Source organism: Ochotona curzoniae, unplaced genomic scaffold (assembly GCF_017591425.1).
Source record: "Ochotona curzoniae isolate NIBS_2020 unplaced genomic scaffold, NIBS_Ocur_1.0 scaffold_2683, whole genome shotgun sequence".
NCBI lineage: Eukaryota > Metazoa > Chordata > Mammalia > Lagomorpha > Ochotonidae > Ochotona > Ochotona curzoniae.
This window is the reverse complement of record NW_024467100.1, coordinates 7,231,062-7,299,859: the sequence shown is the minus strand read 5'-3', so window position 1 is coordinate 7,299,859 and position 68,798 is coordinate 7,231,062. Positions and strand designations below refer to the sequence as shown.

Sequence of the window (68,798 nt, the reverse complement as noted above, 5' to 3'; positions counted from 1 at the left end):
CAGTGGCAAGGGATGCTGGCTGCGGCCCATACTGCAGGACCTCTAAGAAGAGCTAGGGCTGAGAAAGGGAAGGAAAGGGAAGGGTTTGCTTGTGTCTGTCTGTCCCTACTGTAAAGTCCCAGGACTGCCAGGAAAGATTGGTTGTTTAGGTTCTCCTCTGTCCATAAAATACTGAATACTCCCTTTTGGCCTACACTGTTTGAAGCAATGTAATTTGCTGTGGGATCAATATAATCTATAATATTGATTTTTTAAAATTCTCTTTAATGATAAGCTTATTTTGAATCTCAAAAATATATAAGCGCTGGTTCAAAAGTCGCAGCTGCTCCACTTCCCATCCAGGTTCTTGCTAACGCTCCTGGGAGAACAATGGAAGACTGTCATAGGCTTGGGTCCCTGCCAGCCCATTATGGAAATTCAGATGGGGCTCTTGGTTCCTGACTTTGATCTAGCTGTCACAGTCACTTTGGGAGTGAACCTGATGAAAGATCCCTTTCTTTCTCTCTCTGCCTTCCAAATAAATAAAAACCTTTAAATACATATGTGTGTATGTGTATATATGTATATATGTACATATAATGTGATGAGATCCATGGATTTGAATTCAACAAGAATAGAGAGTACATATGCGGTCTTCTTTACAATTTTCTGACCGTGAAGGAGTTAAGATAACAAGAAAAATTAGTTACTCATTTCAGCAAGCTTCTAAGCACAGGAGAAAATGTGTCTGCCCTTCATGCAGCACCAGGGATCTGCTTGGAGACAGGACGAGGCTTTATCTACACTGAGAATCTTGCTTTTTGCACAGTCCCCAGAGTGCTGCTGCCACCTGGTGCCCATCCCAGCTTCCAAGTGGGTACAGCTCATTCATGTCACAGGCCACTTCTGCCCCCTACTGCCAACCAAGAGACATCCCAGGCTCCCTCACCCGCTGGTGAGGCACCAGCCAGCAGGACTACTCCGAGACTCCCAGACATTTCCAGCTCTCTCTTGCCTTGGACTAGAAAACTCCACATTGCTCCAAGACAAACGTCTCTTGCTCTTTGCCTCGCTGAAAAGTTGGGAGAGGGGGAGTCTTCCCAATGGGAAAGCTGCTGATCTCTGACCCCAGGAAACTCCTCTTGCATTCACAATGAGGATGGGGAGCACCAACGGGCATCAACTCATCTCTCCCATCTGCCCGGCAGCCAGAGGTATTTGGGCAACCTTTCACCTCTCTGTTCCTTTCTCTTAATCTTTAGTCCCACTTCCCCACCGTGTCTCAGTCTCAGTCTCTTTTTCTCCTTTCTTCTCACTTACTTATATTCATGTGTATCAAAACTACTCAAAGCCATTCTCTAGTTTGTCTTTTCTAACAGAAGTTGTTATCAGCCTCTTGGTATGAACGACACCTGCAAACAAGGATACATACGCTATGCACATGTAATTTACTTTGAGCCACTGGGGCAAGGGGTATGGCTTGAAGCTGCACTCAGGTGCTCCATGTCTACAGGCTCAGCCCATTGGCACCCAAATGCTTTTATCACAAGGCCCTCACTGAGTGGCTACTGAGTTCTTCTCTGCAGCAGAGCTTTCCTTTTGACCTTGCAAAAGATGGCAAATGTTGTGAAGAGGTGAGGATTTCAGGGCCGGTGGAAGTTCACCTGTGCCACCCCACGGAAGTCACAGCTCTACTGAGAACTGTTTGAGAGCACAGTGACGTGCCCTGAGTCCCGAGCAACACTAGCGTGGACCACTAACCTAAGATGGCAGCTACAGGGGCAGGTCAGGGGGACGCTGGGAGCTGGGCAGGGATACCTTGATACATCCGAAGAGGCTCTCATCCACCTCCGAGTTCACAGCTTTGGTCCGATAGCGAGTCCTATTCCTGGACCTCTCCGAAGTGTCAGAGGCAGCGCTCAGGAGGCCAGCTGTGCTTAATGGCTGCAGGAAGAAGCAGAACATTTGAGTCATTGGCTTTGAATGTCACCCAGATCTGGGACAGGAAAAACATCTTCAGCCCACCCTGGAGGCAGGGGACAAGCACCCACAAAAACTCTAAAGTGTAGGAGGCAAAGAGCAGCAGGTGGGCGACATCCCCCACAGACACAGCAGAATCCACAGTGGGTGTGAAGCACACCAGCTTTACAAGAAGTAGCATTTCTGGGGTCCCTGGCACACACATGGGTCACATGGTACAGCAGGAAAGAATCCTGACAGAAAGAAAGGACAGATAGCTTCCTGTTTCCCATACGGTCAACCTCTTGGGAGGCAATTTGACCTTGCCCCATCCCCACCCTCCGGAATGTCAGCCCTACAATCCCGTTCAGTAATGACACTGCTATTTGACCTCCTTTTGGTCTCCACCATCTTACAAGGTTATGTCAGGGACTCCGGGGTTAGGTGATTCGGGAGTGAGCAAACTTTCTTTTTCTGCCAAGGACCATTTGGATATTTATAACATCATTTGCGGGTCATACAAATCCATCAACTTAAACATTAGCCTGCTCTAGATTTATTGAATTTTGAATCCTGCGTGTGGGTGCCTTGGCAAGGCACACTGTATAAGGCCTGTGGACAGGACATTTTCCACCCCTACATGGAAAGTCACTTCACCCGCAACTCAGCGTGAGGCTGATACCCAACACACCTTAGGCAATGGATGAGTGATGAATGATAACAAATGCAACCCAACAAATACCATAAAATCCACCCAGTGACTCCTTCTCTGCCAGGACCTTTCTTCGGTGTGCAGGAGCCAGGGTTTAATCCCTCTCTCTCCAGCATGGTCCTGGGTTCAGCTACTTCTTATCTAGTTGGAGATGGTGTTCAGCCCCAACTACAGAAGCTGATAACACCAAATATTTGCTTTCCCAGCCTGGGCAAGGGCTCCAGGCCTCGCCAATGAGATTACCCCAGACTGGCAACGACTAGGGATGCAAGAAGCAGAACAAGGAAAGCCTTTCTGACAGAGGCAGCAGTAGCAGCCACCCCCAGGGTGGGAGGAAATACTGACAAGGACATCAGCAGTGGCATCCCATGTCCAAAAGTGGTTATGTTGAAGGTACCACGGGGAACCAAGGGTCCTTGCTAGATAAGCGATAATTTTGACTGAAGTCTCAATTTTGGCTACAGGGCTTCCTTTGGTTTTGTTTTCCAAGGCAGTTTGCCAGCCTGGGTATAAAATCTGTGAACTCTCAAAAAATACGCTCAAAATGCTTCAAGCACTGACTCTGTAAGTTATAACCAAAAAGCATGATTGACACCATCTCCATTCCTAAACCTTATCCAGCTTCAGCTCGGCTCCAAGAGTTTATGCAAAGACAGCTGGGATGATACCAGGTTTACTTTAAAGCTGTTTCAAACTTCACTTTGGAGGGGCACACACCTCACCCTCCATGTTGCTTTAAGCTGGGCTACCTTAGGAAAGTGGGCTGGCCACATTGGGTCTCCCCACACCCAGTAACCAGCAGCTATCAAGGAAACAGAACAAAGAAATGGACCATGTCTACCTGGTCCCTCAACACTGGAGAGTGTTTTGAAAGCTCCTTCTGACCTGCCATCACCAAGCAGACACCTCCAGCACCTGTTCCACCTGAATCACGCTTTCACACTACACTGAGCAGTTTTCTTCAGCTGGCTCTGTTCTGTACAGTGAGCTCTGCTGCGGATGCCTTTCCCTTGTTCCTGGCGCGGCCAGCTAAGGGCTCACAGAGAGAGCCTCCCATTACGGCCTCAGTCAGCCCCAGTACAGAAGAACAGAAAAGCTTGGATTTATTACAAAGTAAACATAGCAGCCCTAAGGATGCCTAATCACAGTCTCCAAAGGGTTATTACATGGTGGGTGGTGAGCAATGGCTCCCCTTTGCTCCGAAAATAGAACAGGAGCAAATGAATGGAAACTGCAATAGGTGGGATTAAGGCTAAACGTTGGGAATAACTGGAAAAGGTGGAAAGCTTTGGCTCATAAGGGATGGTGTGTGTTCTCTATGTAACTAAGGGACAGGGGGCATAGTAGAAACTCGAGGCACCTTTGATGAAGAACAAATGAATGACACGGAGCAAGAGGACCTCTCGAGAACTACAAACCAGATGGAGATGAATGCATTTCAGGAATCTGCCTGTCTGACTCAGTCACTCCACCATTCCACATTTTCCAGATCACATATGCAGCCTGCACTGTGCATGATAATGCATGCTAAAGGACTGTGTGGTACAGATGGAAAGTATTATTATTGTTTTGCATTTGTTTTCCTATTTCTTTTCAAGGCCCCCTGTTGGTTTCCCTTGTGCTCTGGAGTCCTCCAAACTGCAGAGCCCTCCAGGGCTGAGATGGAGTTTCCTCTTTCCTGTGCCCTTGGTACCCTGGTCCAGAGGAAGTCACCACGAGAGATACTCAACTGCCTAAACCTAGAAGTCAGAAGAGAGCAAGCAAAACAGATGACCACAGAAAAGTGACCACTGGGCAGGACAGGGGGAAGCTCTGCATTCTGAGGTTGGCTAGCTGAGAAGATCTCTTTGGAAATGCTGACTTTGAAGCCACAAGCCTTACCCCAGGGTTAAGAAAAAAAATTAGTTTTGCCAAGAGTAACAAGAAGGACTATGGAGGTCACTGTGTAAACACACCAGAAAAATGAAGAAGCAAGCAGAAATGGAAAGTTGCATCCCTCTGGGCCAGAGGCAGAGGCCAAGAGGTTCTCTTAGGAGACGAAAGGGCTGGCTTCACTTTTTGCGTAACCAAATAAATACCCTCAAGACATCAGGCAGTGTCCAGAGAGAAGTTTGGTTAGTTGTGCTTAAAGGGAGCCAGCCTCCAAGGGAAAGCAGCTCTCAGCTCCTGCTAGTAAGAGGGCTGGAGAAGATGAGGACTTGGTACAACCATCAGGCCAGGTCTGCTTTGAGGTTTTCATCTTGGTGAACTAGTTGATGCTCCTCTGTTTGTAACACCTATCCTACCCCAGGAGCATAAGCATCCACTCACAACCAGGGGCCTTGTGACAGAGTCTGCTGCGGAAAGATTAGCTGGCCAATCGAGTGATGTTGATAGTACCAAGAGGCTATTTCCCCTAATAGTAAGTTTTAAAGAAACCGGATCATAAGGAATACACAGGAGACAGCCCTGTGCCCCTAGAGGTACCGGTTTGAGACCCAACTGTTTCACCTCCATTCCAGTGTCCTGCTAATGTGTTCAGGAAAGCAGTGCAGAATGGCCGTAACACATGTGGGAGACCCAAATGGAGTTCCTGTCTCCTGGCTTTTGACTGGCTTAGCCCTAGCCGTTGCAGCCATTTGTGGAGTGAACCTCCAGATGGAAGCTCTCTATCCCTCCCTCTCTCTGTGTAACTCTGGTCTTTCAAATGAATAAATAAATCTTTTAAAAAAAAAAAGGAATGCAAAAGTATCTCTGTAAAAATGCTTGTGCAGCAAGGGTATATACCCAGAATGCATTACTGAACATTAATAAAATACTTAATAGTAATTTCAGGTGGGCTTTGGATGTTTCCTAGACTGAATAATTTTTTTTTTTACAATCTTTACTATGGTTAATTAGGGCACAAAGGTTCAAGGGCTATAGGAAAGTGGGCAAGACTATCATTTCCACATTTTTTTTCCTGTATCTGGGGTAAAGGGGGAGATAAAGGGAGAAATCCCACCCAGTCTCCCACCCATCCCAGGTACCCAATGTGGGGCATGCTTCGAGGGTCTTGCTCAAGTGGTTTTGATAGTTCAACAGTTATGAATTGCTGCCAGTCTCGCCATTCCAAGCACGATGAGGTCACTAAAGAATCCTCTGACTGACAAAGTCCACCTTAGAGTCTCCATTTGCCCAGTTTTTCACTGCCGACATATGATTGGGGTAGTTGATTGATTTGTTCTGTCCTCTGTCTTTTCATGGTTAGGGTTCTGAGACCCGCAGTTTGATTGGGGAGATCCCCCAAAGAAACCCTGTCTGAGGTGATCCCAGACCAGGTTCTTGTGTGTATTTGCAAGTACAGGGCCCGGTACAGTCCTTCGCCCCAATCAGCTGGTGGTTGCAGTTGCTGGGTCAGTTCTGTTTCCAGCCCTGTCTTCCACTGGAACCAATGGGTGTTGTAGTCCAGCCTGATTCTGCCCAGCACACACTCAGCCCTCGCATAAACCAGTGGGAGCTGCAGCCTAGTCAGAGTGACCCACAATATCCCCCACCAGGCCCTCTCACTACCATGGTTCCCGTGCTTGCTAGTATGTGCAGCAGACTAGTCCAGTCTGTCCCACATCCCATTCAGCTCTCATACATGTCAATGGGCATTGAAGCCTAGTTCAACATAACCAGCTCCACTATCCAGCCCACACACATGCTGTTGGGTACCTTTCTGTCTAGCCTTCCCTGCCCCTGTCCTGATTTTCATGCCCTCCAGTGGGAGTGGCAAAAACCCAAGAGGGAGGAGACTGAATAATTTTCTGCAATGAGTAGGCAGCTATTTTTATGACCAGGGGAAATAATAAAACTCTTCTTATTGAAAACCAACCTTAACAAGGGACATAAATCCCATCCCTCAGTGTCGCATATGTCCAGGACCTGCAAGTTTAAATCCACTCTAGCAAAGACAAAGCACAGGCAGGGCTGGAATAGGCCGGTGTGGAGTTTCCCTGACGTCACTGTAACACCTGTCAACTGAACAAAGACTTATCCTTTCCAGATGTCCTCTCCACCCAAGGATCCACTTCCTCTTTTGCATAGAGTCACCACAGGCTGACAGATCCTAGCTTCAAACATTGGCCTCATTCTACTTCCCTTTCTGGAGAGTCTGATTACTAAGGATGTGGGGATTCCCAGGCACCGGACACCTTGCCTTTTACTCAGAGGAATTTTCTCCACGACCATCTTTCTTTGAATGAGACTGAGCTGCCCATTTGTGAGATGTCACCTAAACATGACATCCTTGTCAGGACCAATGTCCCTGTCCCTCCTGCTAGCGGATGGGATTAGTGGTAATTTTTTGGTAGGAGTCCTGAAAAGTTGGTCTCACGTGAGCCCCTGTACCCTACCACCACTTCTCCTCAATGCTCTAAATGCTCTTAAAAGCCAGGGAATAGCATCGCTATGTACACACACAACACACTCCGGTCGGCCAGAGCTCACTTCCTCAGCCCCACTGTTTCTCCAAGGGGTCCTGTCAGAAGGCTCAGTAGGCTAGCCAAACACCTACGGTGAGTGCCCTTCAGGTGGGAGATGGTTGATCTGGGTGCCCTGCAGCTCACAAAGTCCAATCCAGCTGCAACTTAATGATGAATGCAGGCTTGGAATCTGGCAATTTTTGAAACGAGAGAAACAAAGAATTAACATTTACCATATGCTCTTGGATGCCAGGTGTGATGCTAGACTGTCAAACTAGATATAAAGCGCTGGGGAAGCTGACAAACAGATCAAACAAAACACACGAGCCAAAGGGGCTCTCCATTGCAACACCACATGAGTCCTCAAGGTTGACAACTACCCTTTTGTGCAGACACGCTTATTCCATAATTAACCAAGTTCTCCTGGAATCTGTCAGGCACTAGAAGAGCAGTGCAGCTTGTGCGCCCGAAGGGCAGCCCCCATGACATCCTCCTTCTCCGTCTTCAGCACACTAAGACCCTCCCAGCCTAGGGAGCACAGGCTTAGCTGTCCCACTCCTTCTCCTGGGTCTTGAGATCCTGGCATCCTCAGCAGACAGTTGGTCAGTCTCTACGGAGGGACCCCAAGCCCGGCTAACATTAGGCACAACTGGAGTTCAAGGACACTGGCTGACTTTTCTTTGGTCATCCTGCCAATTAGCAGCAGAACCAGCCCAACAATCCACTCTCCGTCCTCCTTCAGTGTCTTTGTCCACATTACACCCCATTCCCCGGTCTTGGGGAACCCCTGTCTGATACAATAGGGGAGGGGGCTGGGACATGCGTCTCCCCAACTTCCTAGCTGAGCACCACTCTGTGTTTCCAATCGCTGTTGTCCCCCACTCTTTCAAACAAGGGCTCACAAGTTCGCACTCCTCTGGGACTGCTCTCTCTACTTCCAGCCTTCCTGACTCCCAGACTCAGAACCACAACCCAGGGCAGGACGCCTGAGTTCCCTTGCAAAGTTTCCTTCAACACCCAGGGTCTCACCATCTCAGCCGCCGCCTCCGCCGCCGGCACCGAGGCCCTCGGTGTTGACGCGTTACCATGGCCACCAGGAGCCCGCGAGCTCGGCCCCGCCCTACGGCTCCGAACCGGAACCCCTCCGGTTAACCCGTCCCGCCTAGGTCTCGCTCGAGCGGGAAATGCGGTTCCGAAATTGAAAGATGGACCCGCCCTGGTCCATCCTGCCCTCCACTGTGGCTTTGGTGAAGGACCTGAGCCCCAAAGAGCCTGTTACGGGCACAGGGAAGATCTAAGAACAGGGCCCAGGGCTCCCCTCTCCAGACCCTGCCTCAATGCCCATGGGGTACCAAGCCAAACCGCGATACCACTTTCGTCTTCAGAAAAGCAAGCAGCATCAGATCAAACTAGTTTCACAACAGGAGGAAGTCTGATTAGAACAAAGAAAAGAATTTACAGCTGCTGGCCTGTGGATTAGAGACCTCAGCTCAGTGCCACTTGGGAGAGCTTACTCAGCAAGAAGCCTAGACACTGCATCGGACTAGCTAAACCCAAACCTACGGAACTGGCTGTGGGGACCTGTGGTTGACACCTTCTAGTTTGTATGCACCGTTTCGGAGCGTTTTCCAGCACTGAGGATTTTCCAAAGTCCCGCAGGTCTCCCCAGGGCCAGGGACATGTTACTGCTTCCGTGCGGACTGGCTGAGCTCTTAGGGGTGACTTCCAGGAATCTGCGGTACTTCCCCTCACAGCTGGCTCCAGGGGGATACTGAGGCTGTCCGTAACCCATGCACCAGGGGCTGGGGAGCAGAGAAATGGAGGACAGGGGGAGGGTCGCCTGCTGCTGACTTTAGAAGGCTTCCTCCAGCAGATCTCTACCTGCCTTCCATCCCTGATGTTTGCCAGCCCTTGTCTCTTTGGGATCCTGAAGAAAATAAAATTATACCTTCTTCCCCCAGTCTCAGTGTTGGAGGTGAGATCCCAAAAGGGGGAAGGGAAGGCTCGCAGTGGGGGGTCTAATCCTTGAATGACTTGGGAACTAGGGAAGGGGTTTTTCTGTTTCTGGTCCCTTCCTTACCTAGCACCCCTTGCAGCCCAGAAAGAAGGGATGACAAAGTCACCAGCCTGGGGTGGGTCAGCTGCCTCCCCCCGGGTTTTCATGCAGTCCTCACAGCCACATCTCTGAGAATCAGCCCCATAACCAGAGGAGCCTGAGACCAAGAGAAGTGGCTGTCCACATACCAAAACTGCGTGTGCCCTTTTCTCAACCTAGGCTGGTTGTGGGGTAGAGGAGACAGAAGTTGAGGCCAAAGGACCAGATGGCAGCATGCAGAGAAAGGGCACCACCTCCCGGGGGTGTTGGAATTCACCTGGAGCTCACAGTGCCCTTGTGCAAATCCTCCCACTGGCTTGAGCCCCTCTCCAGGCACACAGCGAGCCCTAGCAGTACATCTATTCGGTAAATGTGCAAAAGTGAATTAAGGAAACTTTATCATCTGTTGAAAGGCAGAGTGCCAAAGGAGAAGGAGGAGGAGCAAAAGAAGGAGACGGAAGAAGAAATCTTCCATTCTCTGGTTCACTCTACAAACCCCAGGAGCAGCCATGGCTGGGCGGTGAAAACTGCACCCTGGCCACCCACATGAGTGACAGCAGCCCAGGCACTGTCACCTGTGGCTTCCCAGGAGACAGTAGTGAGGAGCTGGATGTTAAGCAAAGGGACCAGGATCCCACTTGACACTGTGAAATGGGATGCAGGCTTCCCATGCTTAACATGCTATGCCACAATATCCACACCCAATGTTTTTCTTTTTTAGTGAAGTACATCTATGTGGATTCATGGCTCTTATGTATAGTCAAGTCTCTGCCTGCTGTCCTTGGGTCGTGCTTCCTGTACACTCTTGCCACAAGTCTCCCAAGTCAGTTCACGTGTTATCTAGGTAACTACGTCCTGATCACATTCTTTATGTGGAACATGTGCTAGGCAGCCAGCACCGAAAGTAGAAGAAAAACAAGGTTTGAAATGTACAAAGAAATGCTATCCTTCAGTTGTATGAAACTACACGCAGCATTTCTGTTCTCCCAGTCAAAACAGAAGTTCTCCCCGGCCAAGAAGAGACAGCGTGATGTGGCCTGTACGACTGTCAGCACATCACACAGCACAGAGGAGGAAAAGCTGCCTCAGAGCACATGAGCACTTGACTACCTCCATGTTTTCAGTATTACGTGGTTTGTTTGTTTTTTGTTTGTTTCAATTTTTTTTTTTGCATTGCTCTCCTAGAGTATTGTCAACACACACGTCTCCCCAAATGTTTCTAAATATAAAATGGCCTTTCTGAATTAAACAATTCTAACTTTACGTATTAGTTTTCTGCTGCAGCTGTGACAGATCACAACCAGTTCGCTGCGGATCTTGAGTTTGGCAGGCACAGATCTCATCGGCCTGAACTTGAGGTGTCAGGAGGGCTGGATGCCTTGTGGAAACTCTAAGCACATATGTTTGTCAGAGCTGCCCGATTTCGTTTGCTCAGAGCCCCTTCCTCCACGCTCAGAGCCACCAACAGTGCCTGTCTTGGATCATTCTGCAGTAGTCTTGCCTTCTTCCACTGAGAAATGTTCTCATTCCACAAGCTGACGTGGGGACTGGTGTTAGGTGCGTGTCCCCAATCAGAGGAACTGGGTTCAAGTCCAACTTCCGGGTAACGCAGTTCCTGGGAGGGAGCAGGTAAAAGGCTCAGGGACTGGGATCCCTCCCATCTCTATGGGATATCAAGATTGAATGCAGGCTGCTGGCTTCTGCCTGGCTCAATCCTCACTGTTGCGGACACTCGGGGAATGAAGCAGTGCAGAAGAAATCTCATTTTCTCTGGATTCCAGCATTGTGTGGAGCAAGTGTTTGTAGGCACATCTGCCTTTCCAATAACATGAAAATAGATGCAAATTTTACAAAATAATAATCTAAAAACAAATGTTTCCAAAGAACCCATGTGATGAAGTTGGAGCCATGCAAAGAACTCAGAATAACTGCCCCCATCTCTGAATCATCAATGTAATTCTGTCTGCAAAATTCCATTTGCCCTGTAAGCCAAGCATTCGCAGGTTCTGAGGAGTAATAGGCAGGCAGTCAAACGTGAGCAATGGGGTGCTTTATTATTATTACCACATGTTGCAACATAATAATGATATTTTACGGACTCAAACTACAACAGCACCCAGAAATGAGGGACAGTCATTTGATAGCATCTTAGAGATCCTGATGTGGGGAAGAATATTCCAAGAATGTTCCTTGAGTGGTTTTGATAACTCTGACATTGTTGGCTTTATTGCACCAGCGTTGAGAAAATCTTTCCAAGGTCTATTGACTGATCAAATCCACCTCAGTGTTCTTCCAGAGACCCAGACATTTGGTGCAGAGCTTGGCCAGGAGAGTTGTCCAACCTGTTCTGCTTTCTATCCTCCGATGAAGTAGCTGATATCCAGTGCCAGCCTAGATGAGCTCCTGTCATGTTCCCCGTGTGCATCTGGGTATGCTGTGCACTGCACAGGCATCAGCAACTGAGGAGGCCCAGTCCCAATACGTACTCTCCAAGGTCAGACCACCTATCTTGTGATTTTCTTTGTGGCCAATATTTGAGTCCAGCAATCTAGTTGGGGAGGCCCCCAAGAAACCTTGCCTGGGGTGACCTCAGACTTGACCCTTGTGTGTAACAGCTAATGCAAGATCAGATTCAACCTGTTACTTGTACTAGCCAACAAATATACAGGTGGATGCAACTGCCTGGTCAGGTCTGCACCAGCCCTGTCTCTCACAGGAACTGACAGGTTTTGCAGCCTACCCCAGCCCAGTCCACCTACAAGGTCAGTATTCATGCACACCAGTAACCTCCAATAACCCTCAACAAGCCTGCTCCAAGTACAAGCTTTTTTGTATGCCAGCCTCTGCTGCAGTCTAGCCTGGTCCATCTCACAGCCCATCTGGCTGTCATGCATCCATGGGTGCCTCAGTTTAGCTCAACCTGACCCACTCCCAGACCCAGTCCACATGTATGCTGAAGGGTCCTGCAGCCCAGCCTAACCTGACCTGACCCCAGGCCCAGCCACATGTATGATGATGGGTGCTGAAGCTTTGCCCAGCCCAGTCCGCCCACAGCCCCAGCTCTCACACTCACCAGTGGGAGCTGCAGTCTAGCAGGGGAGTCCCCAAAGTTTCCCTATCATGCCCATTCCTACCTCCAGATCCTGTGTGTGCTGGTGAGTGCTTCACATAGCCCATCCACAGTCTCAGCTCTCACTGGCAGGTGTTACAGCCTAGCCAAGCTGGGGGAGGCCCATAACCTGTTCTGACTCTAGTATGTGCTGGCAGGTGCTGAAGCCTTGCCCAGCCTGGCCTGCTCCCAGACACAGCCCCAACCCAGGATTTTGTACTACCCAGAAGGAGCTGTGGCCTATTTGGGGAGCTTCCCAAGTTCTCCTACCAGGCCTACTTTCAGCCACAGGATTTCACTGGTTCCAGGGAGTGCCGCAGCCTTACCTGGCATCGTCTGCCCTCAGTCCTAACCTTTACATCTGCCAGCAGGTGCTGCAACCTGGCCTACTCCCAATTCTGGCTCCTGTAAGTGTCAGATGAGTGTCAGGTGAGCACTTGTGGTCCAGTCTGGATCTGCCTGTCACCACCCCCAGCTTTCCACATAGACTGGCAGGTGCTACAGTCCCACAGAGGCAAGCCCACAATTCCCTTACAGAATCTGTCCTCCAGTGGGTGTTGTGACCCAGTCTGGCATGGCCCATTCCCTGCCCCTATACTTGCAGAAGGGTACTAAAACCTAGCTCAACCAGGCATGCCCTCAGCCCCAGCTTTCACATGCACTGGTGGGTGACAGATGATGCTATTTAGCCCACCCCAGGCCTCCCAAGATACCTTGACCTGACCCAGACATGCTCTCTGGTTTTCCTCTCTAAACCACTGGGTCTCAGCTCCCTCACCTATCTGTGAGTGCAGTGGCCCAGTCCATCAGAGCACGCAGAAGTCATTCCTACCCTGTCAGACACGCCCTCAGCTGCTCCTACTCCAACATTTCCCCAGACTCCCTTCCCTGGGCAATCTGCAGTCCTGCCATCCTGAGGACCCAGGGTGGCACATCCCAGCCCAGTGTTCCCTGCCTTTACCACATATTTTTTAAAAAAATAGACTAGCCAACTGTGCTGGCACACTGGAATAATTAATGCAAATTTGGCATTAACCAGGCTAAAAATTCTGCTTTTCTCCCAGTAGTGTAACAGTTGCCTAGGTACAAGGTCTTAATATATTTTCAGAGGTTTGGGAGAGAGGCATAAATTACAAACCATTTACTCAAAAAGTTGATATAACTAGAATGTGCTACTCTGAAGTATATTCTGGGAATTTATCTTTTCCAATAATACAAGTAAAAGTTAACAGATTGCTGATTAACATGTTTAAGAATATGTTTCTTCTTTCATCAACTTTAGATTTATGTGTTAAAGAACAGAAAATTGGCGTAAATTAATGGCTTAGGAAACAAAAAAAAATTTTTTTAAGCCGTGAGATCATATTATTCTTAAATTGAGGAGTAAATTGTAACAAAATTTTCAGACTCTACCCAAAACAGTAATTAAATAAGAGGAAGAGATACATTTAATGGAATAAACAGGCACTTTGTTTGATAGTCTAATTCATAAGGAGAAAATTCCGGTGCACATATCAGAAAAACATTAGATATCTTTGTGATTTGACATCAAATATTGACATTGATGGAGACTTCATGAAACTCCTGTTACTGCAGTACAGTGAGGATCTGTGACAAACGGGTTGGGAGTGTCACTGACTCAGAGCACAGCTAAAAGGAACTACTGAACAAAGCTCTAAAATACTACACCTCATCTAAGAGGAAATTTGGCATAGATCTTTCCCAAATTTGACAAACTGATCAAAATTGACATGATTCCACCCATAAAATCTGCAAGACGAAGGAAACATTCTATCAATAATGGTAAAGTCTTGATCAATCTGTGACAGAACAAAGATGGAATTATCTTCCACTCCCTTCACAGAAAATGATATTATCCAGTCACTGTCACATGAAGCAACAAAGAATATGAAACCCAAAGAGTAAGGGAAAGACTGCTGGATGTTCTGTGCCCAGCTTGCTACAATTTAGAATTCGCCATGACTTAATATGATGCTAAGTCAATATGGACTCCTATCATTAATTTTGTGTTGATAATCTTGTAAGGTTTTTTTTTTTTTTTTTTCTCAATCAGGCTTCCAGAATTGTGTCTACTTCAGGCCTCCCAAAGCCAGGTTCCACCCTGATAAGGAGGGAGGCAACCTTTCCCCTGTCAGCAAAACTTGGCCCCAAAGCTTGGCCACATCCGGCTGAGCAGAGCCCAGAGCCCTGGCTCTCACCTCCTCTCTCAGCCAAGCCCTGCCCCTCCTCCTTCCTTGCCTTCTAGCCCTTCCTCTCCTGGCTGCTGGTGTAGCTATGGAGTCCTTTGCCTCGCTCTTGATCTCAGGTTCTCATGTCACCCTCTCCCTTGGGGTTCTGTTTCACAGCTATTCGTTCCCTCTGCCATGCAAGCCAAGGGTGAGAACAATGGAGCGTGATTTAAGAGGCTAAAGATGCCTGGAGCAGCCGCCAGTCCACAGTTTCTGCCCAACCCCAACTGCATACCCGTCTCCTGGCGACAAAGGGCCTGGCCCTTCCTTCCAAGGCCCCCTGGCCACTCCCAAGCCAATCTCAGAAGCAAGTGTGGACTGCCAGCCAGGAGCCCGGGGCTGGGGACAGGAGAGGAGCTGGGAGCAGAGCCCAGCCATCCCAGGCTGGACTCTGTCAAGGTCCTGGCTCCTCATTCCCCTCCCTGGGCCTTGGAGCCTGCCTTGGTGCCTGAGCAGTCAGGCCTGGCCGAGTCGATAAGGCTGCAAATTTTGACTCTGTGATGAATGAGCACATTGAGATGGGAGGACCCTGGGAGACAAGGTCCGGCAGAGCTATTTGGTTAAAATGAGAAGTCTGGCTCCTCACTTAAGCATGTCTCCAGTGTAAGAGCAAGGAGAAGGGAGCTGGATTTGTAGCTTCTCTCCCACCCTCCACTCACCCCCAGTCCTTGACCAGAGCCCGTGAAATGCACTTAGAAAATTCCACTTCCCAGCACAGGGGGCCACGTGTGGCAGGGCACTGTGCTGAGATGAGATCTCCACACACAGCTGTCTCCTAGCACAACCTCTGCACACCCAGCACAGGGGGCGCGTGTGGCAGGGCACTGTGCTGAATGAGATGAGATCTCCACACACAGCTGTCTCCTAGTTTCGTGTTTTCTATGCTAACTCGTGGGAGGTTTCCAGGATAGCGGCACCCTTCCTCTTACAGACCTGCCCGCACGCCCAGCACAACCTCTGTTCCCTTTTAAAGGGTGCCCAAGCAACTGGTGAGAGGAATTCTGGGATGCCCATTTATTCCTGAGAAAAGCATCATTGCTTCTAGGCCCAGTTCCTGACTAGAAATTGCATCCGGCACAGCCTGTAAGAAGCTCTCCCATGGACGGACTGTGCTTCCAGGGGAACATAGTGAAGAAAAGAAGTGATTGATTACAGAACCTACCTGATAGGATTTGAACTCTGGGTCAGCTGCTCAGGGTTGACATCATATGGGCAACTTGCAGCATCTGTGAGATGGGTAACAGATATGACCTGACTTCAAAGGCCTTTTGCATAATGCCTCGGTCTGTATCCTTGCTCCAAGAGCATCAGGATGGTGGGGTAAGGGGGGTTGGTTGTCTTTATCCCCAGAGAAATATAAACACCACCAGGAATCAAATCATAAATCCTATAAGTTGCAAGAGGCCTGGGAGGTGGTTGTACTATCTACTCCCTTTTCTTTCTAGAATGCTGGAACTCTCAAAACTGCCTTTGAAGTCTTTCGAAGTCAAAATAGGGTTCTCAGCACAAGTTATTAACACATGAATTATTTTGTCCTATTTGCTGCCCTTCCTCTTTCTGCAGACACTCACTCCAATTCTTCAAAAATTATGAGGCCTTTCAGCTCTGGTAGGAGAGGCCCATGTGTCAGGGCAGGGAATGGAGACAGCCTGAAGAGCAGGAAGTAAGTGGGAGCCAAGGAGAAAGCAGAGAAGTGCATGGAGTAGAAGGAGAAGAGCAGAAGTACGGGGGAGCTTACGGCTGGAGTTCCTGAGTAGATGGGGCAAAGAAGGGTGAGAGAAGAGGAAATTGGTGCCCCCTTTCCTAGGCAGACAGAGACTGGAGTAATTAATGAGGAGTTGGCACGCCGGCACAACGACACAGAGAGTCCAGGGCTGGTCACTCTCCCCTTCCCCACATCACACTTGGCATACCTCACCCAGGCCACAGAGACACTCATGAACCTTCTTAAAAACCACATCTCCGCCCTTCTGCCCGCCCAGGGCCTTGGGCCAGTGTTGCGCTGGCATCCAGGACACGCCTCCGCATGCCTGGCACCAGCTTCCCCTCCTACGTGACCAGCACGGTCCCTGGACTGGATGGCGGATGCTGAGATAAGGCCAAGAAGGGGAAAACCACCAAAGCCAGGAAGTTACATAGCCTGGTTTCCCCAGCAACCCAGCCACAGTCACCAAACAGTGCAGGGTGGGGGGTAGGGCCAGCTCCTGTACAAGGCCTCTGGCCAGGGCCCCCTGAGACCTCAATTTTCTTGTTGGAAAAACCTCTCCAAACCTCTCAGGATGGTGCTGCCTAAGAATTATGGGGGAAGTTGGCTCAAAATGAAAAGCCAAGATTCCACCCCCACCACCTCCATCCCAGACTCTCTGTCTGGGTCTAATGGTCTAACTGGAATCTGCATTTCTCATCAGCATCCCAAGTGATCAAAATGTGGGCAGCCTGAAGACTTTGCATAGAGAGCAGAATACCTTTCAGAGCAGTGGGGCTCCTTGTGGCAGGATGGGGCCAGGGGTATCCCCATTATTTTTTGTGTTCCCTCAGGTTCACAGCCCACCCCTCCTCCAGGGATGTTTGATTTAAGGTATTTTCAGCATTAAAGGGACAAGCAGGAATCCAGAGATTTGGATTCTAATACATGAGAACAAGTTCAAAACCATCAACTTGAACTGAGCTCCTTCTGGCCCTGGGCCTGCCCTATCCATGCAGAGAGCCAGGGGCTGCAGAAATGAGCACAAGACATGCTTTCCCTTGAGAAAGCTGGACCCGTGAGCCAATTACTTAAGGCCTGAAGATGTCATCATCTTTCTCTTCTCTCCATAGGGCATACAAATGCTAAAGCCTTACTCAAAAGTGAGAAGCCTCCCTAGGATAAGTAACCAAGGGTTTTGAAAGGAGTGACTCTTAAGTGTGTCCTAGCAGTGTAGTAGAGCTGGAGGTTAATATTCAGCTGCCTGAGAGGGTTCTGTAAAGATGCCTTGAGGAGAGAAGTAGGGTTCAGGAACCAAGCCTTGGCCTCTCTCTTACTCGGTTCCTTTCTAAAAGCTGCCAGATTTTCGTTGACCTCTGAGAAGCGGCCGCTGCAGAGCTGAACTTCCTGAGCCTCTTCCTTAGCATGACCCCTCCTTTCCTCCACTTGTGGCCATGGCCTCTGTCGAAAAACCACAGCGCAAGCCAACTGCAGGCTGAACCGTTCCTTCCCCAGGGTCAGCCACTTCACCGGGGAGCACCACCGAGCGGTAACTTAGACTTCTGTAATTCTCAGTTCTTCCACTAGCTACGTAAATCAATCTCCCATCCTCGGTGTCTTCGCCTGTAAAACAAAGGAGAATTCCAGCTCCTCCTCCTGGATTTCCCATGCCACTTACGGACACCCCTATCTGCTCAGTTGCTGGCGTCAGAGGGATGCCCCACCCCTGCACCCGCCACAGTCATTCTGAGAGTACTGAACAATGTTGAAATCCATGCTCTTCTTCCTTTGGGTCCCCACAGCCCCTCCTTCAACCCAACCCACCATCACTTCAGCCTGGACTACTGCAACAACCTAAATTGACCTCTCTCAGTCTGCCTCAATTCTGGGCCATTCTCTTCCCTGCAGCCTGAGGGATTTTTTTTTTTTTTAAATAAAACACAACTGTTAACCTTCCGTCCACTGTTCAAAAATCTTTTAACAGCTCCCCATGCCCTCAATGCATTTTCAAAACCTGGGGGCTGGCATTGTGCTGCAGTGGGCTAGGTCACCTCCTATATATAGCACTGCTTCTAATATCAGAGACGGTTCAAGTTCTGGCTGCTCCACTTCTGATATAGTTCCCCAATAATGTCCCTAGGAAAGCAGGGGGAGATGGCCCAAGTGCTTAGGCTCCTGTATCCATTCTGGAAGACCTGCATGGAGTCTCAGGCTCCTGGTGTCAGCCCAGAGCATCCCTGGCTCATGAAGCCCCTTTGAGAGTGAATCAGCAGATGACAGATCTCTGTTTCTCTCCCTCTTGCTTTTCCAGTGCCTCCTCCCCTCTCTGTGTGTAACTCTGCTTTTCAAATGAGTAAGTAAATGTTTAGAGATAAAATAGAAATGCCCAAAACTTCTTACTTGACTTTGAAGTTCCATTGCTGACATGGCTCTGATTTTCCTGCCGAGTTGCTGCTCTAAGCACTGCACCCCATTCTGTACCTGTTCACCTCCAGCCTACATCCATGCCACACCCCTGCCTAGGACACTCTCCTCCTAACCACCCTGGCCTCCCTCAATGATGCTCATCATCCTCACGTTTTAGTTTGGCACTGTCATCTAACAGAAGCCTCACTGACACCCCTCCCCGCAAGGCTGGGTGGGTGTCTCTCCTGCCATTGCACACCCCTAGATCCTTGATCCTGCCAGGATCACCTTGATTTATAATTGACTCCTCCCAAGAGAACAGAGACTGTCCTGTTAAGCTGCTAGATCTCCCAGCATCCAGCCTCACCTTAGATAGGTGGTCAAGACATAGTCTTTGGGGAAGGGAGGTGACATTGTGGTATAGCAAGCAAAGCTATTACCTGTGATGCCAGCATCCTGTGTAGGAACTCGGCTCTAGCTGCTCCACTTGTGCTCCAGCTTCCTGACAATAGCCTGGGAAACAGCAGAGGATAACCCAAGTTCTTGGGTCCCTAAACTCACATGGGAGACCTGTAAGAAGTTTCTGGCTCCTGGCTTTGGCCTGGCCAAGCCCCAACCATTACAACCATCTGGGGAGTGAACTAACAAACAAAAGACAGCTCTCTCTCTCTCCTCTCTCAGTCTCTCCCTCTCTCTCTGTAATTCTGTTTTTAAACAACTAGATCTTTTTTTAAAAAATAATTATTTGGGAACTAGCCAATGCAGCTTGCCACTAATGCACCTGGGAAGGCAGCAGAAAATTGTCCAAGAATTTAGACCCCTGCCACCCATGTGGGAGACCCAGATGAAGTTCTAGGTTGCTGGTTTTGGCGGTGCCATTGGGTGACTGGAATTCATTCTCCCTCTCTTTCATTCTCTGTCTTTCAAATAACTTAAGAATTATCTATTGAAATGTGAAAGCACAAAAAAATATGAAAGAACAAACTCAAAATGCTAATAAACATCTTAGTAACACAACTAGCAGAAAATATGCCAGAACATCATCATTGTGGTTTCATCCTCCTTGATAAAAATCCAATCCAAAGTTCAGGTCTTGGACCAGAGGGGTGAAACGGTGTAACACCGTGTGTCTGTGTGTTTGTGTGACCCCTGCTACCCACCTCTGGGCCCAGTGTTGTGTTTCTGCTCCTGCCTCATCTCCAGTTCTCACTCTGCCTCAGGTCTCTCAGCCCACCCCCAGCCCAGGCCCCTCATCCTGCACAGGCACTTGACCTCTGACCACAGAGCAACTGCCAGGCTTCCAGAGGACCCCGCCCCCACCACCACACACACAGCAGACTTCCCGAGGCTGGGTCAGGGGTGATGAGCAGGGAGATGTGCAGCTGAGGCCTCTCATGACATCACCCCCCCACACACACACACACACACACACTGTCACCATTCAGGAATGCAGCCAGGGCCTTGAGAGCAAGGCAGCAACCTTGCCACAGAGCTCTCCATGTACCTTTCTCCAAAGGCACATGGGCTTCCTGCCTCAGCACACTCTTATCTACACGTTCTCTACCCTCCATGGGAGAGAGGGGAAGTGTATGTCCACAACTCCGTGTCCCCACAGGGCCCTAGCTGTTAAGTGCATGCATGAATCTGGAAGTGGAAACACCAGGGAGTTTAACAGTGCTCCCAGCAGAACAGCCCTCTCTTCTGCGAGAAGTTGAGATCTGTCTCCGTACAGAGCGGATTCCAGAGGCTCAAGGCCTTCGGGCTCCAGTGGATCATTTGTTTTTGTCCAACCCAAATTTCTCCAGATGCAGCTTCAATGCGTTTTCCTCTAGACTACCTACCTGGCTGCCAGGACTGAAACCCATTTGTTTGCAAGGAGATAGTTACTAATTTACCCTTTCAGTGTGTTCTATAAATTTAATCCCAGGCCCACGGTTGGCCCCTCCCTGGGGTCCTGCTGTCCAGCCCTTTCCCTGTTCGGCTGCTCCTTGGGCCTTTTGCCAAGCCCTCCAAAGCCTCCTTCAGCCGTGGAAGCAGGAACGGGACATATTGTTCTTCCCAGAGCCGTGTACAAACACAGACGCCCACACAAAGAGAAGGAACGCCTCTCTGCACCCATGAACTTCAGTCCTTAGCAAACTCGCACTCACAGGCAACCTCCACACACCCCACAGACTCAGTCCCTCACCTGCACACCCTCCTCCCCGGATTCCCGGGAATTCTCACACACCTGGAGGCACATTCACACACCCGTGGAAGAGACTGCACAGGTGAGCCCAAGTGGGCGGGGCGTCTGAAGCTTTCTTCCTCCTCCACCCTCTCCTCTTCCGCCTCCTCCCTGCCAGTCTTCCATATCTCTCCTTCCCATTGGCCACCACAGGCCACGTCTACTCTTCCTTCCAACTCCGCAGTGATTTTCCACTCTCAAGCCCAAGCCAGCTCCTCCCAGGTCCTCCTGCCCTCCTCCCATGCATTCTATCCAAAGCCTCAACGTGTCTTGCATCTACCCAGAACACAGGGCCCTCTGCCACTCCCTGACCTCCATTCCTCTAGCTGGAGGGAGCATGGCATCTTGCATTGTTGTCTTTTGGAAATGAACGGAGAAGGACTGGAAGCTGCAAGACAGGCTAGGTGACTTGGACCCTGGTCTGGCTGGTCACCGTTATCAGGCCCAGAGGGCTGAGGAGTATGATGGTAGTATGCTGATCGACTCATTCATTCCACAAATATTTATCCAGTGCCTACAATTCCTCCCTTACATGGACAAAGCCAACAAAAACCTCCTCCAGGTAGTGTGCACCCTGTGGGTGGAGACAGAAATAAGGAAAATACACTGGGTGTCACGAGGTGATAAATGAAGCAGGGGAGGAGGAGGGGTGCAGGCGGAGGGTGGAGTGTACAGCTTTAAATAAAGCAATCAGGGAAGGTGACATTGGAACAAAGACAGAAGGAGATAAGGGAGAGAGGCTGGAGACACCTGCAAGGAGATTGTTCCAGGCAGCAGGAGCGGTCCTGCCAGTGTTGCTGGCAGTAGCACAGAGGACACCAAGACAAGGGGGTACTGACTGTAGAGGGGCTCTGCTCTCTGACCCGAGGGCCAGGACCCATTCTAGGCTCTGAGTGACCCAGAGAAATCAAAGAAGCCACCTCAGAGACAAAACAATGGCCTTAGTGGGGACAACATGCTAAAAAGTCAACAAACAGAAAATGAAACTTTGAGACGTCAGCGCAGGCCAGTTCCTGAAGAGCTGGACCTGCATGGGACCGAGGCAGGACAGCCAGATGCGTCACAAAGTTCGGGAGCTGGCAGTTGCAGCTGAAATGTGAACATCAATCAGCCTTGGTCTTGAAAATCAGCTGCTACAAGGCATGAGGGGTGGGCACATGCCAGGGGTCTCTGGCCTGGCATGGGGGGGAGTGTCGGCAAGGCAGTGTTGAAGGGCAGAGCACTGCCATCACTTGTTGTACTAAACATGATCCAGCGTTCACTATGCAAATGCTTTCCCCAAGTGTCCCTCACGACAACCTCGGGTTACAGATGCCGCACCACCCACCAGCACCCCTTGTCCTTAGGTCTGCCTCAACCTCACTACTGTTGGAGCCTGCAACAGCACCCAGAATCTGCTGGCCCCAAGGCCAGATGGACTGGGGCTCAAATCTCTGCTCCTACCCGGAATGACGATGTGGCACTGAGCAAACTTCTAAGAGCCTGTGTCCGGGGCAACATGGGGAAATTAATAGTGACATCCACCGCCCCCTGACCCCCAGACATCTCTGAGCATCTGCTGGGACAAAGCAGCTGATGAGTTTTGTGCTAGAGCCCACTGCATGTCTCAAGGGGTCTGTAAAAAAGCGTGAGCATAGATCTGGAACTATAAATGGTTAAACCAGGCAAAGTTGCATGCGGTTTGTTTTTTTAGTAACAATATCAGTACCTTCAATGTTTTCTCTGTGATGACATCATTCTCTCTCACTGGCATTCCACAAAGCCTTCCGGAATGGGAGACAAAAGGGGTGGGGGACAGCTCATGCCTTGGGAATTTGCACATAGGCTACAGCTATCTTATCTGTGCCACAGCCCGGGGTTGTTCAGGGAGCAAGCAAATCCTGTCTCTCCCACAGTGCACGGGCGGGCTGAGAGTAAAGCACCACCAGTGGCCTGGCGCACAGTAGCGCTCCTGAGAAGATGCGGCCTCATACGGGCTGGGGCTCACGTGGAAGGCAGAAGTGAAAGCTTTCGGGTTAGAACTGCTGAACGAGCTCCCATCCCAACAAGAGGTTGGGTTTTTCTCCTCAGGAGACAGTTATTTCAAGCAAAAAAAAAAAAAAGTGAGAAAGACAAAGGATTCAGGGGCTGGCTGACGGGAGCCAGGGCCACATTGGGGAAGCTGAATGACCCTCAAGTTTTCCTGGAGAAGACAACAGTGTTTTGGGGAAGTCTTGGAGTACCTATAATATCAAGGAGTTGAAAACTTGATCAATAGCCATGCCTTGGTCAGGGCTGAAGACCACTTGACCCTATGATTTTGGTCCAAAATCACCCTTCTAAAAGGGAAGCTGTGAAGGCAGACATTGTGGTGTAGCAAGTTAAATAGCCATCTATAAAACCAGCATTCCATTTGGGTGCTGGTTTGAGTCCCGACTGCCCCACTTCTGATCCAGCTCCCTGCAAATGCTCCTAGGGAGGCAGCGGAAGATGGCCTAAGTGCAAGAACCCCCACACCCATATATGAGAAGTCCCTGGCTTCTGTCTGACAAAGCCCTGGCCTTGGCAGCCATCTGAGGAGCAAACCAGTGGATACAAGATCTCAGTAACACCGCCTTTCAAAGTCAATCCTTCACTTCATCACTGCAGCCCTCAGCAGGTCTGACCAACTCCAACACAGGCCCCTCTGCTGCAGACCTCCCCCTGGAGACACTGCACCTGTCCAGCTCAGGCCTGTGTGGACAGTCAGCCTTACCCTCCCTCTTGCAGAAGCTGAGCACTAGGCAGCATTGCTCAGCTCACCGGACAGGGAGACACTGCTCTGAGATCCTTCACCGTGGACTCCGCATCTTAGGGCAGCAGCTGTGAGGTCCCATCCCACCCTCTCCTTTACCCAGTGTGACAGAGACTGGGGAAGAGACTGGAGTTAGGACTGAGCAGCATAACCTCCTCTCACCTTTGCCCTTGTTCCTGTACCATTCACTACACTCTGCCCACTATTCCTCCCTCCCCCTCAGGAGACACAGCAGCCACAGACACAGGTAGAGTTCATCCAAAAACAAAGGCTGGGATTCTTTATTTAAATCAGCAAACTCCTCCTCCTCCTTAAGCCCCAGACCATGGTGGGCAGCCCTCCCTCCTCTGTCTCACCCCTCCCACCCCTTGGCCACAGTGAGGGGAATGGAAAATGAGAAGCCAAGGGGCCCTGTGCCAGGGAAGGCAGCCCCAGACTGTGTGGTGAGCACAGTCCAGCTGTGGCTGGGGTGGCAGCTGCCACAAGCCCCTCCCTATAAATTAAGTCCCTGCAGCTGTAGCTGAGGGAAGAGACATACTTGTGGAAGGGAGGCCTGCCCAGCATCAGAAAGCAGCTGACTCTAAGCCAAGGGATGGATCAAGAGCACCAGCCCAGGGGCAGGAGAGGCCAGAGGGAAAGAGGAAAGGGCAAGGGGTAGGGTGTTGGGAGGAGGTGGGGCAGCCAATGCTCCCAAATGTTGGTCCCAAAGAGAGAAGGCCAATTGGTCCAGTTTGGAGATGAGTGTAGGGGAAGGAATGTAGTAGTAAGCACAGGAGGAGAAGCCCTCATCAGGCACCCCCAGGGGTAAAGGGCAAGCTGGAGCCCTACCCTAGCAGAGAAGAGAGCTGGAGAACTCTGGGGGTTCTCAGGGAATGTCACTGCTAAAATATATATACACATATATATTAACCATCCATGGGCAGGCAGGGCAGGTGGGTGGCATCAGAGGATCTGGCGAGGCATCCCGTAGCCAGTCATGCCTGCCTGGGACGCCCCGCGGTTGGTGCCCATCTGTAAGCCAATCACGTTCTTGCCCTCCTGCAGCTGGTTGTCTGAGAAGTTCCGGGGGTTCTCCTTGGATTTCCTGGAAGGGAAAGGAGCACCAGTTAGGAGGCGTCCTCAGAGGTCATTCCAGTCAAACATCCCCCATCCTGGCCTAGCCCAGGCTCTGCCGTGGACTCATGGGCTGGTGACAGCTCTGCTCCTAAGAGCCTTGAGCTCTGAAGCCACCTTCTCATTTCTCCAAAGAGATAGTCACTTGCCACCCAGGCAGAGTAGTGAGGAAGGAGTCAGATGAAGCATGTCAAAGTGCTTTGCAAAAGGCCAGCTGCTGCGGGGACATCAGTTGTTTCCCAGGGACAGAAACATGCAGGAGTATTGCCCCCTGTCCAGCTAGTGGCTGACCCACAAGACTTACTTAGGAAACCAGTTGGGGTCCCCAGAGAAGAGCCCATCATTCCGGGCTACCGCCAGCCCACCCAGGTTCATCAGCGTCCGCTGCACACAGGCCATGTTCTTTCCTGGAAAGAAGGTGGCAAGGTGAGTGTTGGGTCTCAGCAGGTCTGGGATCCTAGATGCCAGGGTTCCACCTCTACGGCCTAATGAGCAAGCCTGGCTTCCTAATTCCCTTTACTCTTAATCTTCATTAGTTTGTCCAACCCAACCCATACACGGTTAACTCCTCCATGAAGTACAAATGTACACACGCACACACGCACACACTCCTCAGGAGCCGGAAACCTGTCCTCTCCTGTTCAAGGTGACCCAGCCCAATCACTGTTCTCCTGACAGCCCCTGGCCCACCTTCCCAAAGGTCCACCGTCTGGAAGATGTCGGTGGTGTTGATGCCATAGCGCTCAGCTGCCTGCAGGAACTGGGAGATTTGTTCCATCTGCTTGAAGGCCATGGTAGAAGCCTGGATCTTCTTAACTGGGATCTGTCCCTCAGGGTACAGGCCATTAATGAGCTCACACAGCACCTGGGTAAGGATAGCAGGTGTGCAGAGATGAGAACGTGTCTACCATAGAAGAGCATGCACCAGGCTGAGCACCAGAGGCAGTGAACCAGAGACTCTTCTCTGGCCTAAAGATAGTCTGGAATCTTCACCTGGACTGAACCTTAGGGTCCTTCTCGCCCAGTCCCTGCCTCGGGGCCCAGAGGGAAAGGCCAGGGTTTAGTCTTTGCCTTGTTATTCCAGTTCTATCTAAGGTAGACCTCCCCAGCTCTTCACTCCATTGGGAAGAAGAACGAGGGAGGGGGTGGGTTCACCCTTACCCTTCCCTTGATGAGGGGGGAGGCAAGCCTGGGGCTTGCACATCTTCCACAAGGGTACAAAGGCTAAGAGTTGGGGCTGTGTTCTCCCAGGCTCCCCTTCTTCACTGGAGGCCCAGATCTCACCGTGCCATCCTTGAGCCAGTTCTGGAAGTTCTCGCGTCCCGGCTGAGGCCGCCCCACGTCCTTGCGGCACTGTGTGGTGATCCACTGGATCAGGATCTGCTCTAGGTCTGCGTCATACTGCTTCTCAATCTTCTGCTGCACCTCCCGGCTCAGGCCGTACGCAGGTCCCCGGTTGGCCATTCTGAAGGACGGTGACGGCTTTGGGGAGCTGGGGAGAGGACACACCCAGGCCTGTGAGGCAAGGGACTCTGGCCTATGAGGACATACACACCTCCCGAGTGCAAAAGGGAAGGACGAGAACTGCTGTTAAGTGAAGGGAGAATCTCACCTGGACCCCTGGCCACAGGCTAGAATACCAGGTATCGCAAAGAACTCAGGGAAAAACAGAATTCAGATGCCTATAATTTGATGCAATACAGTTTTGAAAATCATGCATAATTTTTCTTCATAATTCACACTTAATAAGCTTTTTGAACATCCCCTTGTATACACTGATTTTTAAAATGCATCAAAATAAACTTATCCTTTATAATTCCATGTTCCACAAACTTCAAAAAAGAAGTATGTTTCATTTATTTGAAATGCAGAGAGAGAGAGACTGACAGAAATTTTCCATCTGATGGGTCACTCCGCAGCAACCCACAACAGCCAGGGATTCCAGGAATCCTGAACGTGGTGATTCGAGTCTCCCCTGTGGGTAGCAGAGACCAAAGCCCTGGAGCCACCACCTGCTGCCTCCCCAGGCACGGATGAGCAGGGAGCTGGAACAGAAGCAGAAGCAGAGCTGGAACGCCAGCAGAGCCCTGAATGGGGATATGTGCAGCTCAAGGGCCATTTTCACCGACAGGCCAAACACCAGCCCATGGCACCAACTGTCTGCAATAGCCTAGCAGAACCTTGGAAGGCACTGTGGGACACAGGCGGTCTCTGGGTCCCGGTAGCCCTATAACAAGCAGTTTCGCGTCTCACATAGATTCTTTACTACAGATCTCATTTAAACAAATAGATCCACTACTATAATGAAATACAAACCCACTGGGAAAGAATGTTAGGTAAATGGGGGTTTGGCTTCTCATTTGAGGTAGCTGGCTTTAGCAAGGACAAAGTGCTCATTTCCAGCAAACCCTACTCTTAACAGCCCTGGGAAAGACAATGACTCACACAGAAAGGAATAAGAACAGGGAGCAGTCTGGGAAGCCTAGGGCAGGAGCTGGAGGACCCGCCGGGACTGTCAGATGATAACTGCATTTCAGTTGAGCACCTGCTCTTTCTGTAATCTAAAGATTACAGAAAACCCAGAAGTCCTGGGTCCCAAAGTGCCTGCAACGCCATCAGGGAGACAAGAGGAATGATATAAAAGGATACGGACCGCATCCAATTGATAACGCATTCCAAAGCTCAAATCACACATTGTGGGAAATAAAGGATGGACACAAGCAGCCTAGGAAGACTTCTTTGAGTATCTGCATTCTGTTGTTGCTTTTATCAAGAATTTATTTCTCTTCTGAAAGGCGGTACAGGGGCGGAAGGAAAGAGAGAGATCCAGCCACTGGTTCACTATCCAAATGGCTGCCATGCCAGAGCTGTGCAGGCTGAAGCCAGGAGCCAGCAGCTTCACATGCATGCAGAGACCCAGGAACCTGGACCATTTTCCTCTGCTTTCCCAGGCACATAAGCAAGGAGCTGGGTTGCAAGTGAAGCAGCCAGAACACGAATCGGTACCCATTTGGGCTGCCAACATCCCAAGTAGCAGTTTAGTGCATGGTGCCACAATGCCAGCCCCTCAGTAGGTTCCTAACAGATTTTAACAAACAATAGGAATTTTGCACGAGAAAAGGTTAAAAAAAAAAAAGCCCAAACTGTACTTTCCCTTCTGAGAGCTGTGGTAGACAGAATCATGTCTCCCTCAAGGGGCTGATGTCCTAATTCGCAGAACTTGTGGATATGTTAACCTTTCGTGACTAAAAGGGACTTTACAGATAGGACTAAAGCGAAGGCTCTTGAGATGGGGAAATGATTCTGACCATCAGTTTGGGCCCAACGTAGTCACAAGGGGGCCTTGCTAGGGGGAAGATGGAGGCAGGTGAGTCAGAGCAGGAGAAGGAAGGGAGGAAGCAGAGACCAGATCACGCAGGGTCACGTGAGCCAAGCAATGCAGGTAACCTCTGGCAGCCAGCAGAGGTGAGGAAAGCTTCTCCCCAAAGCCTCCTTGCCCCCGAAGGACTGCAGCCCTGTGACCCTGGGACTAAGGCCAATGAGACAGATCTCTAAAGATGTGTGATACTATACCCATGTGGCTCAAGTGTGTAACATGCAATGGCAGAAACTGGAGACTAATAGAGAAGTCCTGGCTGGCGTTTTAAGGGAAACCTGGCAAGGATGGGAAAATACACGGCAGGGTTTTTTTCTTAATTGGAGGTCGTTGATTAGTAGGAACTGGGTAGTTTTCTGACCGCTGGCTTAGGCTGGCAGCTCCCTCTGTGGGCATGGTGCCCCCACCCACCACCTCACACCACCTGGGTCCACCACCCACAGGGGCCTGCTGAGCAAAGCAGTCAGGACACAGCCCTCACCCGCAGCCCACTCCACTCCCTGGATGTGCTCTTCTCCCTGTTTCTGTCTCAGTGCCTACAGAAGGGGGTGCCCTGGACCTGCTGCCCTTTCTCCCTCCGGCCAGCTCCAGATCAGCCATACGTCAGGGATGAAAGCACTCTGGTTCCCTGGCTCCCCTCTCAGTGGGGCTCTGCTAGGACACAGGGTGCCAGGCTGCAGCCCCCCTCGAGGCCAGTCTCCCACCCCAAACATGGCTGCCCCTTTCAACCCGGCTTAGGGAGCTGGGTTTCCAACAAAGATCCTTCCCCGAAATAAGCTATTTTTAAATCTTATGAAGACCAAGCCACTCCCTCCACTTCCTGCAGCCCAAAAGCTGGGCCAGATAAATGTCAGTCAGAGGCCTGACCCAGACCACCAGCCCCAGGCAGGCACAATCAGCAGCATGGCAGGCAGGCGCGGGATGATCCAGAGACAGAGCCCTGATGAGAAGGAGGCAGCTTCCTCACCAGCCTGGCAGGAAAAGGGGACACCAAGCTGCTGCCCTTCCTGGCCTGCTTTATGGCCATCCTGCCTGGCAGCAGCTTCATCCTGGTCGCCCGGGCCCCAGGGTTGTGTTTCCAGGGCCTGGGAGGTCCACAGCCCACGGATTACCCTGGCCCATGGCAAATGAGGACAGAGTAATGGTGAACCCAGCCATCAGGGCTCCCAGGGCAGAGAAGGGCTCAGAGCCAGACCCATGCACTAACCCTGCCACTGGCACCACCTAGGCAGGGCACATTTGGCCTGCCAGACCCACCTCTGGGCTGAGGAGCACTGCCCAGTTCCCCTCCCCCAGGCGCTTAGACACAGCCAACTGGGTCTTGGCCTCCAGCTGTCGGTTATCTGCTCCACTCTGGGGCCACTGCCCTGGAGGTGCTAGAGCCATGGGGTGGAGCCCTGGGGAGGGCAGGCCCAGCTGGGTTCGGCCTGGCCAGCAGCTGCTGCTCCTTCCCACCTCCACATGCAGGCGGCAGCTGATGGGCTTTGGCTGCTGCTGTTGCTGCTGCAGAACCCCACCCCATGGTCCCCAAGGGATACACCCTACCCCCCTCCCCTCTCCTGTAAGGCCTAGGGGATGAGCCATGCCCAGTTGGAAGACAGGTGTGGGAGGTGTGCCCAAGGGAAGGCAACAGCTGGACACAATAGGGGGTAAGTTGGCAGTAAGCAACCTCAACTGGAGCACCAATTGCAGCCGTGGGAACAAGTCCGGCTCTCCGAGGCTAGAGGGAAAGGCAAAGCAGCCCTCGGCCCCACCCAGACCCTAGGCTGAAGGCTTACCTCTCACCCCTTCTGTCCCATCTAAAGGCCAGAGGTAAAGAAAGGGCAGCCCTAAGGAGGGGGCTTTCCCTCGCAAAGCCAGGGGACTCTCCATTCACTGCGAAGATGAAACATGTGGGAACTTCCCAACTGAAATTTAGGACTGGAGCTCCTTTGAGAGGGCATGATGGAGGCTCTAGGTCATAAAGTGAGGTGCCACACACAGAAGGCAGAAGGCAGTTTGCAAGCTGTTCGGCTGAGGGCCGCCTCAGGGCAGCCCCCCCCACCCCGCCCACCAGGGGCAAGCACCCTCATCACCAAGAGTGGGGAGCACAAAAGAAAGTCGAAACTGCACAAACAGGAAGCCACACAGCTTGCGCAGCAGGAGGGGCCGAGGTGGGGGCCGTTACCATGGCTTCTGTGTACCAAACACAGGAACAGAGTCAGGGTGGGGCACTAGCAGAAACGCCCACTCCACAACAGTCGGGTTGGGGAGAGGCTGGGAGCGCAGGGGGCTCAGGAAGCGCCAGGTGCAGGGGATTCCTGTGGGTGGGTTCCCAGAGCGACTGGAGCAGGCGGGGAGTTTAGGCGCGCAGGGTAGCAGACTGGAGGAAGTAGTTCCGAAGAACCACTCAGAGTTCTGAGCTGGAGAGCCCACACCTGGCAATCCTGGAGGGTGACGGCAAGCAGTAGGGATTAGAGACCAATGCCCGGGGGCTGCAACTGGACAACGATTACGTGTTTCTCTGAAGCCTTAGAGTCCCGCCCCAACGGGGCTATCTCTGCACCTCCAGGTCTGCCCAGTGCCACAGGAGCGAAGGGCTGGAGATGGGGAGCTGTCCCCGCCCGTCCCGTGCTGGGGAGTCCTGGAGAGTGGTGGGGAGCCCGTCCAGGCCACAGGTCTCCTCCCAACCGGATCTCCACATTCCATCCCAGTTCCTCCCGCTTTCCTCCGTATGCCCTGATACCAATCGCCCCCAAAGCCTCCAGGAAGCCTGCGGGGCGGCTGGGGAAATGGGGCGGCGGTGGTGGGGGCGCAGATCGGCGGGAGAAGGTTGCTGTCCACTTCCGGCCCACAGGTCCTGCCCCAAGGCCGCGGCCCCCGCCCCCACCGCCACGCCCTGGGCCGTTGCTCTGGATGAGTCACCCCCCGCCGCCGGCCCGCCGCTGGGGTGACGCAGTGGTCTGGGCAGCCCGCCCGCCCGCCCGCGGCCACCACCGGCTTTCCCAGCAGCAGGGAGCACGCGTGGGGGCAGCAGGGGCCCGCACAGGGATAGGGGCGCTTGGAAAGCAGCCACCCTTCCATTGTGCACCATCAGGGATTCCAGGCAATTGGTCAGGACAACAACCCCAGAACCTCCAGGTATGGGGTTCTCCAGACGACCACGCTACCCTGCAGACAGCGAGGTCGCCGTCGGCGTGGCGCCGCGCACGGAGATCCCTAGCACCCGTCTGTGACTCTGGAGCCAAAAATGCCAGGTGGAAAGGCGACCTTGGAGAAGAGAGGGCAGGCGGTGCCCACACGTGTTCCCAGGGACCAGGAAGTGAAGGGTTCCATGAAAACTCGGCAGACGTAGAGCTCGAACTCCAAGCTCGCGCCGGGACCCTGGACGCACCAGCCTGGACGCACCAGCCCCTGGACGCACCAGGGGGAGGACCCAATACAACACAACCCGCGCCCGGCTTCCCGCCCGCCTCCCCCCCACCCCCGAATTCCTATGGAGGCCCGGCTCTAAAATCCAAACCCCTAATGAAGACGGACGTCCCGTCTATGCACCCGCAAGCCTCACCAACCCTCGTGGCCCGAAAGTCAGATTTGGAGGACAGGACCTACAGCATGGGGTGGGGTGGGGCAGGACGGTCCTCAGACTCCTGCCTGGCACCAGCCCTTTGACCCCCTCAGGCTCCCAGAGCAAGTCTCAAACTCTAGCTTCGTGCTTTCAGACCGCACAATCCTCTCCCCCGTCCCCCAAGCTCCTTTCCCGGACCCCGATCCGCTCTCCAGCTCACCGTTCACGGGGGCTGGACAGTAGCGCTCCAGGCAGGGGCAGCAACAGGAGTGTTGCGCTCAAACCCGGCCAGGGGTTTTCATGAGGGTCCCGCCTCAGACGGGGCGGACCAAGGGCGGGGCTGAGCAGGCTTAAAGGCGCCTCAGTGCAGGCGAAAAGAATGTTTCCAAGATAGGGGCTGGAGGGTGTGGGGGGACAGAAGTGAAGACTAAAGGATGTGGGGAGCACTGTGCAGCTTCAGAGGTCTCCAACTATGGGACCCTCAGTCTCCTCCTTGTGCTTCTGGAGGAAAGTATCACTGTACAAAGTGAGCTCAAGACTGTGGACGGTAGGGAAAAGCCTTCTTGTTTCAAAAAACGGTTGGCAAGGTAAACGGAGGCACAGGAAGACCGCTCCCCACCCCATCAAGCCAACTAGGGTGTGACAGGATTGCGTCTTGCAGGCCAGGACAGCATCCCCGCGTGGTCCTGCTCTCCACCTATTTCAAGCTGGGGCAGGTGCTAACGGTGAGGTCACTTCTTGCCGCTGAGTCCAAAGGGTGTGGTTGGTGTGGGTATCCAAGATTCACAGCTGACTCCTCCCTCCCCACCATCCCCACTCTATGACATAGCATCTCTTCCTAAATCCTGGAAGGATCTGAAAAGGTGCTGGGGGGATCCTCAGGGCAGGAGGAGGAGAGCACGGCTGAGGGTGGTGTGCCTCCTATCCTTTGAGCTCTCTGGGGTGGAGTCCCCGTCCACAGCCACCTGTGCAGTTCAGCTGTGGTGGACTCGCCACTGAATCTGATACTCTTGGTCTTGAACGAGTAGCCCCAGCAACTTTTTTCCCTTTGGCCCCTCCCCAACCCACACCCCACACAACCTGTGACTTCAGAAAAGCCCCGGGGTGCTTTCATGACTGGCTTCTCCACTGCTCAACCTTAGCTGCTGCCTGACTTTTGGGCAGATTACCAAAGCGTGCTATTTCAGTTCCCTAGCCTGTAAGACAGAGCTAATAGTACAGTGTAACACAAGAGAATTCAAATAGCCCAGGTCAAGAGCTGAGAGTTGGAGGTGAGAACTGGAGCTGACTCGTGGGGCGTGCTTTAATTATTACCACCACCTCCCACGGAGGAGCCTCCTCCAGCAGCACGTGCCCCAGCACACGCTCCCAACGTTCACCAAGGGAACTCCTTCCCTTGCGCGGAGAGAGTCAGCAACACACATCTTTATCACAGAATTTATCGCATCACCCCGTAACTATTTCTTTATTGTCCCCTTACTGACAAGAACTCCCTTGGGCAAAGGCAGGTCTGCGTGAACTTTGTCTTTTCAAGTTTTAATGGTTGCTGTTTAGTAACTGACCTTGGGAAGCATTCAACAAATACTTTTAAATGATATATTTTCATTCTATTTGAAAAGCAGAGAGACAAGGAGAACTTCTGCTTGTTCACTCCCCAGATGTTTACATCTGCCATAGCTGGACCAGGCTAGCTGGGTGTCCCAGTGGGCGGCAGTGGGCTCCGTGGTCTCCCAGTGGGTGGCAGTGGGTCTCCGTGGTCTCCCAGTGGGTGGCAGTGGGTCTCCGTGGTCTCCCAGTGAGTAGCAGGGACACCAGGACTTGGGCCCTGATCCCTGCCCTGAATGTGCATGCTAGCAGGAAGCTGGACTCAAAAAGCAAAGCCAGCACTTGAACCCAGGTGTGATACAGGATGCAGGGATCCCCCGTGGCATTTTACAGGCTGTGCCAAATGCCTGCTCCTCCACAAATGCTTTTGAAATGATGGAATGATGGTTGAATGTAATCACTTGTTCGGGAAGCTTCCCCTCCCCTCCTGTTTAAGAGCTCAGGAATTTTCCCACCTCTCTCTGTCCCCAGATTCAAAACCAGGAAACACAAGGAAACATTTTTCACTTTCTTTATTCACATGTAAAAAACCACCCACACCACAAGCAACACACACACACACACGCACGCACACACACACACACACACGGGCAGATCCAGGATCCCTGTTCTAATCCCCAGGCTCACCAGGGGGATTAGCACGTAGCCAACGTGCACGTCTCAGACCAAGCTCACCCATGGCCAACTGTTAGGTTCTGGGCCTGGGCACACTACACGGGCAGGCTCAGTGCGCTAAGCTGGGGGGCCTCTTCAGCAGGCCCACCTGCCTTCGTCTTGGCTTATGTTAGGGGCATTCACAGCAGAGTGGCCTGTTCAGGGTGCGGGACTGGCTGCCTGTAGACCGGCAGTCGGGCCCTAGAGGCATCTCGGCGGCGGCGGAAAGCCAAGAATTCCTCCCGAAGGGCAGCACAGCGGGCCTCGGGGCCAGAGGCCTGGGCAGTGTTCAGGAGGCAGCCCTCCTCTGGACTCTTTGTGCCTGCAAGAAGAGGTCAGCACAGTGAGGGGAGGAGTCTTAAGGTTCCCCGGGTCAAGGGCTCAGACATGAAGCTCCTTGGGGCCCTCCAGCACAGGAGAGCCAAGGGGACTGGTCAGTCTGCAGCAGAGAAACCAGGAGCGCAGGCACAGAGGTGACTTCTGCATCCTGCAGTGGGACATGCAGCCAGGGGTGCTGGCCTTGCTGGAGGGCTCACACACCTAGCTCTGGTTCAACGTCAGCTCGGAGCCTGGAGCCTGCCAAGCCCAGGTGCAAAGTCTCCAGCAATTCCATGTCCCCAGGGAATTCGGAGTCCCATTCGTAGTTCTCGTCCACAGACGTGTTCCTCCTGTGGACAGCGTGGGTGAGGAAATGGGGGGAGGGCATTGTCACACTCAGCTTGGGGTCTTGGGCCCTGAGACTCTCTGGACCTCAGCAAAAAGCTGCTGAAGGGGACACAAGTTCCCCAGGACAGAGCAGAAAGTACAGGGTCCTGGGAGAGGGGTGGGCAGGACTGGGCAGGGGGGTGCCGCCCTCACCTCTTGCTGACGGTCATCACGTGCTCCCTTCGCGGCCACCTCTCAGGACCGCTGGCCCAGCTGCTGGTGTCCCCTGGAGCAGGGCTGAGGTAGCTGCCTCCAGCAGAGGGCGCTGTGGACGGGGGCCGCAGGAAGGAGGCACTGCCTCGCCCGCTGCTCTGGCTGGTGAGGCTGCCCCGAGGGGCAGCAGGGAGAAGACCTGGCAGCAGCCGCTCCCGGAGGGTCCAGTCAGCCAGAGCCGTATAAGGGGGCTCGGGGGCACTGCCAGCCCCTGCCATAGCCCCAGGATGACCTGTCCTGGGAGATGTCAAGGGGGAGTCTGGTGGGCGAAGGAGTGAGGAGATAGGGCAGGGCCGGGTATCCATATAATCCGGAGGTGGGGCAGGGCTAGGCTCCTCAAGAGGAGGCCAGTCTTCATCCACATTCATCTCCCGGAAGAAGGGGAGGCTCAGATATTGCAGCAGGGATCCAGGACCCGGCAGGGGGCTGGGCGGGGCTGCTGGAGGGGGTCCCACAGGGCTGATGTCTGCAATGCAGAGGGGCTGTGGCGCCCCACTGGGACTGCTGCTGCTGCAGTTGTAGGACCGGGCCAGCAGCCGGGCTGGGGCCCCAGGTTCCACCCGCTCTGGGCCCGGCTTTTCATGTGGGGGCACAACCGTGGGTCCCATCACAAAACGCCCATCTGGGCCCCGGCTAATGGGCTCCAGAGGCAAAGGTCCACGGCTGGGTGGTGGGTCCGGATGGGGGCTGGCAGGGCGGGCGGGCTCTCCCCAGAGGAGGCTTTGGCGCAGGCTGGGGACTTCTGAACCCTGGAGCTTCAGCTTCGCCACGCTGTCAGGGCTGCCCGAGCCGGGAGCAGAGCTGGAGAAAGCCAAGGAGAGTGGGGTCTGTAAGCAGGCATTCTGCCCTCTCCCAGGAGCCAGCCAACCTTGGGAGGTTCGGGGCACAAATGGAGAGAACTAGGGAGAGCAAGCTTGCACAGGACCAACAGGCAATATAGGGGCCAGTGCAGGCAATATAGAACAGCTGGGGCCAGAATTCTTTCCATCCAGCCCTCCCTCCAACAGCTGGTTCCAGCCCTCCCACCGCTTGCCAAGGTGCACAAAAGGAAGCAGAAAAAGCCACCAGCAGCGAGGGGCGACTTACTGTGAAGCTGACTTCCCCAACGGAGAGAAGAGGAGAGGTGGCTCTGTAACAGAATGTGCACAAGAAGTGACACAGAGGCAAAAGCAGCGCCTGCCTGGCCCTCCCTCACCCCATTCCAGGTGTGCAACCCCACAGGGCTGGGAACGCCTAGGCCACCCCTGATGCAGGCCTGGGCGGGATGGAGGAGCTGATCCTCAGGCATTGGGGACAAGGCTGAAGCATCCAGGCCTACCTTGGCGCAGGCGCTTACGGCGTCGGCGGGCAGCCCTGCGCCGGTTCATGAGACAGGCGGCCAGGATGCTCACGAGGACAGCCACACCCAGGAAGCAGACCCCACCCACCACACCTGCCAGCACTGGCTGGGGCAGGAGGCCGGGCAGCTGAGTGCGTGATGGGTAGACCTCCAGGCCTGGCCAGGCAGAGACGGAGGGTCAGAGGGGGTCAGCCGGTTCCAGATTCCAGACCCTGGCGACCCCTCAGCCTTCCCTCGCAGCAGGTTCTCACCGATGGTGGAGATGTTGGCTGAGTTGCTGGGATCACTGACGTAGCTCCCGGCAAAGGCCACCAGGCGGAACTCATAGAGAACATCCTGCGGGTTCAGAAAAGAGAGTCAGGGCCTGGCATCACCCACCCTGGCCCCAGTGGAAGACGATGTAGTTGGGAGGCAGGAGTGAGGTAGGATGTGGGAGGTGGTGAACCCAGCAGGGTGAGAAGATGAGAAGATGTGGGCAACACAGCAGCATGAAGGAACCAGGCCTCCCACATGTACCTTGATGAGGCCTGGCACAAGCAGTTGTACGTCAGAGCCGGCCACAGCCCGGTCCAGCACCTCCCAGCCTTGAGAGCCTTGTCGTCCCTCTAGGACGTAGCCATCCAGTATCTGAGGGACCAGTTCTGGGGGATCCCAGTGCAGGAGCACACCCCGAGGTGTCCTCACTGCCACCAGACCTCGAGGAGGGGACAGAGGAGGCAGCATCTCTGTGGGGGGCAGCCGGGGGGCAGCCGGTGTGGTGGGAAGCCCTGAGTGGGACAGAGAGGCAGGTCAGAGAGGGGCCCTGCCTGTGGTTCATCCTGATCCACCTCCTTCCACAGCCCTTCCACCGGCGTCTCTACCAGTCCTCCCCTGCCCTGGCCTCTGCAGCCCTGGGGAGAGCGGGCACTCACCTTCAGGGGCGGACAAGACAATCTCACTGAAGGGCCCACTGCCCAGCTTGTTCTGAGCTAGGACGCTGAACTGGTACTGGGTGTGTGGCTGCAACCCTGGCACCAGGAGGTGAACAGCTCCCACAGGCACTGCCAGGGAGAGCCAGTCGTGGTGGGCCCGGTCAGGTCGCTTGGCCCTGGGGAACATGAAAAAAAAAAAAAACCCAACCGTGGAAGGGGTACTTTAGGAGCGAGGCAGATCAGGATAGCATGGGGTTCCATAGCTGGTCTGTGCCTTGCACTCAGCCATCTAAAGTCTCAGGACTTGGACCCTGAACACCTGACCAGTGCAGGGAAGATGAAGGGCAGGGAGGAAGGACAGAGGGCCAGGGAGAGGCAGGCAGGGCACTCACAGTGGGGTGTACCAGACGCTGAATCTCTGCAGGTAGCCGCCATCAAAGCCAGGCTCCCAGGAGACATTGGCACCCTTGGGCACGGGTACCACAGACACATTGGTGACCACATGGGGGCTGGTTCCTGGGCGGGAGAGGGGGATGGAAGGAGGGAGGCTGGTCAGGCACCCTTGCCCTCCTTGTCCCACACGATCTCCCCTACCCCACCAGTCCTGGTTCCCAACCAGGCACTCACCCAGCACGTAGACATTTGTGAAGGTAGCCACTCGGGCTACTGCATTGCTGGCACTGCATTCCCAGCGCCCGTGGGCCTCCTTGGTCAGTGGCCGCAGGACGAGGCTACTATTGCTGTCCACCTGGGCCTGGACCCGCAGCCCCCGGGCCACCTACAGAACCACTGGTCAGCCCTGAGGACACAGCAGCCACCCCTCACCAAGGGAGCCACTCATCTCTCTGGGCAACTCAGGCTTCCTCCCCACCCACCTTGCAGCTCTCGCCTCCCTGAATCCTCCTCCTTCCTGCATTGGCCAGCAGTGTGGGGAGGTGGGAGAAAGGGTAGCAGGTGCACAAGGAAGCCTTACCTTGGTCCAAGATACTGTAGGAGGAGGGTCTCCTCGGGCAGAGCAGGGGATCAGTAGCTCCCGCCCCACTTCTTGGAAATACTCTTCCTTGGGCCGTTGCACAAAGGCCGGAGGAGCCTGCAGGTCACATGCAGTGTTGGGAGGGGCTTTCTCCCTCATGGCTCTCTAACGATGCCCCCTCCCTGTCGGTCACTCCCTTCTGTAGTCCCTCATGTTCATCTCTTAACTTCTCTCTGTATCCCTGTACCCCAGTGGGTACGGCTGGAGGGAAATACTGGGACAGATCAGCAGTGATGGGCCAGGGCACAAACCTCAGTAGGTGACCCTGCCTCCCTCCGGCCTCCTGCCCCTGTGTTTCTTCACCAGAGTTCTCAAGGGAGGCCGCATGGTTTAGTGTGAGCCAAGGTGGACGCGATAGCTAAATCTGGGCGTGTTGTGTCTCAGCTGCCTTATGTCCCTAGCACCGTCCCTGCAGAATCTTGTGGGATGGCATCTGGCAGCTGCTGTGGCCTCCATGCTTAACACAGACCTGGAAGGAAGCCCCTCCTGACGTGTACCTCCCCTCACCCCATGCCAGGCCCCTGGTCCAGCTGGGGACCTCACCTTGAGTAGCACCCGGGTCACGGGGGAGGGCCCGGCGGTACCCAGACTGTTGTAGGGGGTGCAGGAGTACTCTCCCAGGGCATCCTCATTTCCCAGAGCAATCCTCAGTGAGCCTTCTGTGCCCTGAGACCAGCCGGGGAACTGGAGGGCAGAGGAGATGAACATTGCTGAGAGGAACTCAGCCAAGCACGGCCAAACAAGGGGAACTGGAAATCCCCGACTGCCTCGCTTGCTTCTCTCTCTCTCTCTCTCTCTCTCTCTCTCTCTCTCTCTCTCTCTCTCGGCTGGCCGGGTCTGACCTCCCGCTGAATTCCACTCCTCCACTCCTCCACTTCTCTTTCCAGCAGAGGCCACCTCCCTTGGATGAGGGTCTAACTGCACAACATCAGGGTTGTGGATTACAGTGTGGATGGCGCCCCCTGCAGCTGGGTGGAGTGATATGGGAGGAGGCTGCTGTCCTCCCAGCACTTCATGACAAAATCCTCCATTTCTACTCCAAAGCAGCTCCCTTAAAAAGTTCCCTTGCTAGAGGGACTCCCCATCACTCCTTCACTGCCCCTGACCCAGCAGGTCCTCCTGGCGAGTCCTTTGGTCTGCCCACCTGCATGTCCTCCTCACTAAGACTTCCTGCCGTCTCTCCCAGGCCACTTAAGCAGCCCTGAGCCCCCTCTGCCCTCCACGCCAGCCGCCAGCTCCTCATTATGCATCCAACGCTGCTTTGCCATGGACGATAAAAACGTCACAGGCTCCAGGTGCCTTTAGACTTTTTCCAAGCATCCAATCAAAATGCATTGAGTACTACCACTGTGGAAACCCAGACCACACTGTGATTTAAAAGACACAACGCCAGACTGCAAGGAATTTATAGCTTCAGCAGGCAAGCCGAAGACCCCAACCTCCCTGGAAGGAGGTGATAGTAACCCGGCATCCAGAGGTCTTTCTTTTGGCTCCAACCTGTCTTCCCAGCCCTCTGCACCATTCATGTCCCTGCAAGCACTGCGGCTCTCAGCAAACTGCAACTCAGTTGTTCAGACATGCCTTACATTTTGTCCTCCCTCTGGGTCTGGCTTATGCATGGGCTGACATCCATTCCTCAAGGCCCACCCTCGAAGCCCCAGAACCTGCTGCTGATCTAACCTCAGTCAGGCCCGAGAGGCGAGCAATTGCTTCATCCTTGGCCGCCTAGCAGAGCGTCCACATCGCTCTCTTTCTCCCCCTAATTCAGGTGCCTGGATGAACGCCTACTGGCCCCTGCACCCCTACCCAACACCCAGCACAACACCTGATAAGAAGTATTTGTTCCCACATCAGCGAACCGAATTAAACTGTATTGACTCCATCCCAGCTGTCCTTCTAACTAAAATAACACCAAGTTAAGAGCCCCTCACCCCTTCCCCAAGCCTATACCTTGTCCAGTTGCAGGGCCTCCCCATCCTTGGTCCAGCTGACAAAGAGCAGTGGGGGATTGGCACGAACTGGGCACCGGATCACCCCTGGCATGCCCACCGGCAGGGGTGTCTCAGGAGGCATCTCTGTCACCTGGGCTGGGTCTGGGGACAGCAGTGGCAAGTGAGAGGATGGGCACTTGGCTCAGCCCTAGGGAGGAACACGGGCTGGGAGGCAGCTGCGTCACGCTTACAGAGCACAGTGAGGTAGGCAGAGGCGGAGGGCGGGTGCAGGAGGCCATTACTGGGTACACAGGTGTAGCGGCCGGCATCATCAGGCTGGGCTGACTGCAGCCGCAGGCTCCCATCTACCAGGATCCGCACTCGGGACTGCAAGCGGCTGCAACAGGGCATGTGTCAGGTAGAGGCTACCAAGATGGTCCACCATCACCCCCCCCCGCCTCCCCTGCTCCCAGCGTGGGCAGCCACACCTGATGTGGAAGACATTGGTGCCATCCTGGTACCAGCTGTAGGTGAGGTTAGCAGGGTATGCCTCAGCCTGACAGGCCAAGGACACATCCTGGGAGGCATTGACCGTGCTGTTCCTGGGAGGCACCACGATGACGGGGGCACCTTGGAGGAGGACACGAGGAGGGAAGTGGCCTCAGTTAGAGTGCTCCTGGGAACCCCGAGGTCACTTCCACGTCACTTTCTGATTCTGGAACATAGGCCTGGGAGAATTTGCATGGGGCCTTCTCCTTGCATGGAACAATACACTGGGTCCTCTACACTCAGTCCCCTTCCCAAATTCTCCCATCTGTGGGATGAAATGCCCTGCTCTTCTGCCCTGTCCTGCCTGTCACATCCTAAATATCTCAGTGCTCGCCCCTCCTCTGGGTACATAGCATCCCCATTTCAGGCTGCCCTGTCACTGCCAGCTAATAGCTCTTCATGCAGAAATGTCCCCTCTGGCCACTGAATGCCTCTGCTCAAGAGCCTGCATGTGGCAGCGCCTGGCTCCCACCACATGAAGCTCACGCCTTTTAGCCATGTGCCCCATGTCATCCTTCAGCAACTCTCTCAGGTATGGATGGGCAGCTGGCTGGCTCATGCCCTTTGCTCTCTGAACGTCCCAGACTGGATGCCCAACCCTTGGCCACATGCTTGCTGCAGAACGCCTGTGCCCCTTGTAACACTGCTGCTCTCCTCTCCAGGAGATGGTTCCTGCTGGGCCCACACAGATGCCGGGCACCAACACCAACCAGTTCCCTATCTCTCTTTGCGGTAAAGCCGTGAAGGCTCAGGGGCCGAGTGTCAGGTGGATCTGCTCCCAGGTGAGCAGATTCACATGCAGGCTACCCTGAGAGCAGAAGCCATGCCCTTGACGACGGGAACTGCCCTTCTTACAGCACCATGGAGAGCAACATTTTGCTGTGCAGAAAACAGCCCTCATGAAGGCAGAGGCCAGGCCTAGCTCAGTCACCCCTTGGTGCCCCGAGGAATTGGCTCCAGGACACCCCCTCCCGTGGCTACAACTGCTCGAGTCCCTGACCTATGGCAATATTTGCACAGAATCTGCGCCAACCTCCCATCCACTTTAAATCATCTCTTGCTTATTTACAATACCCAAGACCTTGTAAATGCCATGCAAATAGTTGCTGCGCTGTTTGGGAAATTATGACAAGAGGAAAATAAAAATCCCTGTACATGCTCAGTATAAACACAGGCTATTTTTCTCCCAAATACTCTTGACTCACAGTTTCTAGGGTACATGAGTGTGGAGCCCCTGGATACGCAGAGGCCAAGGTTTGCCTTCTGAGGGCAAAGGGCTCTGACAGGAATGATGACGCATGGCTCGCTGTGCTCAAGCTGAGCCTTGCTAGACTCAAAGAACAGCCCTTTCCAGAGCTGAGGAAGCAGGGCTCAGGGGTGTCACCCGGCTCACAGCCCAGCACCAGCACTTATATCCTTTCCATCCGTAACTCTGCTGAGCAATCAAGGGCTTATTTGGCTACTGGGGTTGGTGCTGTGGTACTGCTGGGCCAACTGTGGCTTGCGACACAGGCATCCCATCTGCAGACACTGGTTTAAGTCACGTCTGCTCTGCTCCTGATCCAGCTCCGTGCAAATGCACCTGGGGAAGCTGTGGGAGATGGCTCAGGTACATAGGTTCCTGCATCCATAGGGTTGATCTGGCTGCAGTTCTGGGCTCCTGGCTTCAGCCTGCCTCACTCTGGCCGTTGCAGCCAGAAGTTAGTCCCTTTCTATCTCCATATCACTCAGTCTTTCAAATGAACAAATACTATTTAAAAAAAAATCAAAGGAAGAAGCTTGTTTACACAACATCTTATGCTGCAACTAGTTCCCCTGTCATTAGACCTGCCTGGTGCCGCCCCCCCCATCACAGGTTCCCCATCCTCCCACACAGGAATCCTTGCAGACAGCACCTAGCACCAGCAGTTGGGTGGCATGGGTGGCGCTGCCCTCAGTGCTGGAGGCTTGGCAGGTGTAGACCCCGGAGCTGCCACGCTGAACCCGCTGGATCAACAGTGTCCCATTCTGCACCTGGGGAAGAGCCGGGTAAGCAAGGTTCCCTCCAGTCAGAGCCAGCTCAGACCCTGCACTTCCACGGCTGGCCAGCGGAGGGAGGCAGCACCCCAGGCAAAGCCCCTCCTCTGACCCACCTCTCTCCTGGCCTGGAGCTGCCCTCCCACCACCCTTCTCCTCCATCAGGAGCTGTCCCACTCTGCCCACACCCAAGGGCTCACTTGCACTTGACCCTGGCTCTGGCCAAGGTCCTGTCCTCGGAGTTTCCAAGTCACATGAGGTTGGGGGCTGCCGCGGGCCACACAACGCAGGGTCACAGATTCCAGTTCCTGCACTTCCAGCACCAGGGGAGGTGTCTCCTGGAATTGAGGGGGTGCTGTGGGAGAGAGAGGCATCAGGGGTTGCCAGAGGGGCGTCAGTGTCCTTGGGCCAGGGACCACTCAGGGTTATAGTCTTCAACCTCTAGCCCTGGGACCACATGAGGAAGGCACCAGCCCATTCCCACACACTGGCCTGGGCTGACTGCACACTGGGAATCGGGGAGCCAGGACCCTAGACATTAATCAGGGGTAACAAAAGCCCCTCTGGGTCCCCTCCCACATGTGGAATGGGGATGACTATGTCCTCCCTCCATAGGGATGAGGAAATTTTACTCTGTATTTTACTTGGAGTGGACCAAGAGACTTTGCCCCAACCTACTTCCTTGGCCTGGGAGGTAGGAGGGGAGAGGCGGCGGCAGTTCCTGGGACAGACATAGAACGCTGACTTGATTTAGATTTGAAGAACTGAAAAGTTCAGGGGGTGCAGGAGGGGTAAAACAACCACCGAGCCAACAGGGGGTGTTCAGAAGGGAGGGACGCCGGAACTGCCCAGGGGACGGAGAGAAAACTCCTCCTTCCCCTTTCTTCCTGCAGCTGGGGTCCCCACCATCACTCTCCCCTCCCTCCCAGCTCCCCAGCTTCATACAGTTCACTGTCAGGTGCACCCAGGAGCCGTTGGCAAAGTCCTCCTCGGGGCTGTGCTGGTCCAGGAAGAGCACACGGCACTCGTACCAGCCCTGGTCTTCAGCCCGCAACCCCTCGATCTGCAGTGACGCCCCCTTCTGCAGCCGGACTCGTCCTGGAGGGAAGGGCCCTGGATCAAGAGTGCAGAAGAGACCCCACAGGGCCCTAACCCCCTGAATACAAGAGTCGTTCTCAGAGGTCAAGGACAGGCTGGCAGGGGCGTGGGTTGGAAGTATTATGTTGTCAGATCTGCACATGTGATGTATATATGAAATTTGTTCATGGTATATAATAATGACACAACTTCAGTCTCCAGCTACCCTGAGAGTGGGATCTGCAAAGGCACAGATTGGAGCTGGGGCCATCGAGGCTAGGTCTCTCCCTTCAGCCCCTCCGACCCTGTCAAGTCTGCCTTTTAACAGCTAGACCCGGTCAGGACCAAGAGACACCCGGGAGGTGGCAGGTGTTCCAACGAGCCATGCTTGGCTTCCTGAATCATGCGGGAGTGGGCAGGAAGTACTTGGTCTCCTCAGGAATCTTCCCCAATCTGCTCACCTAGGGCTCTTTTCATAAGAGCAACATAGGGGCTCCCAGATGAACCTCTCTGCGGAAACCTCAGCGGTGTCTGGGGCCCTCGCAGAGTCCCAGACCTTGCCTGCCAAAGCCCCTAATCCCTCAGCGCTATTATCAGCAGTCTAAGCGCCTTAGAGTGGCCAGAGTCCAGCCCGGCCGGGCAGCCGAGTCAGCAGCCTCCCCAGCACATCCCCTGGATGCCCCAGGGCACTGGAGCCCGAATGGCTGAGCGCAGGCAGCTCCACAAAGCCCACAGCCACAGCACGGGCACACTGCATCTCCACCCTTAGCACCCTGACACACCATGTCGCCAGCTCAGGCGGAGGGGACCCTCACACCCTCCTCTGACAGAGCCCACATCCCAGACAGCTCCTCGGGTCCCTGACAGTGCAACCCCGTGAGAGAGGCACCCGCTTGGGAGGCCGGGTGGACCTAGACAGAAGCACAGCTCTGCTGTGTACTCCACTGGACGAGCCATTCAGCCACGCTAGTTTTGTCTTGGAGCATCTCAAAAAAAAAATTCAAAAAGAAAATGGGAGCAAGTTGAGTCTTAGTCGGAAACACTAGTACCGACCCCATATGGGCGCCAATTCATGATCCGGCTGCTGCTCCCTGCGCATGGCCTGGGAAAGCAGCAGAGGATGGCCCAGCTCCTGTGGCCCCTGCGTCCACATGGGAAACCTGGGAGAAGCTCCTGGCTCCTGCCTTTGGCCTGGCCTAATCCCGATGGTTGCAGCCACTTGAGAAGTGACTAGAAGATCTCTCCATGTCTTTCCTTCTCTCTCTTAACTTTGCCTTCCAAATAAAAATAAATCTTTAAAAAAAAAAAAAAAGGAGACAACTGGGGCCAGCATGATGGTTCAATTGGCCAATCCTCTCATTGTAAACGCCCATGTGGGCACCACTTCGTGTCCAGTTGCTTCACTTCCCATCCAGCTTCCTGTCTGTGGCCTGGGAAAGCAGCAGAGGTTAGCCTAAAGCCTTGGGACCCAGAAGGAGCTCCTGCCTCCTGGCTTTGGATTGGCTCAGCTCTGGCCGTTGTTGTCACTTGGGGAGTGAACCAGTGGATGGAAGTTCCTTCTTTCTGTTTCTTCTTCTTTCTGTAGTTCTGCCTTTGCAATAAAAATTAACTCTTTACCAAAAATGAGAATGGGGTCCGGCGCAGTGGCCTAGCAGCTAAAGTCCTTGTCTTGAACACACCCGGGATCCCATATGATTGCAGGTTCTAATCCCAGCAGCCCCACTTCCCCTCCAGCTCCCTGCCTGTGGCCTGGGAAAGCAGTCAAGGATAGCCCAAAGGGCCTTGGGACCCTGCACCCATGTGGGAAACCCAGAAGAGCTCCCAGCTCCTGGCTTTGGATCAGCGCAGCACCGGCCATTGCGGTCACTTGGGGAGTGAATCATTGGACGGAAGAGCTTTTCTCTCTGTCTCTCCTTCTCTCTGTATATCTGACTTTACAATAAAAATAAATAAATCCTTGAAAAAAATGATAGAATGAAAAAAGAAACAAACCACATGGAGGTACGGAGGGGATAGTGTGAGGAAGGAATGCATCAAGTTGCCCGGCATCAGAGGGTGTTGAACAAGGTTTGAGATCAGAAGACTTCACTCAAGACTGGCCCTATCCCTCACCTGAAAGCATACTGTCTCCCTTCTCCCTGCAAGGGCGGACAGCACTACTCACAGCCGTCCCACCGGGAACCTGCCGTCCCTGGCTTCCTCTGTTGCCCCCACAGCCACTCATTCACTCAGCCTTTCTAATTCACCTCCTAAATAGTTTCACTTCTTTTTGTATTCAGCTTTACACCTGCACTGTGTCTCACCTGGGTTACTCTCTGACAGTCTGCCAGCAGACCTTCCTGTGCCCAGCTGACTCCCCTTCACACTCTCCTGGAGTAGTGTACCCCTACCTTGACCTCTGAGATAGACAACTGACGCTCGCTGCACCCTGTGCGGTATGCAAGTGCGCGTCTCTCAGCACAGCCCTCCAGCACTGTCCCCCTCAGCCCGCCCTGGAGTTGGTGTGTGCTCAACCCTCCCGCCTGCTTCTCCATCTCTTCAGTGACTCTGCTGCATCTGCTTAAGCCTACGATCCCAACAGGACAGAGGAGAATGGCCACGATGAAGCTGACTTTCTCATCTTAGGCCAGGGTCTTCTTACTCTCCCCCCGCCCCCAAGAATGTGTTCTGTTCCGGGGGTGTGGATTCTCTAGTATGGGTGGACCAGTTTAAAGGGCTGGATGTTTAACTTCCCACCCTAGAGATAAGATTAGGGCCAGCAGGTAAATATTTAACAGAGTCGGACCCTTCTACCCCCCCCCCCAAATAGGATTCCTTAGGAACCCCAAGCTGCCTGGCCACTTAACCCTGAGGATCGTACCTATGTCCCAGAACCGATGGCTGCCACCTCCCCTGTGTCCCCCAAGATAGTCCCGTTTCTATGCTGACCTTCTGGCTCTACAGAGAAGGAAGGAGACTGGACAGAGGCCATTGGTATCAGACACTAATCTCCCCGAGAATTCCATTACAGAGGAAGGCTGTTAGGTGTCTTTCCATTGGCCAGTCTCCATTCATGGTGCGCTCTCCATGAGCTGTGGTGTGAAGCTCCAGTGACGTTCAGGGCACCAAGCATCCACGTATTCCTGCTCTGGAGGTTGGTAGACCATGGGGAACAATCTCAAAGTGTGCTAATCCAGTGGAGCGTGTGCCATGTCCTAACTGCTCCGTGAGACATGGGCTGCTGGACGTGGATGTTCTAGAAGAACAGGGAGGTGACCTGTGGCGACAATCCTGAGCTCCCCTCATTCCTGGGCCCACTTTCCAGAAGTCTGCAAGTTTAGCTCTTCCCATACTCAGGGTTGCATGAAAGAAACCAGAAACATGTCTATCTCGAACGTTCAGGAGTCAAGAAACACTTGTGTACACATGAGAAGTTGTATGCCCATCATACCTGCATGAGCTCAGCACAATGGTACCAGCTCTGCCCAGACATCGTCCCGTAGGGCAAGAGGAGGCAGGAAGGCCTCTGGGATGGCTGGGCTGGGCAGAGAGGGTGGTTTTGGAGGGGGGATAAAAAAGAGAATAAGGGAAAATCAAATGGGGGCTCTTCACAGAAAACAAGATAACTAAATGGTGTCAGATCACTCAGGCCAGTGCGAAACTGTAGGAGGCTTCACCCCGAAAGGTAGCACAAAAGTCAAAGACTGAAGGCCTGTGCCAGGGATCCAAAGTGTGGGTCTAAGAGCATCCCTGGGGTAGCCTGAGCACAGGATGCCAACGAGTGCGTCGCACCAAGCAGGGCACCTGACACCCTGCAGTTGCTGGAATCCTGACCTTCTGTTCCAGCTTGCTCCGTCCTGCCTCCTACCACTCTAGCAGGTATATAAACCCAGTCTCCACTGCCACACGGCTTCTGGAACCCTCAAAGGGTGGAAGCTTTCCCAAAGCACTCAACAGTCGCCCCCGTTCCGGTGGTTGTTCGCAGCATTCTAGGCCACCGGCCTCCCGCACAGTCCCAGGCCCATCTCCCCTCCACTTGCCAGAGGGTTTATGACAGAACAGCATTGTCCTTAGCAACTTCCACCTCCTGTTGCTTAGCAACTGCAGTCCGGAGTCCCCTACACAAAGGCTGAGAGGCCCCTTCCACACTGTGAGGCAGTCCAAGGGTTAATGGGCTCAGGGGCCCCCCGTGGGGGTCCTGACTCCCTTCAGACCTGACCAGGAGCTCCCCACTGGCTGGGGTAGGAACTGCAGGGAGGGGCAGTGAGAGAGCCCCACAGGTTGCTGCCCACGGTCCTGGCAGCTCAAGAAATGACTCAGAGACCAAAGGAAAACCCACAGGTCATGGAGTCAGACAAGCTGCCAGTGGCTTGTCCACCTGAGGTACCTCATGACCAGAGAAGCCGGAGTGGAAGGAATGTTCCACATCTCCCACGGGCAGCGCCATGGGAAAAGCCCTCCTCCAGCCTCTCCTCTCACCCCTCCTCCCATGCACCCCTGCCCTGCCCCTTGCCCATGCCAGTCCATGCCAGGCACTGGCAGTCTGTCCAGCCTCAGCCCCTCCCATGCCCATGCAGCCAGAGGCAGGGAGGGAGGGCCAACGGGCACAGCCGTTTTCCTCCACTTGCACTAATTGGGGCCGCTTCCACCAGTTCCCACAGGGCTTGTGTAGACACACACACACTCCCACCAGGCTGTCTGCCAGTAACTTCCCCCACCTGAAAATAAACTCTTCCCTTCGGCACCACCTGCCCGCACTACCTCCCTTCTCTGTTTGGCCCACCCCATGGCAAGAGCTCAGCCAATCCCCGGGCCTTTCTTAAGATTCAAACCAAAGAGGGAAGGGTGGGGGAGCCCACCATCCACACCCAGGTGGCCTCCCCTGGATCTCCCCTCTGAAAAGGAGGCAGCAAGGCTCTCTCTGGCCCAGCAGCCTAGGCCATCTTTCAGACCTCCCACACTGAACCAAGGAGCTAAACCGCTCAGCTTAAGGCTCCATCTGGAATTAGAAAAGAAGCTGAACCCTTGGAGGGAGCCAGCTGGAGCACAGCAGAAGGCTTGAAGGAGGCCAAGTCCTGCACAGGCCCCCGCCCACCCCCCCCCCCCCCCCCCCGGGCCAGCACCCCAGCCCTGCACCATTCAGCCTTTGACCTTTGGGAAGCAGGGCCTCCTGCCTCCCCTCCTGTGCATTTGCCCTTCCGTGCTGCGTCAGCTGGAGCAGCAGAGGGGGTCACAGCCCTACCCATCCCCCAGAAGACTGGAAACCTTAAACTAACATGGAAGACAGTGGGCAGCAGAGGAAGTGGGAGTGAGCAGACAGTGCCAGGCAGGGAGACCATGCAAGATGGGCTGCCGTCTAGCAGCTCTCAGCACGACACCTGAAAAGGGTGATGGGAGAATCGGGGTGGATGCTCTTAGGACCGGGGTACCTGATCTCTCCTGGTACAGACTGCATGGGTTTCCAAACAGCACAGCCATCCATGCAAGTGCATGCTCGTGTGTGTGTGTATGTGTGTGTGTGTGTGTGTATAAATGAAAGAATCCTAAAGCGAATTAACACCGTCTGGGGCAGAGCCATGTTTGTGACGCGGGGCCAAGGCCATGGAGCTGGGAATGAGCGTGGGGTAGGTGCAGGGAAGCTGGTGATGCGAGGCCTCGCCCCCACCCTACCTCCCACGTGGGAGAAGTCTTACCCACGTAATCAGGGTCGATGCGCGGAGAGTAGAGGCCGAACTGGATGAAGATGGGAAGCAGGAATCCAAAGCGCAGCCACTCGATGACATGCAGGGGGGGCCGGCTGGCTGGGGGCAGCAGGTCGCAGCCCAGCACCACACTCTCCCCAGCCCGGCCCACCACAGAGACCTCAGGCTTCCCTCGACCTGCATGGTGGGAGGCATCAGAGCATAGCAAGGGGCTGGAGTCAGGGAGGCTCCCCAGCCCTGCAGGAGATTGGCGGAACCCTCCAATACAACTAGTCCGGCACCAGCCCTAGTCCTCCCCTCCCATCCTAACAAACACCCTCTGGGGGATAAGCCACCCCTTGGGAGTTCTCGAGTTCCAGGAGTGCAGCTCACCGTCAGCCCCCTGGCTGATGATCAGGCTGAGGATGGCCAGACTGAGGCACCAAATCATAGCCCAGCTGGCCTGCTCACCCGGCCCCTCCTATCCACAGGAGCCCAGACGGAGGGGCCGAGCGAGGTCCGCTGCTCAACAAGCCGGGGCCACTTCTTCGGATGGGCCTCGCAAGGAGCTTTCAGCTCCCACTCTTCCACACAAGAAGGGCTGCACTCATGGAACACGGCAAGAAGTTGTCTTCTGGAGAATTCCCAGGTCTAGAAGCAGGTGCAAGGCAACACACAGGGCTGGCCAATCCTGGAGTCCAAAAGCAACCCAGCAGGGCAGAGAGCAGAGATCAGAAGCAGCAATGGGAGCAGTGGTAAGCAAGAGAACAAGTAGGAGAAGCAGAGGGATTCTGGCGGGCGAAGGACCTTGGAAAATGGAGTCAGCAGAGAACGGGGCTGCTTACACACTTGCACAAAGATCTTTCAGGGAAGCACAGATGATCAAGACCGCCCCCCCTCGCTGGCCTGTCCCTTCTCTTTCCTGACTCTTGATGCCAACAAAGTCATGAACAACGAGACGGAACCTGTCCACTCATCTCCACCCCACTGTGGCCATAAGACCCTGAGATCTCCACTGGGAGGCAGGGACTAGTCTTGGATCCGATTCAGGCCCTTCACTGCACCCCTCCCAGTTGCCCCTGGGGCATCCCCACACAATCCCTTACCCTATCTCCCCAGCCTTCTGGAAGCTGGCGACCCTGTGGCCTCTTCCTCCACTCTGGCTCCCAGTGCTGCTTTAGTAGTGAGTGAGCCAGGCTCAGAGGAGAGGAGGGGCTGCCTCCCTCACCTGTGGCGGGCGAGGGGGTGGAGGGAAGGAAGGCAGACAGCATCCCCCAGGTCTGGGCAAGTCCTGGAGTTGGCAGCTGGCCTACCTTCTCCCCGAGGCCTCCAGGCAGCTCTCCTTCTGCTAGGCACCAGGCCCAGGAGCCTCAACTCCACCCACTCCTTCCCTCCAACATCCTCAGGGTATGGGGTTTGCCCAGCCCTCCCTGCCCAGACCCCAGAGGCATGAGAGTCTGAAATGCCCATGAATGCCCAGAGTGTGCACAATGAGCCCTGGGCGCCCCCGCAGGTAGGAACTTCTGACAGTCCTACCCTACAGGTTTGTGGGGCAGTCCGGGCCGGGCATGGCCAGCTAGCTGTGCTCTGGGGCCTCTCAGCTCAGCGCTGGCATCCCAGATGGCTGCCTCTATTTAGGGCCAGTTCACCTCACCCACTGCTGGCCATTTAACACCCAACCATTCTCCACCACCACTATCCCACCACCTCACTTCCCACTTCCCCAGCCAGCTATCCCACAATTTCCTTGGGGCGGCGGGGACGGATAGCCTTTTCCAAGTGTAGAAATCACCAATTCTTTCCTGGGCCAAGTGTCCTAAACCCAGGCATTGCCAGGAATTCCAACACTTTTCCACCATTTCCTCACCTTCCCATTCTCCCAGGACTCCCCATTCTCCCAGGACTCCCTACCCACTTACCCCTACTTCTCACATCTCAGGCACCTGCTCTCCGACTGCGGTGGGACCGGGCACTTCGCAGCCCTCCCTCCTGGTCTCCTCCAGCACCCCCACGTCCCCTCTCCATCCTCCCCACCTGGGAATCCCCCTCCTGGAATCCCTGCCTCAGCCCCCAATACACTTGTGATGCCCACTCCAGCATTCGCTCCCCTCTCACATCCTCGGGTTCCCCCTTGGAACTCCTCGCGCCTTCGCCACACGCCCGGAACTGCCCCGTGGGATCACCAGACCCCCTCCAGCTCGCAGGAGCCCCACTCGCTCACCAACAAGCCCACCTCACTCCCCGCAACTCCCCTAGTTCTACTCCCCATGGAATTCCACTTCTCTCCAGAGCTCCCCGCCTCCTCCGGTCCCCCGCAACTCCCAACACCGCTCTCCTCGCCCCCGCCAGCACCCCCACTTGTGTGCGCCCAGGACGCCCCCCGCCCTCACCTGCTCCGCACCGCTCGGCTCCACTCCCGCAGCCACACAATAGGGGGCGGACCCGCCTCCCCGCCTCGGATGCCCCGAGCGCCTCCCGTCGCCCTGGAGACCGCCTATCCACCCCCCTCCCGCGGCGGCCAATGGGCGCCGACGGACGGCGAGCCGAGGCGGGCGGGACCCCGCGCCGCCTGGGAGTTGTAGTTTCCAGACAGGACTCGGCGGCACGTGGCTTCTGGTCGCCCCCTCGTGGAGCTGTGTCCACCCAAGCTGACAAAAGGCGGGGGCGGCGGGGCCAGGCGATGCTCCGGGGGTCGCCGGGGCCGCCCCCTTAGTGGACTCCCGGCGCCCCCGCCGGCCTTTGTAACCTATCGCCGACCCTCTCCTCTATGCAAACGGGCGAGCAGTGAAGCTAGAAATCCGAGCCCGGGGGGCCCCCGAGCGCCTCCCCGCCCTCCTCCCAGGGGAGCCACCCAGGTCCCCGGCCCATCCCATCACCTCCCCACCGCGTCCGCATCGCCCTCCCTCCCTCCAACACCCATTTCTTCTCTCGCCGGACTGGAAAGACCTGTCTCCGCTGGCAAGCTCCCAGATCCTTGCTCCGGAGCCTCCCACGGTGTGCGGTTGGAGAGGGCTGTGCTCTGAGTTTGGGGTTGCCTAATGGGCTCGCGAGGCAGCTCCCAGAACCGACTACAGAGCCGAAACAGGGGAGATACCGCTGGCATCCTGACCCCGGAGATTGAAAGCGAAGGGTTGTAATGAGTCGTGCCCTGGACGCACGCCTCACCCCGTGCAGAAGCTGCGCGGAGACCTCAAGTTGACGACGAGTGAAATCACTGAGGTTCAACCAGATGAAGTAGCTGGCCCAATCCTCACCATCTAGCACACACAGACCTGCCTTCAGACCCAACCAAGACCTCACGAAACCCACTGCCTTTGAGACCTCAACCTCAGAAGCCATGATCCCTTGCAGATCTGCTTCCTCAGCTTGGAGGGGGCTCCTGGAGGGGTGCGGCTTGCTAGCCCTCCCACCGGGCTCCAACCACTGTTATCAGCCCAGCCGCTTCCCATGCAAGTGGCTTTCCAGGAAACTTTCCCTGAAAGCTACGCTCTGACAGCTCACCTCAGCTGAACTACCAAGCTTCAGGCATGGTAGTTTTGTGGGATGTTCACTCCATGTTAGGCGAGACTTTCTGCTAATCGCCCCAGAATCTCAGCCACATTGTATCTGCAGGTGGCTGCCCATCTCTCAGCTGAGCACACCCTGTGGTGTGCATTCCACCTGCAGTAATCTCTGGGCAGTTCTTGCAGGTGTAAATGGGTGCTTGTTGCAACAGACTGAGATGGAAGTGCAGCTGGAGCGGCGGGAAGTGTCTGTCCTATGTCTGTCCAGTAAACGCTTTTCAACCCCACTCTGCAATATCACCGACTGACCTAACAGTTGTTCACACTACAATGAAAACGTGAGGGATCCAGTGTGAAAACAAGGCTAGAAAAGAGAACTCAAAAGCGAAGTCCTTTTCGACTTCTCGGACCCTCATCAACCAACAGGAGAACTCTCCCTCCATTTCCTGTGTTAGAATCAACTGCACTTTCGGCATGCGTGTTCCACTTCTGCTACTTTCAGTGAAGCCTTGAGAATACAATAATCTTATGTGAATATCAATGTAACTTTTTATAACGTGAAGCTTTAAATGTCTTCAGTTTTTAAAAGTGTATGGTATGATCTTTTCCTCCCAGAAGCTTATATTGTGAGTTTTACTGATTTTTAAATTTTTATTCATTTATGTGAGAAGGAGCAAGAGGAGCAGACAGACAGATCTTCCATCCGCTGCTTCACTGCTCAAATGCCCAGCACAGTCAGGACTCAGGAACTCCATCTGCATCTCCTGCATGGGTGGCAAGCTCAGCCACCTGAACCATTGCACCTGCTGTTTCCCAGTGTGCACACTAGTTGCAAGTTAGGATCAAGGGTGGAGCCAGGACCCAACTCCGGGGACTGCAATATGAGATGCAGACATTCTAAGAGGCACCCCAGCCCTGCCGCTAATGCCTTCTCTCGGTTCCGTTGTTGTCATTTCTGTCTGATTCAGTTGTTTCTTGCAGGGTTTTGGCAAGAAAAGGAAGTTAGTCCTACAACTTGTTCCATTCTTCTGCCAGAAGTGAAAGCTGCTAAAAATAATCCATGAGGTTATGGACTATAAACATTTTCATCTGAGTTGTTCCTGATCCATAGACATGGCTCTGGGAAACTGTTATGTGACCAAACAGGACCCCTCTTCACTTAAGTATCCGCGAACCCACATATTTTCTAACTCACTGCCAAGGATAGCTGGATATGCTGTCCATTCCAGGAATTCTAGTCTCATTCCTTGCATGGCATCATTTAGCTTCCAGGATGCCTGCCTTCTGTCTATCCCCACAGCATGCATCTTGCCATCCTTAGTGTCCCCAGCAGCCTGAACCTTGTCTACCTCCCCGGCCTGATTTCTCACCTTTCTCCTTATCACAGTGTGTGGCCTTTCAGGATTTAGAGCTTGCTGTTTCTTTCCAGAGATGCATTGCTGATTGCAAGCCAAAATTCTGTTGACCCATCCAGAAAATCTTCCCTGAGTCCTCCAGCCAGTCATACTCCCTGCCATGCCTGGAAGTTCAAAAACTCCATGGAAAAATGGAATTCCAAACTAATTCTTTTAGGGCATGAAGAAATTTGAAATCCATGCACCAGAGGGTAATTTCTTCAACTTCCCGCAGAGGAAGAGGCCTGGGCGTCTCTGTAAGGTCTCAGCTTTCCTTTCCCGGGTGCTTCAGCTGATGGGGGCCTCAGCCATTCTTTGTTCTATCAGAGACTGGGTATGAGAAGAAGGGACTTTGTCAGCTTCCAGCAGGATCCCTGGGCCACACAGAACTCATTCATTCCATCATTCACATCCTATGTGCCAGGGTTAGAAATGCTCGAACAATGAACTTCTTCTGTATGTGCAAGCTGGGCTCTGGGCAGTCTTTCCCAAGTAGTCTCCAGCCTGGAATGGAACTTCCAAAAATAAGGTGTGAAAGGAGTCAGAATTGGTAGCTACCTGTCTAGGAGCTAGGATTGCTTAGTGTCTACATGAGGCACAGAGAATCAACCTCAGGCTTGTGAGTGTTCTCAGGACCACGTTGAGTAAGGTGGAACCTCTTGTCTATCCTAGCAGCTCTTTGGGAACTGGTTGCCCAACCTTATTTCCTCCTTTCCATGTCTCAAGGGGCTCCATCTCCTGCACAAAATCCCAGAGGAATCCTGACTCTTGGCTTCTGTTCCATGCTACTCTCTGAGCTGTCTCCCTGTCCCATGTCATTTAGTGTCTGTCTCATGTACCCTGTTGTCTGAAAAGCAAAGTATTTCCGCATTGCACAGTTCCCCTTGTTTTGCAATATCCTGTACCCTTGCCCCAGAAAATTTCTTAGTCCTTTTCTTGACAGACACTCAAAAGTAGAGCAGAAAAGGAAGGAGAGATTCAAATACAACTCATACATTGTTCCTGCCACAAAGCCCTCTCCCCACTTGTAGGGCTCCTCCTCTGAAATTTCCCGCAGTTCCCAGCCCATCCTCCTCTGCAGAAGTCAAGGCACTTGTTTTGTTTAGCTTTGGAAGAGCTCCCTGAAGTTGCACCTACATGTCTGCCTCTCCTTGCCAATGTACCTGTCTCATGGAGAGGGATGTGGCCCAATGGGTGCTACATGAACAGTGTCCCAAGCTACAGGTAAGTGACAGAGTCAAGTCCAAGTGTCCTGAGACTCCCTCTGGGAGTCCACTCCACCATCGCCTTCAACACCTTCACTTACCTCCTACAGCTGTCCTGGGACTTGGTGGCTTCTAGTTCCCTTCCCGGTGTCTGACTCCTCCCACTCCATAGCATCTGCATGAAGCAATGGCCACAAGACCTGACTTTGGCAGAATCATAGGAACTTGGGCAATGACACATGCAGCCTAGGGAAGGAATTCAGGCCAGTCACTAAGTTAAGGAAAGTTCAAGATCACAACAAAGGTATGGGCCTTTGCCAGGTGGTGAAGAGAGTGTCAACCCAGGCTCAGCTTCCAGAGAGGACCCTTGATCTCTGCTGGTGACATTACTGTCTTGTCTGTCATTTTCTTATGGATGTCTTATCCCGATCATTCTGGAAGATCCAGACATGGCTTCTTTGCAGCAACGGGCACTCTGATTTTATTTCCAGATGGTCTTCCCTCACGGAGCGTGGCCCTGTGGATATTCCCTGTCCCCCAAAGTGTCTGGGAACAGGAGCTATGAGGAAGGATTCCCTGAGAGCCAGAAAGAACCAGAGTTCATGCAGGAGTCCCCCAGGGATGGTCAGATTGGGCTAGGGTCAGGCTTGCCCCTTCTCCTCAGTTTCATTCTGTTTCTCCTGAGCTGTTTTATCTGGGGCGTTTGGGCTTTCTCCTGCGCTCGGATGGCCCAGAGCCCCACGGCCAGAATTAGCAGGATCAAGAGGAGCAGTAGTCCTTTGGCCAGGAGGCAGAAGAATGTGGAAGGCTTCTCAGAATAGCCAGGATCTGGGATAAAATAAGGGAAGAAAAAGTCCCATGAGAAGGAGTGGTAGGAAGCAGAGCAGACCCAGGGCCCACAGGGGTTCTCAAGTTCACAGTAAGGTGTTACCCCTTTACAAGTGTGTAGACAAATGTGTTGCGTATTTTGTGTGAGCTGAAAGTCAAGGACTGAAGTATGGGGAAGTATGGGGAGTACTCTCAACCCAAGTGAGAAAAAGATGAGTGCTCCCTTTGCAGCTGGGAGCACCAGGACAGGGGAGGGTCCCCTTCCTCAGGCAGGTGTCAAGCCTCTTAGTTGGGCTCTGGATGCCAACCAACTCCCTGGAGAAGGAAGTGGTGCTCTGGGGCACAGGCCTGGTACATGCTCGATGGTTGTCTTAAGGTTCTGTTACCTGCACAGAATTGCCCTGCAGAGACAGGACGGGAAATGACATCGCTGACAGGGTTGCTGGCCTTGCAAATGTAGGAGAGGGCTTTGTCACCCGGCTTCCAGGATGTGCTGAGGACGGGACCTCCATAGTTTGCCTCGGTGCTATCCCCCAGGGAGAACCAGTTGTAGGTCACACCCACATCCACTTTCTCCACAGAGCAGGTCAGGGACATATTACAGGCACCTCCTCCGAAAATTTCAAAGTTCACTGTGATTTGGGGCTCGGACAGCCTTCCTGGATAAGAGGAGACACAAAGACCCCCACCCCCCCACACAGAGGGATGGGTGCTGTCCACTGAGAACACCTCATCCCACACAACAAATAAGCAAACACAACCCTGCCTCTGTCAAGCCCTTGGCCTCTGGGTCCCTGGGCAGCTACTACAGCAGACAGCACTGCCTTTGGCATCTTTTGTTTATGCCTTCTGTTTCTCACATTTTTAAGAAAAAAAGATTTTTATTTTTATTTGAAAGGTAGAGTTACAGAAAGAGAAGAGACAGAATGAGAGATTTTCCATCTGCTGGTTCACTCCCCAAATGGCCACAATGGCCACAGCTGAGCCCATCCTAAGCCAGGAAGTCTCTCATGTGCGTACAGGGGCGCAAGACCTTGGACCATTCTCTACCGATTTCCCAAGCCATGAGCAGAGAACTGGATCAGAAACGCAGTAGATGCCACATGACCCAGTCCCCGTAGGGGATGTCAGCACTGTAGGTGGAGACAGTTTACTAAGCCATGACACCAGCCCCTTTTACTTTTCCTCCAAACCCTGCTTTGTTCCCCTAAGATACAATCATCCCTTCCAGGGGAATTTATGTTTTAATCAACACCTTTCAAGATTCAGGGTAGATTTAGTGGGACAGGCATTGAGAAGAAATAGAAGTTCAGTAGAGAGGAGACAGTGATTAGTAACCATCAAACCATACGAAGAATCCAAACCTCAAGTTGGAATGTAGTTCATCCTTAAGATGCACAGACTCACTGAGAAAACTTTGAGGGTCTGTAAGCAAATTCCCTAAGCCTTCTCACTGCTGTGGTCACACCCATGGAAGAGCCTTAGCGCCCACGTGCTCCTTGCTCTGGGTCACTGCTCTTGCTGTTGAAGCTCAGAGACCAGGCCAGGCACCCTAGAGACAGTCTGATTTCTAGCTGTAATCCCTCACACCACAGTCCCAAGCACAGAGACCCCTACTCCACAGGGTGGGAAGCTCAGGGGATTAGCAAAAAGTTTGATTCCCAAACTCACGGTAGACACGTAGATTGTAGAACTGCTTGATGGAGAACTGCGATGTTCTCAGGTTGACTTGAGCCTGGTAAGAGCCTGAGTCTTTCCAGCTCAGATTGCTGATAAGCAGGCTGTAGCCTGTGCCCAGCAAGCTCAGCCGGCCCTGGTACTGTGGGTTGTTCACTGTGAGGGTAGCTGGGCGTCCCTCCTTCCCTGGCACCACAGTAGCAAGCCACTGGTGAGACGACCAGACGATGGTATCAACCTCTTCGTCAGATGGTATTTCTGGGGAGAGGCTGACAGACTCCTGCAGGACTGCCACGACGTCCTCGGGGTTCACATCATCTCCAGAGAACCCTTGGGCTGCAGATAAAGGAAGAGAGAGAACCAGCCCAGCTGGAGTCCCTGCACTGCTGAACCTGGCAAAAGGAGCTGTGCTTCCATGTCAGCTGAGCCTTGTGGCCACACACTCAGTCTGCCCTTCATCTGCCTCTTCCGGCTCTAGATTCCCATTGCACCTGATATTGACCATCTGTTAAGTGCTGTTGCTTTCTCTTTGTCCCTTCACTTTCCAGCTTCTACCATCACTTTGCCACCCTGAGGCTGCTGTGCCTTTTATCCTCATCATCTCTGATGCCTATCCTGAAGAGCCACATCCTATTCCTTGTCACTCCAAGAGAACTGACACATTCAACTCCACGGAAGGATCTTACCAGCCCAGGGTCCAGCAGGACAGGGGAGCAGGAGGACAGGAGCCGCTCCTGTGCAGGAACTGCTAGTCACTCACCCTCATGGAGTAGCAGGAGGAGGAGCAGCCAAAGAAAGACCCCCATGTCAGCAGCATGTGCCCCCGGAAGTGCCAGCTGGTCAGTCCTCAAGGCTGAGAGTGAGCCGAACCTTTGGGACGCTCCTTGAGACAGTGCCCGGGTGGAAATGTAGAGGAGAGGGAAATACTTCTCACCCTGAGGAGCCACCTTCTAACTTCCTCCAGCCTCACTCAGCCCCTCCCTGGCCTCGTGAAAAATTCATCTCTCAAAGTCAGATTATCAGAGTGGCTTGTCCAGGGGCTGTCCTTTAAACTCATTTCAAACTCAGCCCTTCCTAAACTCTCCACCTCTGTATTCCTAAACCTCCATACACAGCACCCGCCTGGGACCCTCAGAACCCTTCTGACCCATTGGCTCACTCTCGGCCTGCTCTGCTCCAGCTCTCAGTGGCTCCTATGTTGCTGTCATCGTTTGATCTGATGAACATGGTGGTCTCCATCCCTTGCTTCCTCTGTGTGTCCCACTACTGCTGGCCTCCATGTTGAACATAAGTTAACACTCAACTGATCTCCTTAGAATGGATGAATGAATGAAATCTTCCTCTTGGAAACTAGTCATATTTCATTTGTGAGACAATTCAGAGGTGAGGGGGGAGAATTTGATCTTTTTTTTTTTAAAGATTTATTTTTATTACTTTTTCATTGGAAAGGCGGATATACAGAGAGGAGAGACAGAGAGGAAGATCTTCCATCCGATGATTCACTCCCCAAGTGAGCGCAACGGGTCGATACTATGCCGATCCGAAGCCAGGAGCCTCTTCCGGGTCTCCCACGCGGGTGCAGGTTCCCAAAGCTTTGGGCCGTCCTCGACTGCTTTCCCAGGCCACAGGCAGGGAGCTGGATGGGAAGCGGGGCTGCCGGGATTAGAACCAGCGCCCATATGGGATCCCGGGCGTGCAAGGCGAGGACCTTTAACCACTTGCGCCACCGCGCAGGGCCCAGAATTTGATCTTTTAAAAAGCAGCTTGGACTAGAGAGTTGATGTAGGTTGTTAAAATTATGGAAATCATTCTGTGCAAATGCAATTTGGTGAAAACTTTAGGAAATCTTACTTAGGAGGAAATGGTAGAAGATCAGTGCAAGGAAAGACCTTCTGACAGCTCTCCAGGGTGTGTCTGCTGTCTCAAGAGGCAGTTTCTGTTCCTGATATCCAAGCAGAAACTGGACAGTCAGCTGCTGGGGTATTTTACAATGTCTGGTGAGGGGATGGTTTCTCTGATTGGATGATTTTAAATATATATATATATATATTTAAATATATATATATTTGAAAGGAGGAATGATAAAGAGAGAGGGAGCTACAGAGAGGGAAGAGATGAGATCAATTTTTAAAAATATTTTGTTGTTGTTGTTGGAAAGTCAGATATACAGAGAGGAGGAGAGATAGAGAGGAAGCTCTCCCATCCAATGATTCTCTTCCCAAGTAGCCACAATGGCCACAGCTGAGCCAATCCAAAGCCAGGAGCTTAGAGCCTCTTCTGGGTCTCAAATGCAAGTGCAGCGTTCCAAGGCTTTGAGTGTCCTCGACTGCTTTCCCAGGTCACAAGCAGGGAGCTGAATGACAAGTAGGGCAGTTGGGATTAGAACCAGTTCCCATACGGGATCCTGGTGCTTGCAAGATGAGAACTTTCAGCCACTAGGCTACTGCACCAGGTCCGACATCAATTTTTCATTTGCTGATTCACTCCCCTGCTGGCTCTGATGGTCCAGGATGTTCTAGTTAGAGGCCAGGAATCTGGAACTTCATTTGGGTCTTCCACATTGTTAGTAAGGGCCCAAGTACTTGGGCCATTTCCCACCGATTTCTCAGGCACATTAACAGGGAGCTGAATTAGAATTAGAACTTCTGGGACTCAAACCAGTGTTCACATGGGATGCTGACATCAAAGACTGCAGCCAACTACACCTGATTGCCAGCTCCCTCCCCCAATCCCCTCCAGCAGATGGTCTTTATTTTAATATCCAGTTCCATGAATCTTCAGAGTGTGTCTTGGAATCAACAGAACAATGAAGGTCGGTACAGTCAGCTCTCTTTCTGTGTCAATATTTCCTGCCTTTGGGTCAGCAAATCTAGCCCTCAGTTACATGAGTAACTATCTGTGGTCCACACTGGAGGGAACTTCAAGAAGTTTGGGGAAAAGGAAAGTGAAAAGATAAGTCTCTAACTTTTTTAAAGTTTAGATTATTGTTTTTTTATTTTAAAAAATTTATTTATTTTTATTGCAAAATCAGATTTACAGAGAGGAGAGAGAGAAAGATCTTCCACCCACTGGTTTACTCCCCAAGTGGCTGCAACAGCTTGAGCTCAGCCAATCAGAAGCCAGAAGCCAAAAGCTTTTTCCAGGTCTTCCATGCAAGTCGCAGGTTCCCAAGGCTTTGGGCCACTCTTTACTGCTTTCTCAGACCACAAGCAGGGAACTAGATGGAAAGTGAACAGTCATGACATGAACAGGTGCCCATGTGGGACCCCAGCACATTCAAAGCAAGGATTTAGCCACTAGACTATTGTCCTGAGCCCAAGTCTCTAACTTTGAAAATGTTTTATAAATATTTATTTTCATCCACTGAAAGGAAAGGAGCAACAAAGGAACAAAGGAAAGGAAGAGCAACAAAACAAGTATCACAGCACGCCCACATCCCTCCACACACAGATCTTTTAAATGCCCATAAGGATCAGGATAAAGTTAGGCGCCAGGAACTCTATGTCTCCCACATGAGTGACAGGGGTCTGAGCCATCACCTACTTCTCCCAGGGTACATTAGCAGGAAGTTGAATGGGAAGTGGAGTAGCAGTCAACATCCTTATTTAATGTGAGGCTCAGACTGTCCAAACAATAGTTTAACCAGCTGCATCCAACAATTACCCCATAAAAAATTCTGTAAGCCCATTTTTCATCATGTACACTTTCCACAAAGTTGCTGAAGACCCTTTGTACTGTCCTAAGTGTTGGACAATGAGCAATGGTCAAGAACATTATATTGTGGTTTCATGGATCTCACAGGATAATAACTGATCTTGGATAAGGATCTGCAAGTGTGATGAATCTTACCAAAGGGAAAAATGAGGAAGTCTGTGATTGCAAGGGTATTACCAAGGTTACAGTTCAGGATATAGGGGAAGGTTATCAAGGAGAAATGATACTTAAACCAGGGTCAGCTAAGTGAAGAAGAGAATGAGATTGATAGCTCTCTAGCTATTGCTTTTAAAAATTCTCCTCTCTCTCTCAAATGACCATTCTAATTTATGAGTAGCAACACTCAGGAAAGAACTAGCATTGTGATGCAGTGGGTTCAGCCGTCATCTTCAATGCCAGCATCCCATGTGAGTACCAGTTCAAGTCCTGGATACTCCATTTTTAATTCAGCTCCCTGCTAATGTGCCTGGGAACAGGGTCCTAAGTTTTGGGGTCCCTTCTACTCACATGGGAGACACTACTGAAGCTCTAGGCTTCTAGCTTCTGTTGAAGGGGAGGAATAAGATCAAGAATTTTGTCCTACACTATGATAATAGCCAATTAATATGTACTGCACTCATATCCTGAAAGTGGCTAAATGTAAGTGTTCTTGCCACAAAAAAGGAGATGTATATTGCTCACATCATATGTATATTCATTCCACAAACTGTGTGTTGCTCATAATGAAAATATATAAAATTTTCTTCACTAAAATAAAAATAGAGCCCTGCACGGTGGCCTAGCAGGTAAAGTCCTCACCTTGAAAGCACCAGGATCCCTTATAGGCGCTGGTTCTAATCCCGGCAGCCCCACTTCCCATCCAGCTTCCTGCCTGTGGCCTGGGAAAGCAGTCGAGGATGGCCCAAAGCCTTGGGACCCTGCACCTGCATGGGAGACCTGGAAGAAGTTCCTGGATTCTAGCTTCGGATTGGTGCAGCACCAGCCTTTGTGGTCACTTGGGGAGTGAATCATCGGACAGAAGATCTTCCTCTGTGTCTCTTCTCCTTTCTGTATATCTGACTTTGCGATAAAAATAAAATGAAGCTTTAAAAAAACCCAAATAAAATAAAATTTAAAAATAAATAAAATTAAAGCATTGAGGGGAAAGTAGCAAGGTCGTGTGGCTAACATTCAGAGTTTTGTGGATGAGGCACACACTCTGGAGTTCATAGAAGAGGATTAGTGCAAGAAATAATGTTGGTGAGAGATAAAGGGGGAAGGAAGCAGGGTTGAACAAGAGCTCAGATTAAGTTACAGATCTCACGGCCTCAGCAAACTCAACAGGAAGTGCTGGAGTGAAGACAGCCCTTCAGAGCAGGTATCTTCATGGCAATGTCCAGGCCCCTGCCTGTGCGCCGAAGTTGGATGCTGGTGCCCTTGCTGTGCACGGTCATTGGCCATCTCTGCTGGGCAGAATGTGGATGCCCACAGCGCTGTGCTGGAGGACATGGGTCCACTGCACTGCAGCGGCATGCTCAGGGCTTCCACAGTGAGCATGCTGTAGCCAGAAGGTCACCACATTACGATGTATTCAATTTCTCTCCATGAATCTGTAGGCAGCCCACTATGCTTACTGAGGAGAGAGCATTTCCACTCACAGTCTGCTGTGGAGAAAGGCCCTGCCCAAAGCATGGTTTTCAGTGGTTTTTGAGACCAGTTCTTCTCTGGTTCATGCATGTAGTGTGTTCTAAATGATATTTCATTCTCTCACTGCTCTTTGCAGTCTTACATGGTGGAGTAGACTTCTCTGCTCCCACATAAACTTTGGCCTGTATTTCTGATCTTAGTTCAGAAGTGAGACCTCCCTGTTTTGTGAAACATCCAAACTGCCCAACTTCACTTATGATCGAATCATGTCCCCTTCCAGGGCTCTGGATCTGCTTCAGGCTGCATGCCTGAGGTGGCGCCAGAAGATGTCTTTCTGCTTCCTCCCCACTCTCCTCAGTTCACCCCTTTCCCGCTGCTCCCCAGAGCTGTGCTGCCCTGACTGGCCCAGCTCCAGGGTCCCCTAACCAGGAGAGTGGGGATCGTGGAGCGCTGACCACCTGCTCTCGTCCAGCTGAGTCGGCGCTGTGCAGGCCTGGCAGTCAGCTCAGAGGACCTGCTTTCCCTTGAGGGGCAGTCTTTCTGATTTGGACTTCCCACTGGCTCTCTGTCTCCCACCCTTGGCCTTCGGTGGATGCACTTGTTTCAGGTCCTTTGCACCCACTTCTTCAGCCCTTGGGTGTCTAATCACGGATCGCTAGACTCTTTTCAGTCCTCCAAATGTCCCTGTTGTTTGGCACCCAGGACAAGCAAGCATGCTGTGTCTCATGAGTGCCCCTCTGTTGTCCACCCTCAGCAGTCCTTGGCCTGACAAACTCCAGGGTCTACAACATGGCACCAAAATCCAGCTCACTGATGGGCATCAGATCCTAGTGTGTGTTCAGCTTGAACTCTTCCAGGCTTGCCTTAGGCTCCTGCTCCCTCTGATTCAGTTGAGGAATCAAAGTAATCGTTACTTACAAAGTGCCTCACTCAGTCTTGCTCTCTCACCCTCCACCCATGGACCAGATGGTTTTGAGAGCAGTGGCATGCCTTCTTCTCAATATTCACTGTCAAGTCCACAAGCAGAGAGCTCCCTAATTCTGCCTTGGACCTCCTGACACCTGTCAGATGATCGGCTTGCATTGCCAAAGCTGGCGAAAAGTCGGCTGACAGCAGACCCCGAGGGGTCCTTGTAGGGGTCCCCATTTATGCCCTATCACGATTGAGTTCTCTACCTAGTCTTCACCCTGGGACGGCCTGATTTCTTGCTTCTGGACTTTTCTCTGAACCGGTGAAGACCCACTCAACCAAGCAGTGGTGCAGCCAGGAAACAGCTGGATACAGGGTAGCTGGTGGAGCCCTGAAAAGGCAGATGGCCTAGCCAAGCTGCTTCCCTTCTGGAGAGAGTCTGGGGTATGCTCTTCATGTTTCCTTGAAGAAAGCCATGTCCACTGTGATAATCAGCTGCTAACGCACACACCCTCTCTTGGCTTTTGTCCCTGGCCAGTATCATTTTACTCATTCCTCTGTCTTGGATCTTCTCCCAGAAAAATTTCCTCCACCCAAGTTCTTATCTAAAGGTATGCTTGAAGGAAAACCACATTAGAGCATTATGATAGATGGTAAAGTAGTTGCACCAGTAAAATTTAAATCTCTTCTTGCTGTGGTTGTACTAGTTGAATATCTTCAATGACCCATGTTAAAGGTTTGGTCCCAGGCTCAGTATGGTAACTTTGTGGCTAAAGTCTTTGCCTCACATGCACCGGGATCCCATATGGGCCCTGGTTCTAATCCCGGTGGCCCTGCTTTCCACCCAGCTGCCTGCTTGTGGTCTGGGAAAGCAGTCGAAGACAGCCCAAAGCTTTAGGACCTTGTTCCCGTGTGGGAGACCTGAAGCGGCTCCAGGTTCCTGGCTTCAGCTTTGCTCAGCTCTAGCTGTTGAGGCTGCTTGGGAAGTAAATTAGTGGATGGAAGATCTTCCTCTCTGTTTCTCCTCCTCTCTGTATATCTGACTTCTCAGTAAAAAAAATTTTTAATTATTATTTTATTTTGATAATCTTTACATAGTTGATTAGGGCACAAAGGGTCAAGGGTTACAGAAAAGTGGCTAAGACCATTGTTTCTACATTCTCTCTCTCTCTCTCTCTCTCTCTTTTCTCTATATCTAGGGTGAGGAGGAGAGATAAAGGAGAAACCCCACCTATTCCAGGGTCCCTGACGTGAGGCATGCTCTGAGGGCACTGCTCAAATGGTTTTGATAGTCCAACAGTTCTGAATTGCTCTCAGTCTTACCATTCCAAACACGATGAAATGTATCCAGAATCCACTGGCTGACATAGTTCACCTTATGGTCTCCATAGGCCCAGATTTTCACAGCCAACAGATGGCTGAAATAGTTGATCGATTTGTTCTATCCACTGTCCTCTGTTGTGGTACCAGGTGTCCTCTGCAGGTTTCAATTGTCTGCCATATCCTCCATGTGCACCTGGCTATGCTGTCCACTGATCCATCAGCCTATGAGGGGGCTCAGCTTTGACACTTGGCACTCCATGGTTAGACCATGGAGCTTTCACTTCTCTTCATGATTGGAGTTCTGAGATCAGCAGTTCAGTTGGAGGGATCCCCAAATAAACTTCATCTGAGGTTATCCCAGATCTGATTCTTGTGTGTGCATGCCAGTACAGGGTCCTGCACAGTCCATCACCCCAATCAGCTTATACACATGCTGATGGTTGCAATTGCTGGGTCAGTTCTGTTTCCAGCCATATAGAAGCAACCTGATCCTGCCCACTACACACTGGGCCCTCACCCATTCACACACATGAACACACACACACACACACACACACACACACACACACACACACACTGGTTTGGTCCCCACCTTTTTAAGAGGGTGGCGATGTAATCAAATCATGGCTTCTGAGAGTGGGCCTTGGGAAGAGGCTAGTTTGCATGCAGTTGCTGGGAGGTAGCGTGTTGACTGATACACAGCAGTTGTCTAAGGAGAAGCAGACAGATACAGGAGCTCCTTCTTGCCATGTGGTGCTCCACTCTGCCTGCAGAACACCATCACCAGATGCTGAGCCAATGGGGCCTCCTGACCTTGGGCTGTAAACCACCAAAACTGTAAGATTCCTTCTTAAGTAGTTTCTCTTAGGTATATATTTTTAACTTTATCTGAAAGGCAGAGTTACACAGACAGAAGGAGAGACAAAGACAGAGATCTACTGGTTCACTACCAAAATGGCCACAGTTGTCAGAGCTGTCAATCCAAAGCCAGGAGCCAGGAGTCAGGAGCTTGTTTCAGGTCTCCCACGTGGGTGCAGGGGGCCAAGGCCTTGGGCCATCCTCTACTGCTCTCCCAGGCTGTTAACAAGGAGATACATCAGAAGTAAGCAGCCAGGATATGAACATATGGGATGCCAATGATACAGGTAGAAGATTAACCTACTATGTCATGGTGACTGCCCCCCGTGATTTGACTGTAGCACTGAAAAACTGCCAGATCCTCCTCTCTCCATTACAATCAGGAAAAAAAAAATTAGCACTCCAGCTGTAAGCAACTGCCTAAATTGCATTGTACCTAGGCAAGTGTTTCATTTCTGGGAGAAAAGCAGCTAATAGCACGTGAGCATTCTGGGCCTAGTTAATGCCAAATCTGTGTTAACTATACCAGTGTGCCAGCACAGTTGTTTATTCTACTTTTTAAAAGATATGTGGGGGGCAGAAGCCAGAACACCAGCGGACAGGGTCTGAGGACCCACATGTGACCATGATGGGTCCTGGGTAGGCAGGCAGGCAGGCAGGCCCTGAGGCCAGCACAACACACTGCCAGAGGACCAGGCTTGGGGATATGTACACTTGTGGACATAGGGGCTGTGGATTGTTCATGGAATGGGATCAGGGGGTGTGTGGAAGGGAGGACTGCTGAGGGAGAACATGAGAGGTGAGGAATGACTTCTGGGAGACTTCCACCAACCAGGCTATGTACTTGCAGGTAAATGAAGTGGCTGAGACCAGGTGGTTTGGAGGAGGGAAACCAGATAATCTTTCAGGGCCAAACCAATACACCTGCCTACATGGGAGTCCTGAGCTGGGCTTGTTCATATCAACCACTGCCTACCAGTGCACACAAAAGCCACAGCTGGGGAGCCTGGCAGGGCTTGACCACAGTACCTACTGGTGAGTGTTGGGGCAGAGGATGGAACATGTTAGGTTGGACCATGACACTAACCACCACATGAGAGAACTGCGTGGGGGAGCAGATTCTATGGGGTACTTGTGGGCTCACCCTGTGGGACTGCCATACAAGCTGATTTGCTCAAGGGCTTGGGGTGGTGATGGGCCAAGCTAGGCATGACAATGAAAATCACATACATCATGGGTGCTGGTATTGGAAACAGGCAGGGCTGATTCAGGCTGTAAAACCTGTAGGTGCACCCAAAAATTGGGTTTGGGGAGGCCTGGGCCGCAACATCCATCAGCACACACAAAGGCTGAGAATGGGGGGGCAAACTATACCAGGCAAGGGCCTACTAACCAGTGGCACATAAAGATCTGGGTCTGGGAGTGAGTTTGGTGAGGAAACTCCCCTAGTAGGTTGTAGTTCCTGTTGGTAAGCATGTGAGTCAGGGCTGGGTGTTGGTCAGGCCAGGCAAGGCTATTTCACTTGTCACAGGTGTGTGTGTGTTGGCTCTGAGGGAGCAGACTGGGCAAGGCCAAGCAGAATTGTAGCACACTGGCATGCACAGGTGCCAGAATAGGGTGTGAACAATGTTGGGCTAAACTAGGCTAGGGTATCACACCTACTAATTTGCATGAAAGCCAGGTTGGGCAGGGTTAGGATAAAGCACCCACCAGTGAGAGTTGGGACTGGGGGTAGGCTGGGTTAGGCCAAGTTGTAGTATCTAATGGCAAAGGCCAAGCTATGTGGTAGGTTATGCCAGGCTAGGTTGGAGCAGCTATCGGCACATACAAAATCTATAGCTGGGAGCATGTCTACTTGGAGACCTAAGGAGACACCCCAGCTAGGCTGCAGACTAGTGAGCACATAAGTCAGAATTGGGGCAGATAACTGGGCGGGACATAGCTGCAGTATCCCTTAGCATGGGTTTGGACTGTGTTTGGGGTGTGCCAGAATGGGCCAGACTCTAGCACCCACTAGTGCTCACAGGAGCCAGCGTAGGTATAGGACAAGCTGGGCTAGGTCTTGGTACCTACTGAACCACATAAGAGCAGGGCCTGGGAGTGGATAGGCAGGGCTGGACTGTAGCACCTAACAATAAGAGCTGGAATCAGTCTAGACTGTCTGGGCTAGACCACTGTATCTGTCAAGACACGAGGTGGGCCAAGTCAGGCTAGGCAAGCTCCCACTGGTGTACACAAGATCTGCCACTGGGAGGTAAGCTAATAGAGGAGCTTGGAGAGCACCTCTGTCAAGACACGTTCCCTGCAAGTGGGCACGAGAATCAAGGCTGGGAGCAGTGCAGACCAAGGTTACAGTACCTGTTGGATACATGTGAGTCAGGTCTGGGGGTAGGCCAATTCATAGCACCTGTT

At 52.9% G+C, this 68,798-nt stretch overlaps 4 protein-coding genes across 6 annotated transcripts in view; all 4 read right to left on the bottom strand.

Annotated features, from left to right (window-relative positions):
• CFAP45 (cilia and flagella associated protein 45) overlaps window positions 1-8,185 on the bottom strand; it is a 26,864-nt gene extending 18,679 nt beyond the window's left edge. Inside the window, exons 1-2 of one of the 2 annotated variants that reach the window (XM_041003360.1) lie at window positions 8,107-8,185; window positions 1,798-1,923 (exon numbers count right to left, since the gene is read on the bottom strand). In XM_041003360.1, coding sequence (XP_040859294.1) covers window positions 1,798-1,923; window positions 8,107-8,109 — 129 coding nt within the window. In that variant the 5' untranslated portion in view covers window positions 8,110-8,185. Of the gene's footprint in view, window positions 1-1,797; window positions 1,978-8,106 lie in introns of those variants that run through there. The other variant, XM_041003359.1, reaches the window with a different exon arrangement.
• A 15,683-nt stretch (window positions 8,186-23,868) lies between these two features.
• TAGLN2 (transgelin 2) lies at window positions 23,869-31,969 on the bottom strand. Its single transcript, XM_041003150.1, has 5 exons — window positions 31,877-31,969; window positions 26,018-26,225; window positions 25,424-25,598; window positions 25,038-25,140; window positions 23,869-24,704 (listed from the first exon to the last, which is right to left on the bottom strand). Exons 2-5 carry the CDS (start codon window positions 26,195-26,197, stop codon window positions 24,563-24,565), a joined length of 600 nt encoding a protein of 199 aa, XP_040859084.1. The 5' UTR covers window positions 26,198-26,225; window positions 31,877-31,969; the 3' UTR covers window positions 23,869-24,562.
• Window positions 31,970-33,592: 1,623 nt separating this feature from the next.
• IGSF9 (immunoglobulin superfamily member 9) lies at window positions 33,593-50,222 on the bottom strand. Of its 2 annotated transcripts, none has more exons than XM_041003385.1 (20): window positions 49,743-50,222; window positions 49,362-49,547; window positions 43,558-43,710; window positions 42,813-42,967; window positions 42,492-42,609; window positions 40,536-40,677; window positions 40,299-40,444; window positions 40,067-40,209; window positions 38,660-38,800; window positions 38,057-38,173; window positions 37,711-37,861; window positions 37,476-37,599; window positions 37,084-37,259; window positions 36,689-36,939; window positions 36,424-36,508; window positions 36,152-36,328; window positions 35,920-35,962; window positions 34,774-35,634; window positions 34,456-34,583; window positions 33,593-34,237 (listed from the first exon to the last, which is right to left on the bottom strand). In XM_041003385.1, exons 1-20 carry the CDS (start codon window positions 49,798-49,800, stop codon window positions 34,056-34,058), a joined length of 3,537 nt encoding a protein of 1,178 aa, XP_040859319.1. In that variant the 5' UTR covers window positions 49,801-50,222; the 3' UTR covers window positions 33,593-34,055. The 2 variants fall into 2 exon arrangements, with proteins under 2 accessions (XP_040859319.1, XP_040859320.1); XM_041003386.1 differs by having other exon boundaries at window positions 40,067-40,161.
• A 4,182-nt stretch (window positions 50,223-54,404) lies between these two features.
• On the bottom strand, window positions 54,405-58,909 carry SLAMF9 (SLAM family member 9). The gene is made up of 4 exons (XM_041003390.1): window positions 58,717-58,909; window positions 57,951-58,292; window positions 56,666-56,938; window positions 54,405-56,279 (listed from the first exon to the last, which is right to left on the bottom strand). Exons 1-4 carry the CDS (start codon window positions 58,760-58,762, stop codon window positions 56,077-56,079), a joined length of 864 nt encoding a protein of 287 aa, XP_040859324.1. The 5' UTR covers window positions 58,763-58,909; the 3' UTR covers window positions 54,405-56,076.
• Window positions 58,910-68,798: the final 9,889 nt, after the last annotated feature.

Coding starts and splice junctions, on each gene's coding strand:
- IGSF9 (XM_041003385.1), bottom strand. CDS start 49,800: ATGATTTGGTGCCTCAGTCTGGCCATCCTCAGCCTGATCATCAGCCAG. Junction 38,801..40,066: donor AGGCCCTGCAACTGGACAAG/GTATAGGCTTGG, acceptor TCTGCCCTCCAG/TTCCCCGGCTGGTCTCAGGG. Junction 37,260..37,475: donor AGCGTCTGGTACACCCCACT/GTGAGTGCCCTG, acceptor CATGTTCCCCAG/GGCCAAGCGACCTGACCGGG.
- TAGLN2 (XM_041003150.1), bottom strand. CDS start 26,197: ATGGCCAACCGGGGACCTGCGTACGGCCTGAGCCGGGAGGTGCAGCAG. Junction 25,599..26,017: donor ACTGGCTCAAGGATGGCACG/GTGAGATCTGGG, acceptor ATCCTTACCCAG/GTGCTGTGTGAGCTCATTAA. Junction 24,705..25,037: donor GACCCCAACTGGTTTCCTAA/GTAAGTCTTGTG, acceptor TTTCCCTTCCAG/GAAATCCAAGGAGAACCCCC.
- SLAMF9 (XM_041003390.1), bottom strand. CDS start 58,762: ATGGGGGTCTTTCTTTGGCTGCTCCTCCTCCTGCTACTCCATGAGG. Junction 58,293..58,716: donor CCTCCTGCTACTCCATGAGG/GTGAGTGACTAG, acceptor CTTTATCTGCAG/CCCAAGGGTTCTCTGGAGAT. Junction 56,939..57,950: donor CTACAATCTACGTGTCTACC/GTGAGTTTGGGA, acceptor CCTCTTATCCAG/GAAGGCTGTCCGAGCCCCAA.